Source organism: Ascaphus truei, chromosome 11 (genome assembly GCF_040206685.1).
Source record: "Ascaphus truei isolate aAscTru1 chromosome 11, aAscTru1.hap1, whole genome shotgun sequence".
Lineage (NCBI taxonomy): Eukaryota > Metazoa > Chordata > Amphibia > Anura > Ascaphidae > Ascaphus > Ascaphus truei.
This window is the reverse complement of record NC_134493.1, coordinates 37,554,005-37,625,536: the sequence shown is the minus strand read 5'-3', so window position 1 is coordinate 37,625,536 and position 71,532 is coordinate 37,554,005. Positions and strand designations below refer to the sequence as shown.

Genomic DNA, 71,532 nt, shown 5'->3' with positions numbered 1-71,532 from the left:
TGACATTGGCCACAATAGGAAATAACTGTACTATATTTTTTTGTGTGTGCCTACAATGCAATATATTAGTATTTCATTGAAAATACACTTTTAATCAAAGCACCTTACAAAAAACATTTGTAATAGATTGCAGATCCCTTTGGGTGTGAATTGGTTAACTCAGGGGTTCTGAACTCCTGTCCTCAAGGCCCCCCCCCCCCCCACAACAGGTCAGGTTTTATGGCTATCCCTGCTTCAGCACAGGTGGCTCAATCAGTCCTTAATTCAGCACAGGTGGCTCAATAAGTCCCTGCTGCAGTACAGGTGGATCAATCAGTCCGTGCTTCAGCACAGGTGGCTCAATCAGTGCTGAAGCAGGGATATCCTGAAACCCTGACTTGGTGGGGGGTCTTGAGAACCCCTGGGTTAACCTCTTTCCTGCCAGAGGAAGGGTTCATTATTAACACTACACTTTTTCTCTCTAGGGCTTGTTCTGTGTCCTCGTCCTGGCCTGGTTATTTCTGCCTATTTACATATCATCAGGGGTAAGTTCCGACGTCCGCCTCTCCTCTCCTGTAACTGTTACATCCCCGCCCTGGTGGTGAGATCTCCCGGGGCAGTCAGATCTGAGACTTATATCCCGTGTAGGTCACCACGATGCCCGAGTACCTGCAGAGGCGATTCGGAGGGAAAAGGATTCAGATCTTCCTGGCCATTCTCTACCTGTTCATCTACATATTCACCAAAATCTCCGTGAGCAACAAAGGGTTATTCACTTCTAATAGAAACGGCGAGCAGTGTCTGCGGCTTACGGTCGAACCATTTCCTCTACGTGCTACCAAAATCATACATTATTATTCAATAGCACGTTAGGGCTGCCTTGCGCTCAGCTTTTTAGGCTTCATGTGGCATTGCTGGTGTCTGGCTTTTAAAATTGGCTAGAAGTAAAGAGTGACACGCTGTGCTCATTTGCATGCCATTACCCAGAATCCCTGGCTGCAGAGGAAGCAGTGTATGGCAAGAGATAATGGGGAATGACAGGTAGGGGTGAAGCTCAGGCTCACAGACAATAAAACCACTCTGGCTACACGCAGCATCTTTAATAACACAATCAAAAACTACAATTGATAGTTTTGTGTTTTGTTTTTTAAACATTGTTTTTTGGGGGAAAAAAGTCAAATATTTGTATAGTCATTTTTTCAAGCAACACGTAGCAGCGAAATCTAGATTACCCCTGGTACTGCCGTTTTAAATACAGCAAGGCCCCGCTTCTCGGCGCTCCTTTTTTCGTCGATACGGCGGTACAGAGAAGGGGACCGCCATGTCCGCGCATGCGCAGAATTGAGAGTTTTGCTGATGTCGCGCATGCGTAGGTCGGCGCATTGCCGGACTGCACATGCACACACAACGAAAATCGCTGGTTCTGCTTTTCGGTGATTTTCGCTTTGTGGCGGGTCCTTAGAACGCCGGGGGCCTGCTGTAAACATGTACAGTACATTATGTAAAATATTAAACCCCATTACCGCAAAGGTCTCCCCATATAATGTAGCACAGAGTTTTATGAGACACATAACAGTAGGTGGGATTTTCAGGATATCCCTGCTCCAGCACAGGTGGCTCAATCAGTCCCTGCTTCAGCATAGGGGGCTCAAGCAGTTGACTGAGCCACCTGTGCTGAAGCAGGGATATCCTTAAAACCTGACCTGTTGGTGGACCTTGAGGACTGGAGTTTCCCACCCCTGGCCTAATGGCAAATAGATTTGTGTGTGCATTGTGACCACGTGTAAATCCTCAAATCTCAGGTTTTCCTCCAAGATCTTTTACAGAATGCGAGGGTCACGGGGTTAAAAAAAAAAAAATGATCTCGAATCTACTCCTGGATAACAGGACAGGCTCAGTTAATGTCTTTTTCTCCTAGATAATGTCCCCCTTTTTAATTCAGAGGTCCGTGAGATTAGTGTCGGTCTTGGAAAAGGCAAGGTTGGTCAAAAAAAAAGGTGCAGAAAGGCTGCACAATGTAGAGATTGCAATGATCCCTTCTGCAGGTGGCTGGTCACAGGTCATATTATACATGTGTTTTTGGAACACCCTCTGTTTCTGCTTCTTCTATAGGTTGACATGTATGCTGGAGCACTGTTCATTCAGCAGGCGTTGCACTGGGATCTATACGTGGCCGTGACGGCGCTGCTTGTAATCACGGCCATCTATACTGTAGCTGGTAAGTAATGGATTTCCCATAAAGAATATAGAAGATAATATATTTTATTTTCAACGCTCAGAATCATAGTACGTGGATCCTACAGGGCTCATATGTAGGTGGTGCAGTTCTAGCAATGTTAGATGTCACAAAAGACAACACTATGGGGCCTATGCAGAGAGCAGCGAATTTGAAAAATGGCGAATTTATTAAAAAGTAGCTTTTTTGGAGAGTTTTATTCTCCATATGCAGAAAAGTGCGAATTCTGCTATGTTTAACATGGATGCGTGTGGCGAGTTTAAATTGGCGAGATGCGCGCTTCAGAAACGTGTAAAAACAAATTCGCGCCTTTTTTTTTCCCTTTGCAATGGTCGCGAGCGGCCGCTTCTTGCCAATTTTTTCTGGCGAGGCAAAAAGGAGACAATCGCGCCATTTTATTGGCGCGAACAGCCGCTAGATGCCGTTCGCGGCTCTCTGCATTAGAATATTTGTAAAACTGGCGAGATTGAGGTTTTCGCCAGCCGCGAGGCGAGTTTTACAAATAGAAAAGAAAAATTGGCGCGTTTTTCGGAAATCTCCATTTTCTGCTGTTTTCTGCGCGATTTTCTCCAAAAAATGGCGAATTTCGAAATAGCGCTGCTCTCTGCATAGGCCCCTATATCTTTTTAATGGATGCATGCATAGCGTAGTATAGTATATGCCCTGTATATATTAAAACAAGACTTGGGATTCCTATGCAACAGTGACACTCGGGAATCTGGAGAAGTCGCTTCCATTATATCAAAGGACTGAAAATGTAAATAGCTTAAGACTGGAGTTGAGCACCCTCGGCTTAACAAACTCGTATCAACTAGAGACTGAGAAGCGCTTTGCTCTTCCCGTTGTAGGCGGGCTGGCCGCAGTGATATATACCGACACCCTGCAGACGATAATAATGATTATTGGAGCCGTCATTCTCATGGTTTATAGTGAGTATCGCTGAGTTTACGTCTTGGAATTGCGCTATCGGTCTGCTGCCTTGCTGAGTGTCGTACAATGATCAAGGACTCCCGGCCCATAATTGCTAAGCAGGGCAGGGCCTTTCTGGCAACAAAGAGGCACCTTACAAGCCACTCAAGTCAATGGGTCCATACGCTATCTTCCAGCCCCAGAAGGTGACTTGTGATTTAGCACCACTTAGTAAATATGGCCCTGTGCATCTGCTTGATTTGCCTTTGGTTCGCTTGTAATGTGTGATGGGAGTGCATGTTTTCTGGAGAATGAAGTCGCCGTAGTGTTGCACAGCATAGGTCACTAGTATACTGCTATACAGTACTCTTCTATCTTACTTATAGGTTTTATAGAAGTCGGGGGCTATGACGCATTGGAAGAACAGTATTTTAATGCCATTCCCAAAAGCCATACGGGTAATAGTAGCTGTGGGATGCCCAGAGAGGACGCCTTCCACATCTTCCGGGACCCAGTCACCTCTGACCTTCCTTGGCCTGGAATCCTGGTGGGAATGACCATAACATCTCTCTGGTATTGGTGCACTGACCAGGTACACACTTAATATACACTGTGTCTATATGAACCCAACACAACTGAAACCTAGGAAAACTCAAAGCAAATGCTGCCGATTCCAGCCAGATGAAGATAAACATACACAAACCCAATACAACACAACTGAACAAAACATACACAAACCCAATACAGCAGAACATAACTGAACACAACATACACAAACCCAATACAACACAACATAACTGAACAAAACACAGTAAAATGGGATTCAACCCAAGCAATACAGTATAATGAAACCCAGCACAATACTGTACCTACAGATCATAGCATACCACAATACAATGCAGAACACATATAATCAACACAACACCGCACATGACAAGCTGCTCAAGACTAACAACACTATAAATTCATAGGAATCATTGCAAGTTTGTGGTTAGGGTGTTATCTGTATATTCAGACTGCTGCAGTCTGGATTAGTACAACAGATGGGGTGATGGTGCAGCACGTGAGAAGAACAGAGATTCTTTTAGGCAAATGTGTACTGAATTATGTATATAGTACTCATGAAAAACATTTAATAGCTTGAGGTGATTGTTAAGGAACAAGTGTGAAGTGTGTTCTGGTCACCATGTGTCCAAACATATTGTATCATCACGGATCATATGGCTCCAGCTATTCCTTGCTTACCAGTGGAGTGAACCATTTTTTTTCCTCTCTGTGTCCTTGTTCACAGGTAATTGTTCAGAGATCTTTGTCTGCCAAGAACCTCTCCCATGCTAAGGGTGGCTCCCTGCTAGCTGCGTACCTGAAGGTTTTACCTCTCTTCTTGATGGTGCTGCCAGGAATGATCAGCAGGGTTCTCTTTACAGGTAACAAGGCTCCCATTAGAGTTATGCATAAGAGGAGATGGACAAAGAATCGGAAGAGACTTTGACTCCTATTTACTATCTAAGCGGTAAAAAGCTGTAACGCACCTTAAGGCCTGTTCACACGAATGGGCTGTACAGTATGTGTTACAGTTTAGAACAACATTGAAAATTTGACCCAATGTACCAAGCTCCTAAATGTGCATCTAGATGGACAGTAAAATTGTATTACTTGTCTTTACATTTCGGTCAGATGTCCCAGAAGGAATCACGAGCCTGACACATAGAACATTTGCAAGCTTTTAATGGAATGACATGGGCTGTTGTTGTTACATGAGCTTTGTGGACCACTGGGCAACACCAGCTCTCAAGGACCACCAACAGGTCAGGTTTTCAGCACAGGTGGCTCAATCAGTAGCTCAGTCTTTGAGCCACTTACGCTGAAGCAGGGATATGGTGAAAACCTAACCCTGTGGTGATCCTTCAGGACTGGAGTTGCCCGCCCTGCATTAGGTAGTCCCGACCTAACATTAAGTAGCCAAATTGATGTTTGAAAATGCTAAAAAAACAATCCCGCAGAAATTTACAGACAAGGCAGAATTTGCATATAATTTGTAGTTGTAACCACAATACATGGTATAATCGCTGACAAGTCATCAAGCATCTGGGTGCTGTGTGATTATCAGGAGATAATAACATTACATAGTCCCCCATATTATACATCCGTCTTCAAATAGCCTCTTCGGTGCGGAGGGGCTAACAACGCATTGCATTGAGGTTAAGGAAATTGGTACTCAGGAACAGGTCATTAAATCAGCCCACTAAGGGCTAAACAGGTGGTAATATAATCACTGCAGGTAAATGTAATTGGCTGGCAAGATGAAGTCATTCTTTTCCAACAGACCAGGTGGCGTGTACAGACCCTGAGCTCTGCAAGGACATCTGTGGGAACCCATCTGGATGTTCGGATATTGCCTACCCCAAGATGGTTATTGAGTTATTGCCAACTGGTGAGAGATATCGAGGAGTTTTCATATCTAGGATTTGCCGAAACGATATCCCATTGGGGACCTAAGTCCTGAGTGGCTTAAGTATTTATTGGGGAGGTGGCTACAAGATCAAATAAGAGGCTTATAGAACAGTGTTTTTCCAACTTTTTTTCTCGGGACTCAGTAGAAGAAACAAAAGCATTTTTGACCGCGACCCAAAGAAAAAATTATGACATGGCTTTCTTAAAAACAACCACCCGCTCCTTACAAGCTCAATCCACCGTCTCCTTACATGCTCAACCCACCCTCTCCTTACACGCTCAACCCACCCTCTCCTTACACGCTCAACCCACCCTCTCCTTACACGCTCAATTCACCCTCTCCTTACACGCTCAATCCACCCTCTCCTTTCACACACAATCCACCCTCCTTTTACACTCAATCCACCCTCTCCTTTCACACTCAATCCACCCTCTCCTTTCACACTCAATCTACAATCTCCTTTCCCACTCAATCCACCCTCTTCTTTCACACTCACTCCACCCTCTCCTTTCTCACTCAATCCACCCTCTCCTTTCACGCTCAATCCACCCTCTCCTTTCACGCTCAATCCACCCTCCTTTCACGCTCAATCCACCCTCCTTTCATGCTCAATCCACAATCTCCTTTCCCCCTCAATCCACCCTCTCCGTTCCCACATAATCCACCCTCTCCTTTCACACTCACTCCACCCTCTTCTATCTCACTCAATCCACCCTCTCCTTTCACACTCAATCCACCCTCTCATTACACACTCAACCCACCCTCTCCTTTCACACTCAATCCACCCTCTCCTTTCACACTCAATCCACCCTCTCCTTTTACACTCAATCCACCCTCTCCTTTCACACTCAATCCACAATCTCCTTACACGCTCAACCCACCCTCTCCTTACACGCTCAACCCACCCTCTCCTTATACGCTCAATCCACCCTCTCCTTACACGCTCAACCCACCCTCTCCTTACACGCTCAATTCACCCTCTCCTTTCACACACAATCCACCCTCCTTTCACACTCAATCCACCCTCTCCTTTCACACTCAATCCACCCTCTCCTTTCACACTCAATCCACCCTCTCCTTTCACACTCAATCCACCCTCTCCTTTCTCACTCAATCCACCCTCTCCTTACACGCTCAATCCACCCTCTCCTTTTACGCTCAATCCACCCTCTCCTTTTACGCTCAATCCACCCTCTCCTTTCACACTCAATCCACAATCTCCTTTCCCACTCAATCCACCCTCTCCGTTCACACTCAATCCACCCTCTCCTTTCACACTCACTCCACCCTCTCCTATCTCACTCAATCCACCCTCTCCTTTCACACTCAATCCACCCTCTCCTTACACTCAATCCACCCTCTCCTTTCACACTCAATTCACCCTCTCCTTTCACACTCAATCCACCCTCTCCTTTCACACTCAATCCACAATCTCCTTTCACACTCAATCCAGCCTCTCTGTTCCCACTCAATCCACCCTCTTCTTTCACACTCAATCCACCCTCTCCTTTCACACTCAATCCACCCTCTCATTACACACTCAATCCACCCTCTCCTTTCACACTCAATCCACCCTCTCCTTTCACACTCAATCCACCCTCTCCTTTTACACTCAATCCACCCTCTCCTTTCACACTCAATCCCCAATCTCCTTACATGCTCAACCCACCCTCTCCTTACACGCTCAATCCATCCTCTGCTTACACGCTCAACCCACCCTCTCCTTACACGCTCAATTCACCCTCTCCTTACACGCTCAATCCACCCTCTCCTTTCACACACAATCCACCCTCCTTTCACACTCAATCCACCCTCTCCTTTCACACTCAATCCACCCTCTCCTTTCACACTCAATCCACCCTCTCCTTTCACACTCAATCCAACCTCTCCTTTCACACTCAATCCACCCTCTCCTTTCACACTCAATCCACCCTCTCCTTTCTCACTCAATCCACCCTCTCCTTACATGCTCAATCCACCCTCTCCTTTTACGCTCAATCCACCCTCCTTTCACGCTCAATCCACCCTCTCCTTTCACACTCAATCCACAATCTCCTTTCCCACTCAATCCACCCTCTCCGTTCCCACTCAATCCACCCTCTCCTTTCACACTCACTCCACCCTCTCCTATCTCACTCAATCCACCCTCTCCTTTCACACTCAATCCACCCTCTCCTTACACTCAATCCACCCTCTCCTTTCACACTCAATCCACCCTCTCCTTTCACACTCAATCCACCCTCTCCTTTCACACTCAATCCACCCTCTCCTTTCACACTCAATCCACCCTCTCCTTTCACACTCAATCCACAATCTCCTTTCACACTCAATCCAGCCTCTCCGTTCCCACTCAATCCACCCTCTTCTTTCACACTCACTCCACCCTCTCCTTTCTCACTCAATCCACCCTCTCCTTACACGCTCAATCCACCCTCTCCTTTCACGCTCAATCCACCCTCCTTTCATGCTCAATCCACCCTCTCCTTTCACGCTCAATCCACAATCTCCTTTCCCACTCAATCCACCCTCTCCGTTTCCACTCAATCCACCCTCTCCTTTCACACTCACTCCACCCTCTCCTATCTCACTCAATCCACCCTCTCATTTCACGCTCAATCCACCCTCTCCTTACACGCTCAATCCACCCTCTCCTTTCACGCTCAATCCACCCTCTCCTTTCACGCTCAATCCACCCTCCTTTCACGTTCAATCCACCCTCTCCTTTCACACTCAATCCACCCTCCTTTCACACTCAATCCACCCTCTCCTTTCACACTCAATCCACCCTCTCCTTTCACACTCAATCCACAATCTCCTTTCCCACTCAATACAGCCTCTCCGTTCCCACCCAATCCACCCTCCTTTCTCACTCAATCCACCCTCTCCTTTCACACTCAATCCACCCTCTCTTTTCACACTCAATCCACCCTCTTCTTTCACACTCAATCCAGCCTCTCCGTTCCAACTCAATCCACCCTCCTTTCTCACTCAATCCACCCTCTCCTTACACGCTCAATCCACCCTCTCCTTTCACGCTCAATCCACCCTCCTTTCACACTCAATCCACCCTCTCCTTTCACACTCAATCCACCCTCTCCTTTCACACTCAATCCACGCTCTCTGTTCCCACTCAATCCACCCTCTCCTTTCACACTCACTCCACCCTCTCCTTTCACACTCAATCCATCCTCTCCTTTCTTACTCAATCCACCCTCTCCTTTCACACTCAATCCACCCTCTCCTTTTTCACTCAATCCACCCTCTCCTTTCACACAATCCACCCTCTCCTTTCACACTCAATCCACCCTCTCCTTTCATACTCAATCCACCCTCTCCTTTCATACTCAATGCACCCTCTCCTTTCACACTCAATCCACCCTTTCCTTTCACACTAAATCCACCCTCTCCTTTCACACTCAATCCACCCTCTCCTTTCACACTCAATCCACCCTCTCCTTTCACACTCAATCCACCCTTTCCTTTCACACTCAATCCACCCTCTCCTTTCACACTCAATCCACCCTCTCCTTTCACACTCAATTCACCCTCTCCTTTCACACGCAATCCACCCTGTCCTTTCACACACAATCCACCCTCTCCTTTCACACTCAATCCACGCTCTCCTTTCACACGCAATCCACCCTCTCCTTTCACACGCAATCCACCCTCTCCTTTCACACGCAATTCACCCTCTCCTTTCACACGCAATCCACCCTCTCCTTTCACACGCAATCCACCCTCCCCTTTCAAACGCAATGCACCCTCTCCTTTCACACTCAATCCACCCTCTCCTTTCACTCAATCCACCCTCTCCTTTCACACTCAATCCACCCTCTCCTTTCACACTCAATCCACCCTCCCTTCACACTCAATCCCCTCCTCCCTTCACACTGAATTTAACCTCCCTCCACCAAACTCAATTCACCCCCCACACTCAATTTCTCTCTCCTTTTAGGAGACAAATTTGTCACGACTCAGACCCAGGGAGTTGAAGTGAAAAGAGGATTTTATTGATAGCAGAATTCTGGGTGAGAGCTTTCTCTTGCAGGAGCTGTGCCACACCACACCAACAAAACAGCGTTTATTTATAAGCGCATGCAAAGCGTAAAGTGTCAGGTGACCTTTAAATGCGATTATCACCATATATGGTCTTTCACCCCCTTCCCTTGTGTTCTGTCGCTGCTCACATGGTATGCTTACGCAGGCGCACACCGGAATACTAAACCTTCACCCACTATTAGATGTAAAATGTAAACGTGTGTACCAATATCTTTACATTCAATAGGAGACAGCCTATTTCTAGACAACATTTTTCCTGTAACTTCTTCTTCGCCAGTAGAGTGTCAGCTTCTTCCAATTTAGAAAAAGCAATTGTACTGTTTTAGAAACATACTTAGTTTTTTTTTCTGTAAAATCACTTCCTCGTACAAATTTAACCTTTTCATCCCCGGTTTCAAACACATCTTGACTAGATCACTTTCTAACCCAGACCCTCATAGATGATTGTCTGGCGCCCTTGTTCCAGGATCCACTGTCCTCCGTCGTCTTTTGTGATCTCACAATCCCTCATTAATCCCACCCAACAGTCCCCCCCTTGTTACTGTTCACTTGTTGATTAGGGGCATCATTACAACTCAAAACATTTCTTGGCTTTTGCCACTTCCACTCAATTTCTCCCACCACTCAAAAAACACACTCACCATGTGGGGGGCGGCCTCCGGTCCCGCATGGTGGATGTGGAAGTTGGAGCCGAGTTCTGGGCATGCCCAGCATTCGGTTCCAACCGGCAGAGGGATTGGAGTGAAGGCCCCACCGCAGCAGCTGGGGAGACCTGGGGTCCGGAAGCCGGACACAGAAGTTGAGCCCGCGACAATTGTCCCAGCTCTGCCCCCCCCCCCTGTCGGTGACTCTGCTAGTGGCGACCCATTGAATAATCTCCTACAACCAAGTAATGGGTCGTGAACCTGAGTTCGAAAAACACTGTTATAAAGGATGTGTTCACCTTATAAAATAAAGGATTTGTCACTGGGACCAAATAACAGTTTGTAGGGTACTTGGCCACTATAACTTCAGAGTGTTTTTGGAATGTAGTTACATGATCAACCAAGTTATATGGGATGTGGACACAAACAAATAAGGCATGATGGATGTGGCAATATGATTAAAAGGAGTTCCAGGGAATGTGGCAATATGAGTTGTGTGGGGTGGTTGTGTTGGATTATTTTGAAGTTCTCTAACACCCGACTCTCCATCTGCCTTTGCTTTTAGGGTTAAGAGGTCTTATGATGTCAGTTATGATTGCTGCTCTCATGTCCTCACTGACTTCCATTTTTAATAGTGCGAGCACCATCTTCACCCTGGATCTGTGGCGCCACTGCCGTCCACGCTCTTCGGAGTGGGAGCTCATGATCGTGGGGAGGTATGGAACCTATATGTTCATGGGCTCCATCTACTCACTCATAAAAAAACATAAACCAGTCAATGTTCTCCAGCTCTCCTAACATGGATCTTTTCTTTTGACCTCTTAGGGCCTTTGTCCTGGTGCTGGTGGCAGTGTCCATTATGTGGATCCCTCTGGTTCAGGCCAGCCAGGGTGGACAGCTCTTCACTTACATTCAGTCCATCAGCTCGTACCTCCAGCCTCCCGTAGCCATGGTCTTCATAGCCGGCTGTTTCTGGAAGCGTACGAATGAAAAGGTACAACAACCACTCTGCATCTGCTTGTGACACAGTTTTCAGACCACAAGGAGTACTCCTAGAACAGGGAACTGTAGTGTGAATCTAACCCTAAATGAAGCATGGACAAAGTTCCAAGTTTGTTAGCACGTTATGATGTTCACTGCTTATTACATTCGATTTTGAGAAATCTCATTTATGTTGCATTTTAGGATGATTTTAGAACATGCATATAAACAGTATTTATTTCATTTTTCAGGGTGCCTTCTGGGGACTGACCATAGGTCTGGCTGTGGGCATCATCCGGATGGCGCTGGATTTTATCTATGTCCCACCGCAGTGCGACCAGCCCGACACCCGGCCAGGAGTGGTGAAATATGTACATTACTTGTACTTCTCCATGATTCTTGGGCTGCTCACAATGATAATTGTGGTAGTGATAAGCTTGTGCACAGAGCCTCCTTCCAAAGAGATGGTAAGAAACTCACTCCGATCATAGACAAGTAAGTCGGGGGACTGTGTTAGTCAACTATATATCCCACATGTTTTTCACAGACATGATCATTACATTTATTAAACTAAAACAATTTAAAAAATATTGGGATTGAACAAGAGAACTCTACAGAGTATGTGGACAATAACCTTGCATTTCAAATACTATTTAGTGCCATATAGAACTATTTGTGATATGATTTATAAGGAAAAGCCAACGCAAAAAGGGTCTGAGATTTACAGCCACCCGTCTCCATAAAATTCCTCATTACAGAGAGATCCAGCCAATTACTGTAACTACTTATTGTTAGTACAGGTAGTCCTCGTTATCCAACGTTTCACTTTACAACGAATGGCATATCCAACGCTTTACAATGCCTCCCTATGGGCCGTTTTTCAACTCCTGAATGCGTTATCCAACGCTCACCGCCACTGATTAACATGGGACTCACTTTACAACGGTTTCACTATCCGACGCTACTTCCAGAACGGATTCCGTTGGATAATCAAGGACTGCCTGTAATATATAGGTTAGATCTAAAGCACAAGAAGTTCCCAGAAGTAACATATAAATCAGATACTCTGACTATATGATAAACTTTCATATTGCAGTATAATGTTTTGATGTTGCTATACCGTTATCATGTTTTTAATGAGCCAGAGGCAGATAATCCCTGTTCTATTCATCCCACTGGTTCTGATGTAGATTTGGGGGCGAGGTTAGTAGTAACATTTCTCCCTGCTCGCTGATTGGATGTATCTGTTTCTTGTCCCCCCATCCTAGATTTTAAACTACGGGGAGGGGAGGGACAAGAAACAGATAACGAACTAAATAGAATAGATAGGGATGGGGGAATAGCAAGGGGTCATGGAGGTAGAATGGGGGCAAGTGTGAGTTTGGTAAGCAGGGAGACACCCGTATTAAATACAGATAATACTAGAAAACTTCTAAACACTAAATCCAATTTGAGTAGAAAGTTAGGAGCAGATAAGATAATAGTACAGACTGAAAAAAAACTGAAATACATGCTTGCTAATGCAAGAAGCCTGACAGATAAAATGAGGGAGCTTGAATTAATAGCTACAAGGGAGCAGTATGATATCATAGGCATTAATGAAACATGGTGGGATGAAACGCATGACTGGGCAGTTCATTTAGAGGGTTATTGACCAAATGTATTTTGGCTTCCTCTATCTCGCAGATATTTGGTAGTTTATAGTATATCCCTACAAACATTTGCCTTCCTCTGGATCAATATACTGTAAGTCAGGGGTGCGCAAACTTCTTGAGCTGTGCCCCCCTGCCTGGCAGCTGCAGCGTTCGCGCCCCCCTCTCCAAGGACTCGCCGTCAAATGACGTCACAGGACATGTGATGTCACTACCCCGCTGCATCATTTAACACACGTTGCCATGGCGATGTGTCATGCCACATGACCACGTGGCGTCATTTGCTGCTGTGTTGCCATGGCGACGCATCGCCGAAGAGAACAGGTAAGGGAGTTACAGAGGCCTCACGCCTCCCTCGGTATTTAATTTAAATGCCGTGGGGAAGAGCGTGGGGCTTCTCTAACCGCCGCGCCACCCCTTGAAATTTAGGGGGACGTGCCCCCCCAGTTTGCGCACCCCTGCTGTAAGTAGCAGTGGCGTAGCTAGACATGCACGGGCCCCGGGCAAAAAAAAAATTTCATGGCCCCATTAATATTAATATTGACTGCAATTTTTTTCTCCCTCCCCCTTCCTCTCTCTCATAATCTCTCCTCATCTCTCCCCTCCTCATCACCTTTCCCCCTCCTCCTCATTATCTCTTCCCCTCCTCCTCCTCCTTCTCATCTCCCCCCTCTTCATCTCTCCCCCTCCTCATCATCAACTCTCCCCTTCATCATCTCTCCCCCTCATCATTATCTCTCCCTCTCATCAGCAACATCACCATCTCTCCCCCTCATCATCACCATCTCTCCCCCTCATTATCACCATCTCTCCCCTTCATCATCATCAGATCTCCCCCTCTTCATCATCAACTCTCCCCCTTCTCCAAGCTTACCTGTAATAGAGACAGGTGGGGGGAGATGGTACGCTGCGGCGGGCCCCGGCGTTAAACAGAAGCCGGCAGGGGAATCAGCAGCTGTTACACAGGCAGAGCAGGACAGCCGGGGAATAGCGCACTCTAGCAGCAGACACCGGAAGTAAGACAGACTTCCAGGTCAGACCACTGGAGTGCGCTCCTCCCCGGCTGTCCTGCTCTGCCTGTGTAACAACTGCTGATTCCTCTGCCGGCTTACCTTCTGTTTAACGCTGGGGCCCGCCACCGCGTACCATCTCCCCCCACCTGTCTATCTGAAGAGAAACAGATGGGCCAATGAATGGCGGAGGGAGAATGGGCCCCCCAAGGGCGCGGGCTATAGCTACGCCCCTGGTAAGTTGGGATATAGGATAAAGTATCTGTCATCTAAATTTAGCATAGGTTGAACTTGATGGACGTACGTCTTTTTTCAACCTCATCTACTATGTAACTATTTAACTATGTAACATTTCTCCCTGCTCGCTGATTGGATGTATCCATCATCCCTCAGGTCAGCCGTCTTACCTGGTCCACTCGTTGGGATCCAGTAACCCAGAGCCTAGAGGAGGAGGCGACAGGCAACAGTGTCGTTGAAAACGGAGTCACTGTGGCTCAAAACGGAGTCAGTGTGGCTGAGAACACACCTGACAGAACTGATACGAGCTCCACAGATGGGATTATTAACAATTCCACAGGTGATTTTTATAAATGATTCTTCAGAATCTTGAGGCTTTAGCTGCTCCTATTCCACACATACAGTCGCCTGTCTCTATTCTATTACTCTGATATTTAAAACCCTTAAGCTTTGAATGGGATGCAATTATACTAGATGTATACTTGTCATGGATGAAGCCTCTGTTATGATGATGGAGGGAGCAATATAAATATAATTTCAGCTTGTTGTGAAGCGCCTCTGATTCTTCTCTCTCTGGATGTATTCTGCCAGTGACCCTCCTACCCTCTTACTATCTGTTGCAGAAGATGTACCATCAGCTGCCTCCCGCCTGAAGAAGGCCATATTTTGGATATGTGGGATGGACAGCAAAGTGGAAGATACACATGACCAGGCCCCGTCTGCCCCACCTGAGCCAGCTGAAGTTTTGTTGCATGAACCTTTTGTGGTGAAACAGTTGTTAAACGCCAACCTTATTATCTGCATGAGTGCAGCTGTCTTCCTGTGGGCTTACTTCAGCTAGGAAGGTCATGGACTTTTGTTTTCAATGGCATGTTTACTTCCAGAGGGGTTACCCCATGGGTGCAGCCATATAGTGTAATTTGGAGGAAATTATGGGAGAGAACAATAAATTCTAAAATGTTGTCATGGTGAGCAAGCAAAGCCAACCTACTGCCTTGTACATTACACTTCTGGGCACAACATAGAGCTGTTTAGCAACAAGAATGCATCAACATCTTAACGTTACACCCAACGTCTTTGAGGGAGTGTTGTTTTCTTCCTTCCGAACACCTAAAATGGCATTTTACCCAACTCTGGGTGGGACAGCTGTAATAAATTCTAGACGCGTTAAACATTTCCTTCAGTGCCAATTCAATCTAATTTAATCCTATATAGGGAACAGTAAACCCCGGTTGACGATCCATCCGGTGCTCACAGGTACTCCCTCTGGATGGAGGAGCACATAACATAACTGATCACTGAAAGTTATCACAAGGTATGGCCAAACCTTCAGTGGACTAGTAACATACAGACGACGTGCACAAGGATAAAAGCAAGATGCCTACATTGAATTAAATCTAATTACACATGGATTGATATTTTTAGGAAGCCAAAACAAGATTTCAAGTAAATATTCTTAAGGTGTCAGACTATCCACATTTACAGATCATTTATGGAGAAAAAAAAGATTCAAATAAACCAGTATAATATTTTTGATAAAATAAAAGAATACCTGATTGTGTCTATAAAATATTATGTGACCGAATCAGGTATTGGTAATGTATATACAGAGGAGCTACATATATACAGTGGTGTGAAAAAGAAAGTACACCCTCTTTGAATTCTATGGTTTTACATATCAGGACATAATAACAATCATCTGTTCCTTAGCAGGTCTTAAAATTAGGTAAATACAACCTCAGATGAACAACAACACATGACATATTACACCGTGTCATGATTTATTTAACAAAAATAAAGACAAAATGCAGAAGCCATGTGTGTAAAACCAAGTACACCTTATGATTCAATAGCTTGTAGAACCACCTTTAGCAGAAATAACTTGAAGTAATCGTTTTCTGTTTCACTTTATCCGGAATTTTGGCCCACTCTTCTTTACAATGTTGCTTCAATTCATTGAAGTTTGTGGGCATTTGTTTATGCACAGCTCTCTTAAGGTCCCGCCACAGCATTTCAATCGGGTTGAGGTCTGGACTTTGACTGGGCCATTGCAACACATCGATTCTTTTCTTTTTCAGCCATTCTGTTGTAGATTTGCTGGTGTGCTTGGGATCATTGTCCTGTTGCATGACCCAATTTTGGCCAAGCTTTAGCTATCGGACAGATGGCCTCACATTTGACTCTAGAATACTTTGGTATACAGAGGAGTTCATGGTCAACTCAATGACTGCAAGGATCCCAGGTCCTGTGGCTGCAAAACAAGGCCAAATCATCATCCCTCCACCACCGTGCTTCACAGTTGGTATGAGGTGTTTGTGCTGATATGCAGTGTTTGGTTTTCGCCAAACATGGCGCTGTGCATTATGGTCAAACATCTCCACTTTGGTCTCGTCTGTCCAAAGGACATTGTTCCAGAAGTCTTGTGGTTTGTTCAGATGCAACTTTGTAAACCTAAGCCGTGCTGCCATGTTCTTTTTAGAGAGAAGAGGCTTTCTCCTGGCAACCCTTCCAAACAATAAGAAGAGAACAAATAGCGCACAGCCAGGGAGCCAGGTGGAGATAAAAAAAATTCCATTTATTTCAGTGCATAGCTGATGACATCTTCACCCCGTTGGGGACAGAAAAACACATCTCCTACGCGTTTCGGACCGGTCCGAAACGTGTAGGAGGTGTGTTTTTCTGTCCCCAATGGGGTGAAGATGTCATCAGCTATGCACTGAAATAAATGGAATTTTTTTTATCTCCACCTGGCTCCCTGGCTGTGCGCTATTTGTTCTCTTCTTACTGCTTCTGGATTTCCCTTCATGGCTGGCACGCCACTTATTTTTCCTGGAGATGACGCGAGTGGGTAAAAGACTATAAGACTGCAATAGTTGAGTACTTTCATGTGTTTATTCAAAGTGACTCACAGGTCTATATATTACACCCACTCCCACTGGTTTCTTCATGGAATTGTTATATACTGTAATAACAGACTTTATCTGGATGAAGTTATACTGGGGTTGAGCACCCTATTTCTCCTTGTTTTGGTCTATAACCCTTCCAAACAAACCATACTTGTTCAGTCTTTTTCTAATTGTACTGTCATGAACTTTAACATGCTAACTGAGGCCTGTAGAGTCTGAGATGTGACTCTTGTTTTTTTTTTTGCAATTTCTCTGAGCATTGCACGGTCTGACCTTGGGGTGAATTTGCTGGGATGTCCACTCCTGGGAAGATTGGCAACTGTCTTGAATGTTTTCCATTTTTGAATAATCTTTCTCACTGTAGAATGATGGACTTTAATTTGTTTGGAAATGGCCTTATAACCCTTCACAAATTGATGGGCAGCAACAATTGCTTCTCTAAGATCATTGCTGATGTCTTACCTCCTTGGCATTGTGTTAACACACACCTGAATACTCTAGACCAGCAAACTGCTAATACTTCGGCTTTTATAGAGGTGGTCACACTTGCTTATGATCAATTAATCAAGGGCATTTGATTAGCAGCACCTGTCTGCTACGTAGCATCTTAATTCCTATGGAAGCAGTAAGGGTGTACTTAGTTTTTCACACATAACTTCTCCATTTTGGCTTTATTTTTGTTAAATAAATCATGACACGAAGTAATATGTCATGTGTTGTTGTTCATATGAGGTTGTATTGACCTAATTTTAAGACCTGCTAAGGAACAGATGATTGTTATTATGTCCTGATATGTAAAACCATGGAATTCAAAGAGGGTGTACTTTCTTTTTCACACAACTGTATTCCTGCTTGTTATGTGCTGTTAGTTAGAGCAGGGGTGCGCAAACTGGGGGATTCATTGATTGCCATATGTGTTAAATAAATCTATTTTTGCTTCTGTATGGAGAGTGCTGCGGATTTCCTTCATCCTATATGTACTGGACTTGCTGGTGTTCCCTGTCCTTCTGCCTGCACCCTAGCTCAGTGGTTTCCAACGTTTTTTTGATTAAGGAACCCTAAGTGAAATTCTGAGGAACCCCCAACCACCCCTAATAGCAACTTTGTGATCAGATGCATTGTAAATTCTTCTGTATCTTACTATATATTTCTGAAAGCATTGTATGTTTCTCTGTCTGTACTGTGTTCCCTGTCCCTAGCGGCAATCTCATTGGTCCCTTGGCCCGCCCGCCCCCGCACACCTCTCTTTGGCCTCACACACTCACCAACCGCCCCCGCACACCTCTCATTGGTCTCACACACACACCACTGCTTCAGGCCCCCTTGCAGCTCACCTTCCCCCCTCCCGGTGGCCGTCACTCTCCCCCATCACCCGGACCGCAGCTCACCTTCCCCCCTCCCGGTGGCCGTCACTACAGGCCCCGCACCTTCCCACCTCCCGGTGGCCGTCACTGCCGTCACACGGACAGGCCCTGCACCTTCCCTGCGTTTCCCGCCGGCTCGCGCTCACAGGTGCAGAGAGGGGGCGCTTGCGCAGCGCTCACAGGCCCTGCACCTTCCCCCCTCCCGGTGGCCGTCACTCCCGTCACACTGACAGGCCCTGCACCTTCCCTACATTTCCCGCCGGCTCTGCAGAGAGGGGGCGCGTGCGCAGTGCTCACAGGCCCTGCACCTTCCCCGCTCCGCTCAGCTCCCCCCCGGTGCTCTGCTCAGCTCCCCCCCGGTGCTCCACTCAGCTCCCCCCCGGTGCTCCGCTCACCTAACCCCGGTGCTCCGCTCAGCTCCCCCCCGGTGCTCCGCTCACCTCCCCCCCGGTGCTCCGCTCAGCTCCCCCCCGGTGCTCCGCTCAGCTCCCCCCCCCGGTGCTCCGCTCACCTCCCCCCCCCGGTGCTCCGTTCACCTCCCCCCCGGTGCTCCGCTCACCTCCCCCCACGGTGCTCCGCTCACCTCCCCCCCCGGTGCTCCGCTAAGCTCCCCCCCGGTGCTCCGCTCACCACCCCCCCGGTGCTCCGCTCACCTCCCCCCCGGTGCTCCGACAGGCAGTGGGCAGGCAGCCTGCACCTGCCACGCGGCACCTAAGATGGCGGCGCCCGGAAGGACCCCCTTCCTCCCTCGCGGACTAACTAAGATGGCGGCGGCCGGAAGGAGAGGTGACGTGTGTGTGTGTGTCTCACTGTGTGTGTGTGTGTGTGTGTGTGTGTGTCACTGTGTGTGTGACACTTTGTGTGTGTGTGGGACACTGTCTGTGTGTGACACTGTGTGTGTGACACTCTGTGTGTGTGTGGGGGACACTGTGTGTGTGTGTGTGTGTGTGTGAGTGACACTGTGTGTGTGTGTGTGTGTGTGTGTGTGTGTGTGTGTGTGTGTGCCCCACCCCTCCTGTCCACTGCCCCCCCCTCCTGTCCACTGCCCCCCTCCCGTCCACTGTCCCCCCCCCCATCCACTGTCCCCCCTCCCATCCACTGTCCCCCCCCATCCACTGTCCCCCTCCCCGTCCACTGTCCCCCCCCCATCCACTGTCCCCCCCATCCACTGTCCCCCCCTCCCTCCCGTCCACTGTCCCCCCCCCTTCCTCCCATCCACTGTCCCCCCCCTTCCCTCCCGTCCACTGTCCCCCCCCCCTCCCTCCCGTCTACTGTCCCCCCCCTCCCTCCCGTCCACTGTCCCCCCCCCTCCCGTCCACTGTCCCCCCCTCCTCCTGTCCACTGTCCCCCCCTCCTCCTGTCCACTGTCCCTCCCTCCTCCTGTCCACTGTCCCCCCTCCCCTCCTCCTGTCCACTGTCCCTCCCCCCCTCCCCTCCTCCTGGCCACTGTCCCTCCCCCCTCTCCTCCTCCTGTCCACTGTCCCTCCCCCCCTCCTGTCCACTGTCCCTCTCCCTCCCCTCCTCCTGTCCACTGTCCCGCACCCCCTCCCCTCCTGTCCACTGTCCCTTCCCCCCTCCCCCCCTTTTCCCCCCATCTCCCCCCCCCTTTTCCTAGCGGGAAATTTAACTCCCGGGCAACGCCGGGTCTCTCAGCTACTTTGATATAATTTTCAAATGACCAGAAAATTGCAGGGAACCCTTTAGGGATGTCCTGGGAACCCTGGTTGAAAAACACTGAGGTGTGTGTGTGTGTGTATGTGTGTATATATATATGTATGTATATATATATGTATATATATATATATATATTTATTAATATAAAACAGCGCTAAAATGAACAAAATCTAATAGAAATGACTCTAAACAGACTTAAATATAACAGAAGGAACCTATAACACACTAATCCTGTAAATAGAGAAATAACTGAACACAATAAAATATACTCAGTCCTTGTATAAAGTCCAAGCAAGAAATAAAAAATAAATAATCCAAAGTGGAGATTTAGTAGTTCCTGGCAGCCTTCTCCACAAGGGAAACTGATCCCAGAGATAATCGGTAAAAAGATAAAAGGGAAGGGAAAAGAGAGGCGCGCTCTCCTTGTGTAATATTGCTTGAACCATTTATTACACTGATCAATTGTGGATCAACTCACAAACAATGGCTGATAGCTCGCAGATTTGAGTATAATACTCAGACCGTCCCCAGCTCGGCTCAGTATACTCCTCACTGTCTCTCCGCGTGTGTTCGCGTTGTGCGTCTTCCGCTTTGCCAATGACCCGGAAGTGATGTCAATACACACCCGGCGCAGTCCCGGGCTCCGCTGTGGGTGGGATCGTGGCTGTAGCTCTCAGATCACTCTCTCCAATCCACAGCCAGTCAAAAGGGTGATTCTGTGTTGAATCTCGCGACACACGGTAATGCAGTGAGAGATGCAGTGAGAGACGCCGCAGTTCTGGAGACTTAGGGCCTCATGCAGAGAACAGCGCTAATAGCAATCTCGCCATTTTCCGGCGAAAATCGCGCTAAAAACAGCCGAAAATGGCGAGATTTGAAAAAAGCGCCATTTTTTTTCCCCTTGAAATTCGCCGCGCGCCTGGAGAGTTTCTAATCTCTCCAGTTTTTTTTTCTGCCGTATGCAGAGAGCCACGATCGCCATCTAGTGGCTGTTCGCGCCAAAAAAATGGCGCGATTTTCAACATTTTTCCTCTCCACCAAGCAGCTGGTGCTCCGCGGCCGGTGGAGGGGAAAAAAAAAAAAAACGCGATTTTTTTCCCCACTAGTTTCAACAGAGCTTATAGCGCTGGTTGAAACTCTCCATATGCAGAAAGGCTTGTAAATGCAGTTTTCTGCCCTTTCTGCATATGGAGAAAAAAACTCTACAAAAAAGCTAAATTTTTTCCCCCTCTCCAATTCTAAAATTCGCTGCTCTCTGCACGAGGCCCTTAGTCCGCCTTACGCATTTCGTTGTACACTGTCAACTTCTTCAGAGGCTAGCAAGCTAATGGAACCAACAGCTTCTTCAAGCACTGGAATCAGCTGATAATAATTAGTTCATTAGGATAATTAAACATGTTCCCTTAGTGCTTCAGTAAGTCTGGTGGTTACCATGATAATTCTTCATATATAGCTAGAATACATATAGTAAACAATCCAATACTAATGTGGATCATATAATAAAAAATAAAAACTTTGCTCTCATTAAAATGGTGTCAAAAGTATGTACATAGATATCCTAACTAATTAAAGGAGATGTAAAAAGAGAAAAATGTATACCATATATTATATTGTAAGAGGAACTGGTAATTATATGAACAATACACTTGAGAACCTAATTCTTAATGAGAGTTCTAAAAAGCACACATAACATATAGCTTCATTGGATATGCTATGGGCAAACAAGAAAGAGGGGGAACTTCCACCTTACAAGGATCATTCTGAAAAAGAGGAGAGAAAAAAAAGGGGGAGGGGGGAAGAAAGAGGGGGTAAAAGGGGAAGGGAGGGGGGGAGGAGAAAGAGAAGGGGACAGGAGGGAAAGGAAATGGGAAGGAAGGGTGAAGGGGGAGGGAGGGGAAATGGGGAAGGGATCCCCTACATATAACCTGCGCATGCAAATGAACAATACAGAGAACGATAACACTAGCCCCTATATAATAAGAGATGTGCACAACTTTGAAGAGAACACCAGCGAGTTTCAATGTGCACAAACCCACACCCCCAGAGATTGTGAGGAAAAAAAAAACAGGGAATAGCAACTAAACGAGATCCCTTTTTAGCTGATACAGAGGGACCTGGCAATGGACTAAATTATGGTACTCACGTCTATACATTCATTGAACTCCTTTGGCGACAATGTATCCAAGGTATAAATCCAGAATGTTTCTCTGGCACACAGTTTCTTGAACCTGTCCCCTCCTAAAATTGAGGATGGGACAAGTTCCAGACCCATAATAGACATAGGCTTTGGATCTTTTTGATGTTTCTCCAGAAAATGTCTGGACAGACTATACATCTGAAAGCCTCTTATAACATTGCGACGATGTTCAAGAAACCGGGTTGCCAGTGTACGTGTAGTCCTACGATGTATTGTGCTCCACAACTACAAGAGATGGCATAGACAACATATGTGGAAAGACAGGTGATGTGACGTACTACAGAATACTTAGAATGTTTACTGTGTGACATAATCTCCTGTACTGATTTGAGGTGCTTGCATATAACGCAGCGACTCCTTCCACATGGTTGATTACCACTTGCAAATGACCTTTTTGCTACATTAGCAGATTTTACTGATTTCAAATGGCTTGGCGCCAAGATGGTTTTAATATTCCTGGCCTTCCTAAAGACCATCGGAATACGTTCAGGCAGCTTCGAACCAATATCGCTCTTTAGAATTCTCCAATGTTTGTTCAGAGTTCTTTTAATGATATATGCACAAGTATTGTACTTAGTAATGAACTTGGGAGGCTCATATTTATGATCCACCAAGTTCACATAACTAGTTGTACCGCAGTTCCTGATCCGTTTCTTCCTTGATTGTTCCAGAGGACGGACCCTATCTACTCTTACTAAGGATTCCAGGGTATCGAGAACCCGTCTTCTATCATATCCCTTGTCCACAAACCTATCAACCAGTAGTTGACTCTGAACAACAAAGTCAGTCTCCGACGTACAATTTCTCCTGATACACAAGAACTGGCTCCTTGGAATGTTGCCCAACCATTTCTTATAATGATTACTAACTTCATGTATGTAACCATTGGTGGACACAGGTTTAAAATGTGTTTTAGTGCAGATCCTGCCATTCATACCCACAGAGAGATCCAGATCTAAGACAACAATACTATGAGGATCGATGTGGTATGTGAACTTGAGATCCATGTCATTGTTGCTGAATGAGGAGAGTATGGTGGACAGTTCCTCTTGATCCCCACCCCACACAATGACAAGGTCATCTATATATCGACCATAGAACATCAGGCGTCCCCCCAAACATCAAGGCTCTCCCACAGCCCCATATGGAGGTTTGCATAGCTGGGGCAAATCTTGTGCCCATAGTCGTACCACAGGTCTACAAATAGCGGTCCTCAAAAAGAAAATAATCGTGTTCCAGTATAAATTGTATACTGGAAAGAAGGAATTCTCTCTGTGCGGCACATAGGGCAGCATCCACTTCCAAGAAGTGTCTAATAGCTCCTATACCTTTGTGATGTTTTATGCAGCTATACAAAGAGGCCACGTCACTCGTGGCCCAAAGGTAGGAGTCTTTTCAAATAATCCCGGTGGTGTAATCAATGACGTGCAAAGTGTCCCTCAAGTATGATCTTAATTTGACCACATATGGTTGTAAGAAATGGTCCACATATTGGGACACATTTGACGTGATTGAGTCCACCCCCGAGACTATTAATCTACCCGGAGGAATGTCTAAATTCTTGTGGATTATTGGGATATGATAGAAGACAGGTGTTCTCGGATGTGATACATACAAAAATGTGAATTCTGCAGTGCTAATTATACCTTCACCCTGTGCATATAAAAGATGTTCTCTAAACAAAAGTTGGTACTGTTCGACTGGATCATGGTCAAGGGAGCTATAGGAGGCATTGTCCTGCAATAAACGATAGGCTTCTAACAAATAGTCAGATCTATCTTGCAGGACAATGCCTCCTACCTTGTCTACCTGTCTAATGACGACTTTATGCATATCCTTCAAGGCTCTCAATGCTGTTTTTTCCTCCTTAGACAGATTATTATGGACATGGTTGGACAGATGGGTATTATTCTGACACATGGTCTCCAAATCCTGGAGTGCCATGGTGTAAAATGTCTCTATAAACCCTACCTTAGATTGGTAAGGGAAGCAAGTTGACCGTGGCTTAAATGGAGAATGAACAGTAGTTGTTAGTTCCTCCAACACGTCCAAGCCCACTGTCCTGTGTCTATGTAGAGGATTGCTGCCTTGAATGATATTCGAATCGTCCAATTGGACAGTGTCTACCTGACCAGTCAAAACCAAACCAGGTATAAAATTCTGGTAGAGCTGCAATGGTGGTGCCCGCACATTGGTTTCAGGGGTAATCCCAAGAGAAATATTAACCTCATCTAAGAGATGTTGTGAATACCAAGTGTTTGCAGCTATAGCCTGGTCTCCATTTGAATGGATCGATATATCTATAATGGAATTAAGATCTTCTGATCTAACCAGGTATGAGGCTAGTTCCACTGCCTTTTCAGGTTCTGCTAGCATCGAGGCCATTGCTTGAATACATTTTGACACCATTTTAATGAGAGCAATGTTTTTATTTTTATTATATGATCCACATTAGTATTGGATTGTTTACTATATGTATTCTAGCTATATATGTAGAATTGCCATGGTAACCACCAGGCTCTTACTGAAGCATAAAACATACAGAACACCTACAAGCTCATATTGAACCCCCAAAATACCCACAACATATATATAAGCATATAAGTTTCAAAGAGGAGTGCTACTGAGCATGGCGATATATATATTTAAAACCAAAGACATAACATAAAACACAGACAAAGCTCAGTGCAAATCCAGAAAAACTTATATACGGTACAGTGCCTAAATATACAAGTATAAATAACTAATAAATAAAATGGTCTTTTAGTTTAACATTTTGGCCAAATTGTTGTAAGTCCTTGAGCCAACTGCACGGCAGACCACGTTTCAAGGGTCCCTAACACTAATATAGATTCGTAATAACCTGTGCATTGCCAGGAAGAATGATTTATAATAAATCTGTCAATATTAGTTGCAAAAGTCCTAAGTCTGATTGAAGCTTTTATTAACCTGTACATTACCAGGAAAAGCACTCTGTAATAGATTTGTCACAATCACACTGTAAGCAGGCAAGTTCCCCTGAGAGTGGGAGATGCCATGGAGTGAGCTTTTAACCATTTAAATGTGGGAGGGAGTGAGCTTCAATTAGGTAGGAGGTTGCCACCCTCCAATCAGCTAAAACTAGCTGAACAAGAATTATAAAACATACAGAACACCTACAAGCTCATATTGAACCCCCAAAATACCCACAACATATATATGTAACAGGTATTCCCCCACCCCCAATCGCAGCTACAGTGAATGTGAGGGGGAACCTATATGTTACCAGGTGTGGTGCAGTATACCTGTCAGGCACACAGGAGGTCTGAGCCTCCGCCAGTGAGAGCCTGGGGTGAATCCTCTGGAAAGTTCTCGGTTTCAGCGCCTCCACCTGTGTAGGGTTCTAGGGATGTAGAATGTTGCGTACACAGGACCCACACATACAATAAGTACATACACGAGGATGTATATAACCAATTTATATATATGCAGGAAATAACAACTCTTACAACATACACTTCTAACACTCCCCATAGGGAGTAACTCCTGTCCCCGTATCCCCCACACTGTGTCCACAGCCCAACCCCCTTGTCCCGTGGTCAGCGCTGCCACTATGTGTAATGATAGAATGTTAGGCTACGTTGGTGCACTTATGGGGTACCTGCCGAGCGCTCCTGCACTCGGGTCTGCAATTGACTTCACAAAGGATCTGTCGCTCGGTGATTCCGTCTGATCCCAAGATGGTTCCTTGCACGGGGTCCGCCAGGGGCGATCCCACCCTGGTGATAGTCTCTGTGGGCACGGACTTGAGCCCAAATCTTCTCTTAGAGAGCGCAGCGTCCGCTGTGTCCCTATCTAACACTAGCGCTACTGTGACAGGGTCCCTAACCTAGGGCCTGTCCCTGTAGCACCACAAACTGAGGAGTGAGAACCTATCTGGGGCTTAAGGGGTTACTGGCCTAATCCGTTCCCCTAGCTCTTCCCGGTCCTGACTCTAACTACTACCTAGCACCTGCAGTAACGCACTGCCACCTACTTGGTACTTGCAGCAAACGTGCTGCACAAACACACGATGCCTTCTTGTCAGACCTCACAGCACTGACAGCCGTGATTTTGACAAGACAGCATATACGCACACCTAAGGGCAGGGTCCCTATCTTGGGCCGTCCCTTACCACTTACCCACTAACCTGGTGGGGAGTTGGGGTCTGTCTGGGGCCTGGGGGACCTTACCTGGTGCAGGAGCTTCACTCGCTCCCTACACCCTTCCTTCCCCTTCTGCTCCCCAGCTCCAACTAACCTCGTGTGGGCTCAACGCGCGAAATGTATCCTTTCCTCTCTCTGTGCAGGGAGATCCTAGGCCTTATTGGCTCCCTGGCATCACGTGGGGTGTGCAGAGGCTCATGGGACTCGTAGTCCCTGCTCAGAGCCTTCCCTGGTAGGCTAGGGTTTCGCGGGCTCTCTTCGCGCTCTCCTCGCACATACGCAACTCCCCGCTGGCCATCGCACCTAGATCTACCCTGCGCATGCGCAAACAACAAGAAGATGGCGGCGCCCTCGCCGCCCGGCTTCGGGAGCGCCGGGAGCCCTGCAACGCAATCGCGGCCTTGGTAACCGGCTGCACGCGTCCCTGGCAACCCCCGAGCAGGAGCCTGACCGCCCTCACCCTTGCGATCGGCTGGCGGGGCCGCCATTGGACTCGGCGGCACCCGCGATCGCCAGCAAGGTGAGGGGGTTGCTGACAGGCAGAGGGGACCTGGCTACATATATAAGCATATAAGTTTCACAGATGAGTGCTACTGAGAATGGCGATATATATATTTAAAACCAAAGACATAACATAAAACACAGACAAAGCTCAGTGCACATCCAGAAAAACTTATATACGGTACAGTGCCTAAATATACATGTATAAATAACTAATAAATAAAATGGTCTTTTAGTTTAACATTTTGGCCAAATTGTTGTAAGCCCTTGAGCCAACTGCACGGCAGACCACGTTTCAAGGGTCCCTACACTAATATAGATTCTTAATAACCTGTGCATTGCCAGGAAGAATGATTTATAATAAATCTGTCAATATTAGTTGCAAAAGTTCTAAGTCTGATTGAAGCTTTTATTACCCTGTACATTACCAGGAAAAGCACTCTGTAATAGATTTGTCACAATCACACTGTAAGCAGGCAAGTTCCCCTGAGAGTGGGAGATGCCATGGAGTGAGCATCCAACCATTTAAATGTGGGAGGGAGTGAGCTTCAATTGGATAGGAGGTTGCCACCCTCCAATCAGCTAAGACTAGCTGAACAAGAATTATAAAACACACAGAACACCTACAAGCTCATATTGAACCCCCAAAATACCCACAACATATATATAAGCATATAAGTTTCACAGAGGAGTGCTACTGAGCATGGCGATATATATATTTAAAACCAAAGACATAACATAAAACACAGACAAAGCTCAGTGCACATCCAGAAAAACTTATATACAGGCATACCCCGCTTTAAGGACACTCACTTTAAGTACACTCGCGAGTAAGTACATATCACCCAATAGTCAAATGGCAGCTCACGCATGCGCCTGTCAGCACGTCCTGAACAGCAAAGTTGAACTCCCTACCTGCACCGAAGCTGTGCACAAGCGGGGAGACTATAGAGCCTGTTACAAATGTGTTATTTACATCAGTTCTGCACGTATATGATGATTGCAGTACAGTACATGCCTCGATAAGTGGAAAAAAAGGGAGTGTTTCACTTTAAGTACATTTTCGCTTTACATACATGCTCCGGTCCCATTGCGTACGTTAATGCGGGTTATGCCTGTACGGTACAGTGCCTAAATATACAAATATATAATTAATAAATAAAATGGTCTTTTAGTTTAACATTTTGGCCAAATTGTTGTAAGCCCTTGAGCCAACTGCACGGCAGACCACGTTTCAAGGGTCCCTAACACTAATATAGATTCTTAATAACCTGTGCATTGCCAGGAAGAATGATTTATAATAAATCTGTCAATATTAGTTGCAAAAGTTCTAAGTCTGATTGAAGCTTTTATTAACCTGTACATTACCAGGAACATGTTTAATTATCCTAATGAACTAATTATTATCAGCTGATCCCAGTGCCTGAAGAAGCTGTTGGTTACATTAGCTTGCTAGCCTCTGAAGAAGTTGTCAGTGTACGACGAAATACGTAAGGCGGACTAAGTCTATAGAAGTGCGGCGTCTCTCACTGCACTACCGTGTGTCGCGAGATTGAAAACAGAATCACCCTTTTTACTGGCTGTGTATTGGAGAGAGTGATTTGAGAGCTACAGACATGATCCCACCCACAGCGGTGCCTAGGACTGCGCCGGGTGTGTATTGACATCACTTGCGGGTCATTGGCAAAGCGGAAGACGCACAACGCGAACACACGCGGAGAGACAGTGAGGAGTATACTGAGCCGAGCTCAGTCCATAAAAAGTCCCAGATACATCGCCATGTGAAGATAAGTGGTGACATGTGCACTTGGTCCTAGTAACTGAGGATGAGGAGGGAACCCGCCACCACACTCCCACTCCTACGCGTTTCGACGGAAGGTCTTCTACTGGAACTGGTGGCAGGCTGGAGCAGACAGAAGCTATTTAAACCGGTAAACATGGTGATGTATTTGGGACTTTTTATGGACATTATAATGCTTTATCAATGGACAGTTTATTTTTGCAGAAATCAAGTTTCACTTTGATTCATTATCTGGACTGTTTTTGAATCATATATTTTCATGTGTTATGTGACATCATCTTGTACACCTGCATTTTTTATTCGTGATCTTTCACACAGTGTATTGTGGGCCCACTTACCTGTGTGTTCTGTTCTAATACACCATTCCCTCTATATAGCAGGAGATATCATGATACAGGTCCAGCTGTTCGGTGTATTTGCTTATAAACCATTCTCATCACATACCCTTGTCTGAGTTGCAATACTGTTCCAGCCACATTTGTGTTTACTCATGCACGTTTGCTTTTGTCCTCTGAGGCATTAATGAGGAATCGCCCACCACTTTTTATATTTTCTCCCGTTTTTATTATATCAATAAAACTTTGTTATACACTTTCTCGTCACACCCGTGTGCTCCGCAAGGGATTCTTTTTTTGTTGTGTGTGTATATATATACACACACACACACACACACACACACACCAGGCCTACACAACTCCAGTCCTCGAGGACCGCAAACAGGCCAGGATTTCAGGATATCCCTACTTCAGCACAGCTAGCTCAATTAGTGGCTCAGTATGACTGAGCCACTAATTGAGCCAGCTGTGCTGAAGTAGGGATATCCTGAAAACCTGGCCTGTTTGCAGTCGTCGAGGACTGGAGTTGTGCAGGCCTGCTATATACACACACACACACACACACACACACACACACACACACACACACACACACTAGTATACATATATATACACACACACACACACACACACACACACACACACACACACACACACTAGTATACATATATATATACACACACACACACACACACTCACCCACTGTATGTAGTTGCATATAAATACTTCCTGTGTATGACTATACACTGAAGTATATCACCCCTTTAATGATAACTGAAAATATAAAATGGAGAGACATATGTTACATTTACTATTGGGAAAGGGAACCCGTTGCCCTGCCTTCCTGTGTGTACACTCCTTATCTCCCTCTGAGCCCTGCTGCCATTCATCTCCTTGTCCCGTCTCCCACGTGATGCTGTTTGACGCATGACGTCATGACGTCTCTCCATCCCTGGTTGCTATGGTGACGCGGATGCAGCAGCAGCAGCAGGTGCTGCTCAGTCCGTGTGGTCCCCCGCGCCGGTTGCACACATGGCCTTCTACGGGGTGTGCTCCTCCCGCAGCAACGCGCTCACCGTGCGGCTGGACAGGCAGCACAAGGTGAGGAGGCCGGGGCTCGCACTGACTGTTCGTGCACACAGTATATATTGTGTGCCATATGTCTGTATGCTATGCTATGTATGTGTATGTACACACAGATAGAAAATGTATTACATCTTTATATACTACTATAGTGAGTGCTGCTGATCTTTTCGTTGTTGTGTGTGTATATATATATATATATATATATATATATATATATATATATATATATATATATATATATATATATAATTTTAGTGTATAAAGATGTGTGTGTATATATATATAGAGAGAGAGAGAGAGAGAGAGAGAGAGAGAGAGAGAGAGAGAGAGAGAGAGAGAGAGAGAGAGAGAGAGAGACACACACAAAAAAAGAAAAGTAGGTCTACAAAAAGCACTCAACAATAAATGCAAAAATAATATGGTTTTTATTAACAACACAGAAAAAGTAAATAAAACATTAAAATAACACCAACCGCTAAACTCCAAAATGATTTAGCTGCAAATTTTTTTTATAAATGGAACCCAGAAGAAAGGTAATTAAATATATAAATGGAAAAATAATAGCAATAAATACATTACCTAATGAAAAATCAAAAACATAAATGAGAATCAAAATACATCTTAAAGATACATTAATATATATATAGATACAAAACAGGGGAAAAATAATTTCCCCTGAGATGTAACACAGACCGGCGGGTCATGTCATAAACTCCTATATAGAGAGTGTTGCATAAATGTATCAAAGAGTAAACCAAAGCCACAGAGCTGTGAGGCAGAGAAAATGTTCAAGATGGTAATAGAACCTGCCTACAAAATCTAATGCTAAATTGCAAGGACAGTACTATACTCATGAATGGTAGGTGTAATTGATAATAACTGATATAGTACTTCCGAGCACATAGAGAGTAAGGGACAGTCCCATAAAATGTCCGTGGTAAGGCAAATGAGTGATTCGCAAGTAGTTAAATTGCAAAAAAGTCCATAATAAAAATAAGCAACAAAACATCAGTTAGTAGACATCTAGCTCCCAGTTGCCTGATAGTATAAACCCACAGTACACGGTAGTACTTAAATGCTCAGTCCAGGAGGTAGGCAAAAAACCTACCATTATATACATAAAATAATGTGTGGTTTGCGTGTAATTAGATGGTCCTCTCATCTGGATGTGTCGGATGGGGAGGCAAGGTACCGTTATTCCTTAGAGTTACAATTTTCCAGAACAGCAGCATTGTACCATATTTCTCATTGTGTATGTATGAGAGAGTTATATATTTGTTCCTCTGTATGTATGTATGTCGGGATTATGCCCTCGTTCCTTTGTGTATACAGGCATACCCCGGTTTAAGGACACTCACTTTAAGGACACTCGCGAGTAAGGACATATCGCCCAAAAGGCAAACAGCAGCTCGCGCATGCGCCTGTCAGCACGTCCTGAACAGCAATACCTGCTCCCTACCTGTACCGAAGCTGTGCGCAAGCGGGGAGACTATAGAGCAGGCCTGCACAACTCCAGTCCTCGAGGGCCGCAAACAGGCCAGGTTTTCAGGATATCCCTACTTCAGCGCATCTCGCTCAATTAGTGGTTCAGTATGACTGAGCCACTAATTGAGCCAGCTGTGCTTAAGTAGGGATATCCTGAAAACCTGGCCTGTTTGCGGCTCTCGAGGTCTGGAGTAGTGCGGGCCGGCTATAGAGCCTGTTACACATGCGTTATTTACATCAGTTATGCCCGTATATGACGATTGCAGTACAGTACATGCATCGATAAGTGGGAAAAGGTAGTGCTTCACTTTAAGTACATTTTCGCTTTACATACATGCTCTGGACCCATCGCGTACGTTAATGCGGGGTATGCCTGTATATATATTTATATTTATGTATGTGGGTTGATACATTTATTCCTCATTATGCATGTGCGGGGTGATACCCTTGTTCCTCATTGGGTATGTGTGGGGGTGATATCCTTGTTTTCCTCGTTGGGTATTTGTAGGGGGTGATACCCTTGTTCCTCGTTGGGTATGTGTGCGGGTGATATCCTTGTTTTCCTCGTTGGGTATGTGTAGGGGGTGATACCCTTGTTCCTCATTGGGTATGTGTGGGGGTGATATCCTTGTTTTCCTCGTTGGGTATGTGTAGGGGGTGATACCCTTGTTCCTCATTGGGTATGTGTGGGGGTGATATCCTTGTTTTCCTCGTTGGGTATGTGTAGGGGGTGATACCCTTGTTCCTCACTGGGTATGTGTGCGGGTGATACCCTTGTTCCTCGTTGGGTATGTGTGCGGGTGATACCCTTGTTGCTCGTTGGGTATGTGCGGGTGATAACCTTGTTCCTCGCTGGGTATGTGCGGGTGATAACCTTGTTCCTCGCTGGGTATGTGCGGGTGATACCCTTGTTCCTCGTTGGGTATATGTGCGGGTGATACCCTTGTTCCTCGTTGGGTATGTGCAGGTGATACCCTTGTTCCTCGTTGGATACGTGCGGGTGATACCCTTGTTCCTCGTTGGGTATGTGTGCGGGTGATACCCTTGTTCCTCGCTGGGTACACTGGCGACACACTTTATTCGAGCTCGGCTAGTCCCACGAATTCGGGTATACCCGGGTGTATTGAGGTTTGTGACTGTTTTCTGCCCGAGTGCATTGAGTTATTTTCCGGCAGGGATTGAAGCATTTTATTCCCGCTGGCTGCAATACTGCACAGTACATATATATATACTGCATTACAATTCATGAATTTATGCCATCTGGTAGACACGCGAAGCATTGCAGCCTATTAAATCCTAATCATTATCATTTAACAGATCAGCCGCCCATCAGCCAAGCATGAACCCAGGCTGGGAAGGCAAATGCAACGGGGCTTGTCAGAGGTGAGGAGCGGCGCATTCCAGGTATCTGCCAGGTACATACCGGGTATTTGCTCGAATAAAGTGTGTCGGTGCAGTATGTGTGCGGGTGATACCCTTGTTCCTCGTTGGGTATGTGTGCGGGTGATACCCTTGTTGCTCGTTGGGTATGTGCGGGCGATAACCTTGTTCCTCGCTGGGTATGTGCGGGTGATACCATTGTTCATCGCTGGGTATGTGCGGGTGATATCATTGTTCATCGCTGGGTATGTGCGGGTGATACCCTTGTTCCTCATTGGGTATGTGCGGGTGATACCCTTGTTCCTCGCTGGGTATGTGCGTGTGATACCCTTGTCCCTCGCTGGGTATGTGCGGGTGATACCATTGTTCCTCGCTGGGTATGTGCGGGTGATACCCTTGTTCCTCCCTGGGTATGTGCGGGTGATACCCTTGTCCCTCGTTGGGTATGTGTGCGGGTGATACCCTTGTTCCTCGTTTGGAATGTGTGCGGGTGATACCCTTGTTCCTCGCTGGGTATGTGTGCGGGTGATACCCTTGTTCCTCGCTGGGTATGTGTGCGGGTGATACCCTTGTTCCTCGTTGGGTATGTGCGGGTGATACCCTTGTTCCTCGTTGGTTATGTGCGGGTGATAACCTTGTTCCTCGCCGGGTATGTGCGGGTGATACCCTTGTTCCTCGCTGGGTATGTGCGGGTGATACCCTTGTTCCTCGCTGGGTATGTGCGGGTGATACCCTTGTTCCTCGCTGGGTATGTGTGCAGGTGATACCCTTGTTCCTCGCTGGGTATGTGCGGGTGATACCCTTGTTCTTCGCTGGGTATATGCGGGTGATACCCTTGTTCCTCGTTGGGTATGTATGGGGGTGATACCCTTGTTCCTCGCTGGGTATGTGCGGGTGATACCCTTGTTCCTCGCTGGGTATGTGCGGGTGATACCCTTATTCCATGTTGGGTATGTGCGGGTGATACCCTTGTTCCTCGCTGGGTATGTGCGGGTGATACCCTTGTTCCTCACTGGGTATGTGCGGGTGATACCCTTATTCCATGTTGGGTATGTGCGGGTGATACCCTTGTTCCTCGCTGGGTATGTGCGGGTGATACCCTTGTTCCTCGCTGGGTATCTGTGCGGGTGATACCCTTGTTCCTTGTTGGGTATGTGTGCAGGTGATACCCTTGTTCCTCGCTGGGTATGTGCGGGTGATAACCTTGTTCCGCGTTGGGTATGTGCGGGTGATACCCTTGTTCCTCGCTGGGTATGTGCGGGGAATACCCTTGTTCCTCGCTGGGTATGTGCGGGTGATACCCTTGTTCTTCGCTGGGTATGTGCGGGTGATACCCTTGTTCCTCGTTGGGTATGTATGGGGGTGATACCCTTGTTCCTCGCTGGGTATGTGCGGGTGATACCCTTATTCCATGTTGGGTATGTGCGGGTGATACACTTGTTCCTCGCTGGGTATGTGCGGGTGATACCCTTGTTCCTCGCTGGGTATGTGTGCGGGTGATACCCTTGTTCCTCATTGGGTATGTGTGCGGGTGATACCCTTGTTCCTTATTGTGTTGCTGTGTGAGGTTCATACTCGTGTTCCCAAGTGTAGTTATCTCCTCCCTGGGTTTATAACTTTGCTTTTGTTCTTTCAGAAGTTTATTCTTCACAGATTGTTTTATATAGCGAAGATCTCCCCGGAGCAAACAGATCGAAGGGACGTGGCAGGTAACCCCGTTTTTAGTCTGGAAGCAGATGGGGAGCCAGGGCAAGAATGAGTGATGGTGGGAAAGCTGTGTGTATGAGGGGCTTCAGACACTGCCTAATGGATCTGGCATACTGTGACAAAGCTGTTGTAAGCGGATGAAGAGCAGAATTGGTCCAGTGTAGAATTGAGGTGTAATTGAATAGCTGTGCGTATATACACTAGGTCTGTTCAGAGGACGATGAGCTCTTCACTGAGACAGTATGTGCATGCGTCAGAAGACTTACCTGACGGGGTATATTATCTTACCTTCTCTGGCATTAGGCCATGTTCCTGTTCACCTTGGGATACAATATAAATTGTAGAGCTTTTACTGTTGACGAGTCTGCTAATAAATAGCAAACTGCAGCATTCACACTCATTCTTTACAAGAAGGAAAAAAATAAAAGCAATGACCATTTCCCCCCTCTCTACAAAAAAAGGTTACTATGACAGATTGTTCCACAACATGATGAAGCCGTATCTCGGAGAAGCAATTTCAGGATTACTTCTCGTCTACCCCAGCTGCATTATTCATGTTCTGGAGGTAGGTGCTGCTATTTATTGTAGGTAAGTGTAATTGCTGACAAGTTTAGTGCTTGGGGGACCTGCAATGTATTTCAGAGAAAAGATCTTGGTTTTCCTCCCAGGTATTACCCACACATTGCCTCTTCTGTCCCAATATTTCTCTTTGTTTGATGCACGTCTTCCCATTTGTCCTAAATGTCCTTGTATTATGTCTGGTAGACTATGTAAAAGCATGGTGTACTTGATGTTGTCAGCATTATATAAATGAAAACACAAATACCCTTTTGAATGACTAATTTTAAACAACGTATAGAAATACATCAGTTTAAGCACAATACACTGCATTATAACTACAAACTTCCATGCTTGATAATAATTAAAGTGCAGACACTTTGTTATGCACATGTAACGAGCGTTATTGCACCAATTAACGCAATATGATGAGTTAACGCAGGCACATTATTTAACAGCAGTGCTATTGAAAACAATGGGTAAGGAGATAACGTGTGGTAACACATTATTTTGTGCATTAACGGTGGTAATACCATTTGCAGTGTATACGATTGATGTATGTAGATCACATTTCTCTCTCTCACTTCTGCAGTCTTCCAATGAAGTCCTGTACTCTGTCCTTAAGGACCTGGAGCAGATGCTACATCAGGGTGTGAAGTAGGTATACAGCACCCAACACGTAGACAATTGCACAGACCATGTGTCTTGGCAGAGGAATCATAGCTAACATTGAACCTGTTCCTACAGTAATCAAGGCACTTAGGCCTTTATTCAATAGGGTGTGAAGCCGCTTCCCCATTTTGGAGTAGGCTTTAGTCTCATTTGCTTGACTGAATCTGATCTCTTCTCCAGCTGAGGGAAGTTGCTTCACAACAGGTCTTTAGATGAGATAATGAAAGGCTGCTACACAAGGGAGCCCAGTTCCAGACCTGTGCCAGGTCAGTGCGACCGTGGCAATCGACCCGGGTAAGCAAGGTCACACAAATTGCTTTCCCAGTGGAAAGCTCGTACCCTGGGCTATGTAGGTTTATTATCAGGGGGAGAGTTCATTGTGCATGTAGTTGGTTAATGGGGAGTAATACTATATTGCTTTACAGCACTGTATATTACAATTTTATAGGCATAATTAATCCCTGCCCTAGAGTTTACATACTATTTTTAGGATGCCAAGTAAATTTGCCAGCTATAAAGAGCTGGCACTGGTTCCCAAACGGCACTCACACACTTAAGGCCAGGCCACTCCTCCCCGGATAAAAAAATAAATAAATATATATATTACTGTAGAAAACAAATAATATACCCAAGATGATAGAAGAGCAAACTTACACCTCCAATAATGTGATATATTTAATTCTAAAGAAGAAACCAAAGCAATTATTGCATTTCCAAATCCGCTTCCTACCAGCTCACCAATACTGCTATTCCATGCGTATTTCGTGCTGTAATGACTAACGATGACAGCCACTTATCCTTGTTGCGCTAATTCCAGGTTGTTTCCCGGTGCTCAGCCGCAGTGCTGTCGTATTGCCGGCAGGAAACCTCCGGTAACCATCTCGACAAGTAGCAGCAGCTGCCCTGATTAGTTACTTCCCAACACATCCCCAAACCTTAATAAGACCAGCTGTGCAGCTGGACCATACGCCATCCAACACCGAGCAGCCACTTTACCTTTTGTTTCAGCAATGCCCCTTATTTCCTCTAGATCAGGCCCGTCAAACTCAAAATATTACGGGGGCCTATTTTATCTGACTGCAAGACCCGGTCCGCATCATTCTTACACTAAGCTTACGCCGATTGCAGCGACCCCCCATATCCCACCACCTCCTCTAACCATCCCATTGCTCCCTCTCTTCCCCCCTCCCACCCCCATCTTTTCTCTCCTCTTGCTCTGGGGCGGGAGGTGTGATAAAGTGGTTGATCGGATGAGCAATCTCACCTGCTTGCTGCTCTCTGCAGGGTTCCAGAGTCTGACATGGGTCTGTCTCTGATCTGCAACATCTTACAGGCCATGTGTATGACAGAGCCAGGGTGTGCAGCGCACAGCAGTAATGAAAGAGCAGGTCTTGCAAAAAATGAGTCCTTTATTGACAATTCATAGTGATGTGGGACAGCAGCAAACCTTCAACGCGTTTCGTTCAAAGGAACTTTATCAAGAAATGCTGTGTGAGCTAAAACAAACAATTTAAATACAGCTGACTCGCCTGATTTCGCGCCAAATGGTGACGTCATTAGATGTCTCTAACCAGTGAAAATCATGATCTTCGCGCATGCGCGCGACGCCAGAGTACTGAGAACTCCCTGCTCATACCAGCCGAGCTGGACGTCTCAACCAATGGAATACCTGATCTCCGCGCATGCGCGCGGCGCCAGAGTGCTAGGGATTCCCTGCTTATATCAGCCGTGCTCATTCCTTTGAACGAAACGCGTTGAAGGTTTGCTGCTGTCCCACATCACTATGAATTGTCAATAAAGGACTCATTTTTAGCAAGACCTGCTCTTTCATTACTGCTGTGCGCTGCACACCCTGGCTTTGGATACATATTCTACTACAGCTGCACGCTCTGGAAGGGAGACTGGGGAAGGAAGAAGAAAACTACAGTGAGTACTATATCTGGGGCCAACCCAATGAGGAAGGGGGGGGGCTGTCTTTGGGCAACCCACCCCAACCTTCAGGGTACCTTATGCCCTCCTAAGGCTCAGTACTAATCATTTATTTGTGGATTACCCAGTTCATGCTCCCTTCCTTTAAATACAGTCCCAGCACTTTTTGAGCACCACTCCAAACACACAGATCATGTGTATGACAGCCCTGCATTAAAATGTAAGTTCTCCGTATCAGGGCACTCATTACCTTCTGTATCTGCTTGCGCTGGTCCACCCTTACATGTATGTTACTCTGTACCGCGCTGCGGCATGTTAGCGCTACACAAATAAACGATGATAATTGGTTGTCGCAGAGTACGAAATACCCAAGGGACAGCACTATTGATGAGCAAGCTGACATAGTATCAGTCAGGGCAATATTTTTTTTTTTTTTTTTTTATCCAGACTTGAATTTAAGATATTACACGATTGAAGGTGTATGTTGCTTCTACTAGGGCCACATGTTATATTTTAAGCACACAAGGACTGCAAGTTCTCTAACCTTATCCCCGGCGGCTTAAAGCGACACATTGCCATGGCAACGTGGCTGGGTCACATGACGTTGTGACATCAGAAACGCTGGAGACAAGGTAAGAGGGCTGGGGGGGAGGGGGGGTGCTATTCTGGACCCAGGCTCACTTGTAGCATGTGAGAAGATCCATGTAGCATAAACTCATCCCCCTTTTAAAGCAGACAAAGTCCTTCTACTTTATTGAGTGGGGTTAACAGAAATATAGAAGTACTTGCATGTAGTTTGTGGTAGGAAATGTCTCTTGTGAGGAAAAGTATCCTATTTGAGAGGAAGTGGCTTTTTTTTAAATTTTATTAGGGGAAGGTAAAACAGAATCCCTTTCTAAGGCAGCAGTGGAAGATGTGTCTACTCACTTTGGCTGCTGTTGGTAAGAGAGAGCACACTTTCCTTTCCAGACAGGAACAAGCCAAGGGGCATAACAATATACAGATAAGGGCAGGGGGAGAGGGCTAAACCAATCTCAAACTATGAGCATTGGGAGGTTACCAGGGCAACTGGCTAATGGCTTGCAGAAAGGTGATATAGTAACAACGATGTTGCAATTTATTCAGCAGCACTGACTGCTTGAACAGGGAAAACATGACACTTTCCCTGGGGAGAGCTGGCAGCAGGAGAGCAGAAAAAGTACACAGAAAATACACAACCCTGTTCCAGGACAGGCGCAGAGGGAACACTTTGCGCACCCCTGCTGTACATGTTGATTTTTGCCTTTTACTTATAGATTTGCCACCGACTTTACAGTACACGATTTTTTTTACGTGTATTCTGATTTGTTGTCAGATAAAACAAAAAATGCTGATTATAAATAACAATTACAAACAGAACCTCACTTCTCTAACTCCCCTAGCGCACTTCTGCAGGATGCCAAGATCATACTGATCTCGCACAACATTCCCAGCAGGCTCTTCCCGCAGTGGTATTTCCGTAATGTGCATTTGCCCATGGGTCACCTGGAGGACACATCACAGGAGCAGTCTGTAGACATCTTGGTGGAGGAATGTCTCACTAAGCTGTTGAAGCTGGGGGTGTTTTTGTCCAAGATCCTCAAGGCAAGTCCTGCAGCACCCTCAGCATGTACAATTACAGGTCTCATTCATCTTTAATCCTGTCATCCTCCAACCATTCTACTGCGTCTGACCAAGGGTGGCCAACTCCGGGTCCTCAAGGGCCACTGACAGGTCAGGTTTTCAGGATATCCCTGCTTCAGCACAGGTGGCCCAGACAGACAGAGCCACATGTGCTGAAGCAGGGATATCCTGAAAAACCCGACTCATTGGTGGCCCTTGGGGACTGTTGGCCACCCTTGATGAAGCATCAGACTCTCTGTAACAATTTGACATTTTGGTCTGTGTTGTTGCTGCTACTAGAATCCCAAAAGTTCCAACACGGGTGTTTGCCCCAGAAACGCCCTCTCCCGCTCTCATTTCCACTGTTATACCTACAAGTCTGAGGCTGCGCTTAGTGCTGGCTATGGTGACTGCGACGTCGTGCAGCGCCGTAGCAAGTAGATGCAGTCCGTCGGGGGTGCGACGGCGCTGCAGAGCGACGGAGCGGTCGCGATCGCCGGTAGTTAAAGGATTTTGACTTTTTCCGCCGATCACCGTGTGATGTCAGCGGCACGTGAGCGGTTCAGCCAATGAGGGCGAACTGCTCACGGCCACGCCCCGTCGCCCTCTTGCACCAGAGTGCAGGAATCGCAATAGCTACGGCTGACGTCACGCAGTCTGTCGCTTAGCCAGCACCATAAGCGCAGCCTATTACAAGTTGCTCATTAATCTACTGAGGCAGACATGGCTAAATACAGGATAATCTCTGATTCCGCAGCTTGGCAGCAAGGGACCAGGAGAAGACCTGCATGGGCTGGCCCCTGAGCTGCTAAACCATGAAGAAATCATCTGCCTTCTCAGCAAGTCCAAAGAGCTCTTAACGCCAGAGCAGTTCCTGCAGGTGTATAACAGCCCCTTGAATGTCTCCATGGCTTCAGGTATGGGCTGGTTCCAGGAGACACTTCAATGTTACCCTTATAGAACATGAAACATCAATTGAAATCCATATGCTGGCTCCAGGCAAAAAAAAATACAATGTAAATACCATGTTACATAGTTTTACAAATATGATATAAACCAACACCCCTCCTGCAGGCATGTAATAGAAAGTACGTGCCTTGCACGGATTATTCATGGAATTGCATTATCTAGTGTAGCATTCTTTTTTTGATCAGTGTGATTACACCAAAATAGGTCCACGTGTCATGTTTTCATGTTCCTGGAAACGATTTGTCTTGTAATATAGCGAGTCATTCAACACATCTTGCATTAAGCCACATAGGATAAACACTATTTTGCAGCGGAGGTGCTACTTGGCACAATATAAAAGGAAGCAAGGTTTCCATAACCTCCACTCACTGGGCCCAGCTGAAGGTATCGAAATCTGTTTTATGGCTTTGACAACGGTACAGTATCACAGGTCGTTCGACAAGATCCGTACTTCACCCTTTGAGACCCACGATGTCGCCACCACACCCTGGGGTCCTGCTGTTCACGTCATCACGAGGAGCGTACACGTGATCGCAAAGTGCCATGGCTCCTTGGGCACTCAAAGGGGGTTTACGGGCACATTGCCGAAGATGGTAGTGCCGCCACATACGGCTCTCAAGGTTTATTCTAATATTACAGATCCCAGGTGTACAGAATGTTACGTTACGAATGACGATGTGTCTCGTCTGTGTGACATGACATGATCTAATCCGGTCTCTTTCTACTTTCTTCCCAGATAAAGTATGGCCAATCCCTCAGCATCTCTATCTGTAACAGTCACTGCCATTCTTTTCTCTCACTTCAAGTCTCAGTCCCCACAGAATTTGCAGATGTCAGATGTTTATGAAGTGGTTCCGGAAGCTCAAATCTCACTACATTTGGGTCCTTCAACTTTGACAGGTATAACACCATCCCAGGCTTGTGTGGACAGCTATAATTTATAAACATCAGTGCTAACAAATACGTTTTATTCCTTTGCTTACATTAAATGTATGAAAAAATGGCATTTGCACAGTGTATGCAGTTAACCAAAGACTTTGGATTTAGTATGCGAAAATTAGCAGATTAGACACAAAAAGCAAAATATGTTACCTCACAACCATCTTTATTTCCTTAGGAACAGGAAATGTCATATTTCAAAACAGAAACTTTCTTACAGTGTGCCAAAAATATATAATTTACGTCACATTCTCCGTCAGTTCACTTTATTCATAGCAGATGAAGCCGCTCGCACCTGCTCAAAGAAACTAACTAAATAACAGACCAGGCGGTAATTTTATAGACTTTGTATATATACTGTATATATATATATATATTTAATATTTATAAATTGGTGCTCCAGCTTTTAACAAAATGTGTTTAGACCAACAAAAAAAAACCCCCAAAAAACTACTTGAGATTGAAAACGTCAAAACTTATAGAGCCTTTCTCAAACCTGAGAGAAAGGATTGTGCTGATAAGACGAGGCTAGAATGTATACCTACATAAGTGATCTTGGGAGGGGCGGGAACTACATTATTAGGTCTTCAACAGACCAGCAACATGGGATGCAATTCTCTCTGGACCATCCGTAATACAAAAGGGGCATACCAAGTTAAACACAGCAGTGGATTTAAAGCTTGCTACAGTTGCAAGCGTGGCACCTTGATGAAGCCATGAACTTATTCGCACGCAGGGATCTTTATATCCAGCACACTTGGGGTTCATATAATAGCATCACATTGAAACTCTAAATTGCTATACCCATTTCAGTGTATATGTATTTATATATAAATTTCTCTAGGACACAGGATATTTCAGATGTTACTGGGGAAATACAATGGGGTGAGCGGGCCAAAGATTAAATACAACCATGCTCAATGTTTGCAGACAATCGCATGGCTTACAGCAGGGGTTCTTAACTCCAGTCCTCAAGACAACCTCCCCCCCCCCCCCCCAACAGGTCAGGTTTTCAGGGTGTCAGCTTCAGCACAGGTGGCTCAGTCGATGACAGCCACTGATTGAGCCACCTGTCCTGAAGCAGGGATATCCTGAAAACCTGACCTGTTGGGGGGGGGGCGGGGGGGTGCTTGAGGACTGGAGTTGAGAAACCCCTGGCTTACAGAGATCTGCTTCAGTGCTGAAGGGCCCAGTAAATACATTTCCAAGGTACTGTTATTCAACGTGATATAACCCGATGGTAACCTCACTCCTAAGTAACCCGACGCCTTACAAGTCGATTGCATTAATAAACCACCAGATTCTGGTGCCAACATGGTAATATAAACCTGTGCTGGGGGTGCAACCCCGATACTGAAGAGAAATGGTCTACATGGCCCTTCCAGCAGCAACTGTTCACTTATTTCCCATCGGAGGAGGAGGTTATGTATGAGCGTCCCGCTCACTGCAGCACAGCACCAACACTAGGAAAGAGAAGGTCAGCTGGAAGCTATTTGTGGAAAGAAACTTGGATAAGATCCAAAAGCAAAATTAACTATCCGTCGAAACCTTTGTAAAACAAAAATCGCCCTAATAGAAAAAGCATGAGGGAAGAGTGAACTGATCCCTGAAACACTGCACTTTTGCATACTTCGTGTAACCTGTATTTAAAGAAAAAACGATTTCGAAGCACCCTTATTGCCTACAATATTGATGTGCTTGATGCTGTGCGGCTATATAGCAAAGACCCCAAGGTGCTAAACTGGGGCAGTGTTGGTGCAACCCAACGTGAAATCCACAGGGAGTCGGGGACTACCAGCATTCAGCTATTTACAGTATATTACACTCAGGGTTTGGGTTACAGCCAGGTCATATCACAAGCCCAGCTCTTCATCTATAACTAGCCAAGTGCACTTAAGAGTTTTGGAGCGGAGACAAGGACATTATTGCCCAAATGTCACACCCCCAATTCAGTTCACCATTGAGCAGTACAGACACACACACAGACGCACACACGAAGGTAACCGAGAACCAGCAGTTGCCAACGGCCCATGTGCCTGGGACAGTGGTTTCATGGTTTCTTGCTACTTAACCCTTTCACTGTTGGAGGTACCTGCAACCCATTGCTCTGCAATCTATTTCAGGTAACCCCCGTCAGCAGAGAGATTCATTTCCTTTACTTCACCCACTTAAATCCCATATTAAATCTCATCAAATACTTTGTTGTTGTTACCGTGACCATGATGCTGAACAAAACCCCATGCTGCTCTTTAGAAGGGTGCAAAGTGATATTTTAGAGCAGTTGTGCTCAACTCCAGTTCTCAAGCCACCCCAACAGGTTAGGTTTTCAGGATATCCCAGTTTCAGCACAGGTGGCTCAGTCAAAGACTGGGCCTCTGTTTGAACCACCTGTGCTGACCTTGGGATATCCTTAAAACTTGACCTGTTGGGGGGGCTTAAGGGCTGGAGTTGAGCCCCCCTGCATTAGAAGGGCAGATTTGTGCTCTGATCTACACGCAGGTGGAAGTTTATACCTTAAAACAAACAACACACATGTAAAGTTTGCAATGGAATGTCTGCACGGAGGTCTCCACCTCCTCAGTAACGAGAGGAGCAGCTAGACACGTCTCTTTAATAGTGGCATAAATGGGCAGCTCCTAGCCCGACTGACGCATCCTGCGTCTACCAAACCCAAGGCTGCGTCAGTATCTGTAACACGCAAGACACGCCAGGTCATTCAAACTTTAAAGTCCTTCCTGCTCCTAGAAAAACAAAACAAAGAAAAGCTTTTCGCTGTTGGGTCTTGACGTGAGGGCGTTCGTTGGTGGAGAAGTCCATGTCTTGGAGTGTGGCTGCTTCCATCTCCTTATAGAGCTGTGCTTTCTACATCAGTCTCAATATTGACAGCGAGTTGTAGGGCAGACTCGGCAGCAGGAGTTGGGGGCGCAGACTCGGCAGGAAGCTGGCCCTGAACATGTAAAATGGGATCTGGAAGTGGAGAAAGAGTGCGAGCAGAGAAAGAGAGAGCGAGCGCGAGCAGAGAGAGCGCGAGCAGAGAGAGAGAGCGAGCGCGAGCAGAGAGAGAGAGCGAGCGCGAGCAGAGAGAGAGAGCGAGCAGAGAGAGAGAGCGAGCAGAGAGAGAGAGCGAGCAGAGAGAGAGCGAGCGCGAGCGGAGAGAGAGCGAGCGGAGAGAGAGCGGAGAGAGAGCGAGCGGAGAGAGAGCGAGCGGAGAGAGAGCGAGCGGAGAGAGAGCGAGCGGAGAGAGAGCGAGCGGAGAGAGAGCGAGCGGAGAGAGAGCGAGCGGAGAGAGCGCGAGCGAGAGCAGAGAGAGCGAGCGAGAGCAGAGAGAGCGAGCGAGAGCAGAGAGAGCGAGCGAGAGCAGAGAAAGAGCAGAGAGAGCGAGCGAGAGCAGAGAAAGAGCAGAGAAAGAGCGAGCGAGAGCAGAGAAAGAGCAGAGAAAGAGCGAGCGAGAGCAGAGAGAGCAGAGAAAGAGCGAGCGAGAGCAGAGAAAGAGCGAGCGAGAGCAGAGAAAGAGCGAGCGAGAGCAGAGAAAGAGCGAGCGAGAGCAGAGAAAGAGCGCGCAAGCGCAGAGAAAGAGCGAGCGAGAGCAGAGTAAGAGCGCGCAAGCGCAGAGAAAGAGCGAGCGAGAGCAGAGAAAGAGCGAGCGAGAGCAGAGAAAGAGCGAGCGAGAGCAGAGAAAGAGCGAGCGAGAGCAGAGAAAGACCGAGCGAGAGCAGAGTAAGAGCGCAAGCAGAGAGAGAGCGCGAGCGAGCAGAGAGCGCATGCGAGCAGAGAGCGCACGCGAGCAGAAAAAGAGAGAGCGTGTGAGCAGAGAAAGATAGCACAGAGAAAGCAAAAAAGAAAAAAAAAGGAAGAAAAAAATGACACAAGGTATTATTAATAGTTTAGTACAGGCAGCGAGAGTAACTCAGAGGCCGCGCTTAGTAGGAACCGGTAATCCAAATCAATCCAGTCCCTTCTGGGAGATGTGGGGGGGATTTTTTCGTGTTCTATGGCCTTAAAGAAATACTGCATTCCATAAGTGATACATTATACTTTCCTTTGATTTTTTTATACGATTTATTTCACTTATTTTAAACCTCAAAAGGTAATGAAATTTTATTTCATACATAGCTGCAATGTTAAAATGACAATGTTTTTAGCATATGCACTGGGAGTGCAAATAGAGTACTTTGTATCTCATCCTCTATATCCCGTAATAGAGGCGTCATCAAAATTATTAGAAAGGACGTAAAATCAACGCCACATGGTTAATGAAACGATTGAGCAGCCATGGAAAGAAACTCTGTCCCTACACATACAGTACACCCCAATTTCCTGCTCCCCTTGCTGCATCTCGCTTTAAAAACCACACGTGGATAGAACCAAGACCCAGCAGTCATGTGGTCTGAAGCAGGAGGTTGTAATCTTAATGACTACCAAGAATCATGGAGGTAAAGGTTTACTCAAGGAATGATGGTAACACAGTAAATACAGTCCAGTGACTTAGTCTTAGAAAGTAATCCCAGGACTGGGATTGAAAAAAATCCAAATCCATGTTTAATGGATGGACATTAGTTGAACTTGAGGAACATATGTCCTTTTTTTTGTTTTAAATCAACCACATCTATTATGCAACTATATAATGCGGTATCCCAGAAATAAAGGTTGCTCCGGTTATAGGATTATAGTAAAATATTTGAGAATCGCACAGTATTAACACAATAGGCTAAATCGGGCATAAGCGAGGTAACTTTGGTTAGGCTGGTTATCCCAATCACCTCTACTCTGGGCAAAGTGTATTACCCAGGTATACGAAATTACACCAGACTGGGCCATACTAAACGGTGCCCCAATAGGGTTACCTACGCACAGGTCAAGTGAATACAAATCGGTAACGGGGACAAAGTGCATGAGCATCATTACACAAACCTGGGAACGTTTACCAAACAGCAGTATTTGTGCAGTTTCGTGTTCCAAGGCTTGAGAGCCACATCTCGGGAAAGAAGCAAGCCATACCCCAGCCCTTACCCGCATGCTGTAGTAGTAGTGAGTACAAACAAGCCTGGTTAGGGCCACGCACGGTTAGTAGCCAGTACACATGCACACCAGCGTGATTGAGGAGGGATTTAGTGAGCATTTCGGCCAATCGAATGCCTGGTTCCTTACCATGAAACCTTCCAATTTCAGAGCCTACTGATAAAGGCACATCAAACATCTGAATTGTTTAATAAAATTGTTTACAATTAGAAACATCTCGCTAGTCCCGCAGAATTATCAAGCTCTACTTCAGGGGAGGCCAACTCCAGTCCTCAAGGGCCATCAACAGGTCAGGTTTTCAGGATATCCCAGCTTCAGCACAGGTGGCTCAATCAGTCCCTGTTTCAGCACAGGTGGCTCAACCAGTGGCTGTGTCTTTGACTGTGCCACCTGTGCCGAAGCAGCGATATCCTGAAAACCTGACCTGTTGGGGGCCCCTGAGGACTGGAGTTGCCCCCCCCCCTGCTCTACTTCACCCACAATACAGCACAATGTCATTACTGCAGAGACCGCAATCTGAGATTGTTCTTGGAACAGTTTTTGCTTTAATCGGTAAACATTTTTCTATATGATATGGATGACTTTTAGGTAACATGTTAACCCATTGGCAGCCAGAGGGGCCTGCAACGCATTCTAGCAGCAACCGGCTTATTTAAGGGCTTTTTCTGAGATTTCATGGCTATGTTTCAAGATCAGCTAAAGTATTCAGCCATTGTCTAGAGCATTTTTATTAAAGTTTAAGAAAATAGCACCAGATTTATTAATAAAACAAACCTATAAAAGGCCATTTCATTTGTACCATCGGTAGCTCCGGTGCTATATTTGTCATTAATATTATAGCATTTGTGCTCTAAAGACTATTGGATAAATATCTTTTTTCCAACAGCGTCCTAATACATGCGGGCTGCAAATGCCGCCACACTTCCAAGGTTATCCATTAAGCTGCGATAGTGCCAATCGGGACACTTATCGCATGAAAACGCCTCGCGACTCCAAGAGCTTCCGTGCGATCGCGGCCCGCTCAGCACCATCACATCTTCATGAATAACTTTGTGTCTCCTCGGACCCGGCCAAGGCCTTGTCCCCGCGGCTGCGCACGCAACGGCGTGTGCGGCGCACGCAACGGCGTGTGCGGCGCACACAAAGCGCGCCCCTGTCACGGCCTGCAGGAAGCGTGATGACATTTTCAAAAGTCAAGATATTAGACTTTTGGCGCGGTGGCGGTTCAGCCAATGAGGGCAAACCAGCCGCGTGACGTCACGGCCGCGCCCCCCCCCCCCCCCGCCGCGAGTCGCCTGAAGTCCTTCAGATCGCTCGGATGCCGGGAACGAGCGTCGCGCACACTAAGGGCCGGAGCACAAGAGCAGGTATACGTACACTATGCATAGGTCGGAGAGACTTGGATTAGCACAAACCAGACCCCATATTAACCCTTTCCCTGCCAGGAGTGTCTGGGACAATGTGGGCAATGCTGGCTGGGTGTAATGCAGGAGGGGGTAAGGAGCAGGCATGCGGAAGAGCCTAGGTTATTACAAACAGCTGCTTTTCATGCAGTCGAACGCAAGCACCATCCACCGAGCAGGACGCCGCCGTCCGACACACCGGGGAGGAGACACCAGATCAGGAAACCTGCGTGTTTAAGGCACGGCGGGTCACCTCTCCCCAGGTGTAGCCCCCGCTCGGTTAGAAAGCTACGACATGCCAAATCCTTTAGTTGGTAGTGTGACGTTAGTCTCTGGCTCAGAAAAGGACGGGTGCACAGCTTTCAAGGAGGTTTATGGACTAGAGCAATTGGTAGCCAACTCCAGTCCTCAAGGGCCACCAACAGGTCAGGTTTTCAGGATATCCCTGCTGTTCAGCACAGGTGGTGCAGTCTTCGACTGAGCCACTGTTTGGGCCATCTGTACTGAAGCAGGGATATCCTGACCTGTTGGTGGCCCTTGAAGACTGGAGTTGGCCACCCCTGGACTAGAGCATGGTGAGTTATACCAAATGTGTGGATGTCCCCTCTGGCAGGGAAGCAGTTAACGGAATGGCTCATGTCCCATTTAGAGAAACTACCACTGCATTAATTTATCTTGCGGGTAAGGAAGGGGTTAAGCATCTCGTTCGCATTCAAGGCACGAGTCAGCGGTGGTGAGGGGAGCGACAGATTCCGGGGACCGGGTAATCTGGGGGCGGGTATGAAATGGGTGCGATGAGAGTGGAGGCAGCAAGGTGAACCAGGCAAAGCGTTCAATACAACACAGAGGCGGTGGATGGTGTCAGCCGTTTACAAACCTTAATACCGGTAACTTTCCCAACCTGTTGAAGGCACCACAGACAGATTCTATTAGGCAGCGTCATACACGCTGCATCCCGCGCAAACCTCCCCGCTCCTGCCCTTCCATCAACGGTGTCATGCTTACAGAAGCCGTTCCATAGGGTGGCATTTTAAGCAGCAGCCAAATGTTAGTCAGTGAAAATCTCTAATCCTTTATCTACCTAACCGAGAGAGATGCACCAACAGGGGTGGGAAACTCCAGTCACCAAGGGCCACCAACAGGTCAGGTTTTCAGGATATCCCTGCCTCGGTACAGGTGGCTCAATCAGTGGCTCAGTGGAAGACTGAGTCACTGATTGAGCCAACTGTGCTGAAGCAGGGATATCCTGAAAACCTGACCTGTTGGTGGCCCTTGAAGATTGGAGTTGCCCACCCCTGTTGTAACAACAGGTGGAAAACAATCTCTCAGTGTCGGTAAGTGTTTGAATTAAGTCTCTGTAATCCATTCAGAACTGTGAAACTAAACTCAACGGTCTGGGAAGAGTGAACACTTCGCTGCAGGGAGTGCCAGCAACACATTGCTTTGCATGTTACTATACAGCTCTGCATATGATCAGATTGCTTCCCACGTTATTACATTTCTGCGCAATGCGTTAGTGGCTCTTCGTGCAGCGAAGGTTTGACATCCGACCAGCGCGGATCCTGTAGCGTTCATCACGTCCTCGCCCTTACTCACCCGTGATGAGCTTTGAAGCAGTTGGTGGCGACGTCTCCGCTGCCGGATGCGAGGCAGGGGGCTGCGGTGGAGGGGGGATGCTAGGCCGGATCCGTGGCTTGGGGACAGGGCGCGGTCTGGGTAGTGTTCCAGTCTGTGGAGGCGAAGGCTGTGTCTGACCAGCCTCGTGGGCACCGGCCTGGAAGGTCGGCTGCTCAGCACTCGGGGGAGGCGTATCTGGGGGTGTTGGTGAGTGCGGGGGGCTGGAGGACTGATCCGTTGGAGTCTCGACAGAAAGTGCCACCGGTTGTATAGTGAATTTAGCCTGGGGTGGAGGTGTCGGCTGTGTTGGTGGCTGAGGAGGAGGGTGGCTGGGGGCTTGTATGAAGGGCTGGCTGGTGGAAAACCGTCGTGGAAGGGAACCATGTGAATATGCAGAGAAGGCCAAAGCCGCTCCTTGATTAGTGGTACTGCTTGGGGGAGAAGGATTCTGGGTGGTATTTTGTGGCTTGGGTGAGATGGTGGGTGGGGTGTTTGCTGCAATAGGCAAGCCCTGATTGACAGGCTGTACAGGAGGGGGGACCACTGGTTTTGGAGGCGCCGGGGCAGGTTTCTTGATAACTGCACACAAAACAAATAGGGTACGGGTTACTGAGCAGCCATTAGCGATCTGGAAGACACGCTTAGAACTATTTTAGGTGTAACACTATAGAAACAAGCTCCATGCACCGGAACATGGAACCTACGGGAAACATTCCCTTGTAACATATTTTATCATCTTCATTTCTGATGACCCATGCAATGTGTTTCACAGCTGTACTATAAAAAATGGGCAAGAACAATATGGCCGAAGAATATTTCAATAGAAATTGTGTACTGCTCAACAACGTCAGAGTTTTGTGACATTAGATTTTTTTATGTTAAATACTTAGAAACCATTATAATAATAATAAAAAAACAGCACGAGTTTCAAATCAGATGTGTAGGTAATATGGGACCCGACGGGCTTGTGTGCGTTACCCAGAGGTAGCCAACCCCAGTCCTCAAGGGCCACCTACAGGTCAGGTTTTCAGGACACCCCAGCCTCAGCACAGGTGGTGCCATCTTCGGCTGAGCCACTGATTGAGCCACCTGTGCTGAAGCAGGGATATCCTGAAAATCTGACCTGTTGGTGGCCCTTGAGGACTGGAGTTGGCTCCCCTGGTGTCATATCCAAGACGCCATTCTGCACGGCTAGGTTTCTAGGTCTTTACCCATCACTCCTCCTTCACAGAGAGGCAGAGAGCTTACCTCGTCTCATCGAGTGAGGACTGGGGTTGGCCGAGCCTTGTGCCGGAGCAATGACCAACTGGTTTGTGCTTCCCACGGGGGGCTGGTGGGCTCCGTTCCGTAGGGATGGGGGGGTCGTTGCAGTAGGTGGGTCTTTGGTCTTGAACATGCTGAGGGATCAAAACAGAGCAACCCATCACCACTTAAGAATGTGGGGCATTGTATAACTTTATAAATGTGAAGGGCTTTAAATCAAAACCCTGTTAACCATTACTTATAATGTACTATTGAGAGGCTTCTTCCCCATGACCTTTCCTCCTTACCTGGCCTCTTCATTCACTTGAGCGGGCACAGGATCTGCAGAGACTGCAGGTTGCACGGGTGCAGTAGCCGGAGTGCTGGCATCCAGCGTGGGCCCCGGGGGCTCAGCCTGGGTCCCACCTTCAGTGGGTGGGAGAGGCGGGTGGAACGCTGGCGAGGCGTGCTTCCGGGTTAAGGTGCCCCCTCGTCTTGGGTTCAAGTGGAACTCCAGCACTTTCATGCCGGTGCTGCAGAGAGAAGACGGCTTGAGCAAAATCTATGCGTGGGAAGAGGATGGTGGAAACCCCTGACAGATGTGGTCAATGTGGTACCAGAGATAGATTCAGGCGGGTAATCATCATCATTGTATTGGTGTTCATGAGAACAATGCGAAGTCTCATCTCCCCTGATCGTTTAGTATTGGGAATGTCCTTACTAAGTGTCTTAGAGCCGACTCTGCATTACCCAGAGTAAAATGGTTCCTATTGTGCAAAGGAAATGCATGCTTCTGCTGCCTACACAACAGCATTTTCTTTTCACCAATCCCATGGACAACCCAGATCTCATGGGACAACTATGGTGAGGATGTAACAACTGATGAGACCCTTTGTACTGGCGCTGGGGAGTTTAAGCTGCAGGTGAAGGGGCTATAATAAAAAGGACTCCCCTTCTATCTGTGACCTCGCACTGTGGTTTACTTAACACCCACCTCTCTTTCTTCAGGAGGTCTCCGTCCATCACCGCCATGCTCACGGGCCTCTTCCTCTCCATTGGTCCAAACTCATACACCATATCATTCCCAGTGTGGGACACGTGGTTGGGGTGCGTGATGGGCACAGCAGGGACAAAAGCCCCGGAAACATTGAAGTCCACCTCTGGTGAAAGAGAATGGAGGTGAGGAAGCATGGAGAGCATATGGTCACTTAGGCAAAGAGGTCTTCATATGCAATTTCAAATGACACATGAAGTGTAAAAGGCACTAACCAGTCGTACTGGTGATGAACATGGTGTCCAAACAAACCACTCCCACCTTTGCCAACCACGCAACAAGCTATTCATCAGTCAATCACAAGATGAAAATATCCACCAATGAGCAGACCAGGGGTAAGCCAAGTCAATATCTATAGATATAGACTGATGTACGGTTGACCTCTTACCACCAGTGAAGAACCAGTCTGCATGCTGGATAATGGGTTCAATGATCGTCATCACGTGAACAGACGTTGCAGCGGCCATTTCAGCCAGGGTTCTGCAAAAGGAAATACTTTATTGGACACGTGGAACGCCAGCAGTCAGTCAGTCTCCGGCAAGGAATTCCCACGGGAGCTTAAATCATTTATACATGGAGCTGTAATGTGAGCAGTGCATCAACTGACTTCCACAGAGGTCAGACCTCTGCAGGAAAGCCAAATGTGTGATATTACATGCCCCTAGTTTACATTTTGTGCAAATATCAACATGCCTTCAGTAGTTGGGTTACCATCAGATATCAGTCTCAGCCCATGGTATCCCCAATCCTGAATGTTGGGTTGTTTTAGTTATGGGGTACAACAGGAAGAAAGCCCTTTATAATACAGATTGTGAGACCATCCATAGGTCCAACATAAACCTTATTTGTATGTAGTGTAAATGGGCTGAGAACACAAGAAGAAATGATAGTGCAGAGATCAATATATTCTATTTATTCACAGAGGTGCGGATACGCAGAGCCACAGAGAAGTGACGTGGTTTGTTCAACATTACAAAGTAAAATAGTGTGTGTGTGTGTGTGTGTGTGTTAGTATTGGGTCAAATCCACAAGCTTGGATATCCAAGAGTAACACCCTAACCCCCACCGCCCCACCACACCACCACACCACGTTTATCAGATGCCTAATATCCATAAAAGATAATAAGCCACTACAAGAAGCCTACAAAGAACCCAATTTCCTCCCTGACTTCAAGACCATTCCACGATCCTTTATAATGGAACTATAAAGCGCCTGAATTAATTTTGGGGGGAGTCGTTTCAGCCTGAGAAGCTCTTACAATAATTAGTTGGTAGCAGAGAAGCAAACATGTGCCACAGTGACAAAGTCACACAATAACATCTCATACCAAGGAGAACATTGGGAACGGGACAGTGGGAAGAGCGCTTTAGTCTGCGGGGGGATAGACGGTTGGCCTTATAGAGGTGAGCGGTAACACATTGGGGTTTTTGATGCTCACCCTTCATGCTTTGCCCACAGCAGGTTGGGACCCAATACAATGGCGATGTTGCTGGGAGTCATCTTGTTAATGTCGCTGCTATGACTCAGCTTGGCCAGGAACTTGACTAGATACCTGAAAGAGAAGCAGCAATGGTGTTTCCTGCAGATTGGTTAAAGTAACAAGTAACCAGCAGGCTGATGCCTTGCAGTGATGAGCAATAAGGGTCCCTGCAAAGTTCCTGCTTGGAAATTAACTTTCTACCTGCCTCTCTGCCAAAAAAAAAAAAGTAATACCACAATATATCAGTTTACGTTGCACAGAAAGTAATAGATTTTTTCTTTCTTGTATAACACCGACAGTGTACTCAGCACTATACATAGAATTCTTTGGCGGCGCATGTGCTTGTCCCGCAGAGCTTACAATCTAGATTTTTGGTGCCTGAGGCACATGGGGAAAAAAAAGACTCACCCGAGGAGCTGACACCGAGGAGGCGCAGAGAGATAAGCCGAGATCACATTGTGTGTGAGAGGCCTTGGTAGGAAGTGTAAACACACGCTTGTGTATTTCTAACCAGCATATTATTAACCCTGTCATACCTCCTCCTCTTAAACAAGAGTTCACTGGACTTACTGGTTGCCTTATTTCAGGGGTGTGCAAACGGGAGGGGGGGGCGCAAGATTTTCCAGGGTGGGCGGTTGCAGAGGCCCCCCGCTCTTCCCCAAGGCATTTAAATTAAATGCAGAGGGGATCGATTGAGGCCTCTGCAACGTCCCTTACATTTTCTTCAGCGACGTGTCATTTGACGCTGAAGATAAGGTAAGGAGGGGGTGGGGATTGGAGAGCAGGCAGGGGGGCGCAGGCAGGGGGGCGCAGGCAGGGAAAGTTTGCGCACCCCTGCCTTATTTCAACTACAATTATTATGTCTCTGTGTAACAGGGGCGGCCAACTGCAGTTCTCAAGGACCACCAACAGGTCAGGTTGCAGGATATCCCTGCTTCAGCACAGGTGATGCAGTAGAAGACAGACACCGATTCAGCCACCTGTGCTGAAGCAGAGATATCCTGAAAAGCTGACCTTTGAGGACTGGAGTTGCCCACCCCTGCAATGTAACATGTTTTTCTGGACAGGTATGGACTTCATTGAAATTTTTCTTTCGTGTGACAGGGATCTGCCTCTCCCCGGGTTACTCTACCTGAAGTTTTCCAGGTTGGCTTTGGGCAGTTTCTGACACACGACCCACAGCGCCTGCAGCTTGGAATTCTGGTCCTGTATGCTGCACAGTAAAGTTGGGGAGAAGAAGTCACATGGAGAACAAGCCTGGCTCATCGTGTGCCAGTTCATTTGCAAAGCAATTCTTTGGCGGCCTCGCTCACAAGCAAAGGTTTAAAAGTGCAGCAGCATCTTAACTAGAACTGCAATCGGGTCATTGTTATTTTTAGCATTTGTTTCATAATCCAAGTAAAATAAAAACTTCTCAACTTGGCACCCCAAAGCCTGATTCCAAACCGCACATATATGAATATTACCGAGTATACAGTATGCAAGGCTTATTCCTGCGAGTTTCCTTTGCAGTGGGCGGCTGAATTACTAAGCAATTTAACAATAAATTAAAATCCCACAGTGTGAGCACATTCACATGCCTCAGACAGGTCTGTAGCCCCATTATCTCTTAGCAAACCGTGCTTCCACTGCAGCCAGGGATTCTGGGTAATGACATGCAACTTATATAGGGAGTCACTACTTTTTATTCATTTTAAAGCAATTTAAGAAACAAGGAGCTGGACAATTTTTAGGGTCAGCATAAACACTATTTTGCTTTAATATTACTTTAATCGAAACCTACAGCTGACGGAGGGAGAAATAACGATAGCGAGACTGTTTAAAAGCCGCATATTAAAACCTTTTGGGCTGATAGAATAGCCATGAGATGCAAATTGGAAAACCAAACCCAATAGAATGTGCGGTCTGTCGCCACTTTGTGGTCATCAGGCAAACTGCAGGTCTTTTTTTGCCACATATTAGACATGGGGGGGCTAACTTTAGTCTTCAAGGGCCACCAACAGGTCGGGTTTTCAGGATATCCCTGCTTCAGCACAGGTGGGTCAATCAGTGGCTCAGTCGAAGACTGTGCTGTAGCAGGGATATCCTGAAAACCTGACCTGTTGGTGGCCCCTGGGGGACTGGAGTTGAGCACCCTTGCATTAGACCATTCACAGCTGAAGCGGTTTTCAACGTCAGTGAGAGGCCGAGACCCCATTAAGTGTGGCCATCATTCCCAAAGTTTCCTTACTTTCCAGCCTGATTCCATTCCTCATAGAGGCTGAAAGTCATCAGAGGCTCCGGCAGTTCCCGCAGATAGGACTTCAAAGCACCTGCACAGAAGACAAGGGACCCACTCATTCAGACTGTAAGCTCTTGAGGTCCTGTCCTGATTTTCAAGTGAAAACCCATTAAATCCATTGAATGTGCCATGAGTTTACAGTCAATCTACTGGGATCCACTCAATCTTATCCTAAACCCCTCGCACACTCAACAAATTGAAGTGATGTATTGCAATTGCACTCAATGTGAGTGCAAGCTCTTGGAACTCAGCTCCTTGCTTTTGTGGAACGTTAATAGCTCTTGCTCAGTCAACGTATGAATGCTGCATGGAGGGGTCGGTTTAAGAGTACACGCAATCAAGAGCAAATCAAAGTGTTCCCTTTAATCAGGGTGCAAAAGGAGGGCTAGAACCAAGAACTGCACCCTCCAAAGTGAGAGGGAGACCGTGCGCCAGAGTTGGGCGGCTGGATAAACTCCCATGCTAGCCAATGATAACCCACCTGCCACAGCGTGTGGGTCCGAGTAGAACTCCTCCAGCTGAGAGGCGGAACAGTCCAGTGCGGCTTTCAGCTTCTTCAGTTTGGAGGCTCCGGCTGCAATCCTGAACAAACCCTGCAAGAGGTCACAGGTTAAAGGTCACAGGTCAGGCACCATGAGTAGCAGCATCCAATTATACACTGGGGATGGGCTGCTCTGTATAATTAAATATGGGAATCGGCTGTGAAAAAAACTGCCAGAATCTTACAAAAGGACAGTCTTATATCAAGATACATCAATGTCTTTGATAGATCGATCGATAGATAGATATATATATCCTATCAACTGTAAATATTACTGTATGTTCATTTGCATGTCTTAGACAGGTCTGCAACCCTGTCTTTACCCATTATCGCCCAGCATACAGCGCTTCCACTGCAGCAAGGGATTCTGGGAAATGACATGCAAATGAGCACTCAGTGCCACCTTTTGTCTCACGCTCGTATTACACAAGCAAATCCTCAAGCCAATGCATTCTGTTTTAAACACAGCTTTTAAACAGAGGCTGGGATGAGATGCAAAGCCATTAAACCCACTCACAGACATGTTTCAACCTTGATGGGTATCATCAGTGTGAGGTTGGTTGTAATGGCTAAGCTGGCTATATATATATATATCTATATATATATATATATATATGGGGAGTGGGATAGGGGAGGAATGTCACAAAATCACTTTACTGCTCAGGCTTTCTGTACTTGATCCACTGTCCGAAAGGACTAATTAAAGCAGCAATACTATTTCCCCCTTTTTATTTATTTTCCTTATGTGTATATGTAAAGTGTGCGGAAACGTATCATTCTACATTCTTACCTACGCTGGCAATCGTTTTCTGCTCCTGTTATAAATCTGTCAAAATCCTGACTGTGTGCCTAACAATGGCTGCCTTTCAGTTTCAATCCTTCAGTCAGTGTAAAGCAGCAGCTACAATGTATCCTTCTATATATTGTTACAGTGTGCAGTTCAAACTGCTGGGAACATTGGCAACAAATGATCACAAACAGGAAAGTGTTGCAAAGATCTTGCCCTGCTGGGGAGGTGGGCTAAATAAATCAATGGATGTTTTAAAACTCATTAAAAATGGCATTGAGTCGAATATATATATTTTTTTTTAAAGTCACTTTTCTAATACTACAAAAATTGATTTAAAAAAAACCCCCCATAAGATTTCACGTTTTGCTGCTTTAAAATAAAATGTATATTTGACAGGAAAAATATATTATATATTAAAAAAAAAAAAAAAAATGATGATAAGGAAAGCTCATTAATGCCCATAATTGTATATACACTACCTCTTCCTTCATGCCGGTCTCCAGCAGCATCATTACACAGGCTTCAATTGGCAACGCAATATCTCGCCCACTGCGCTTCAAGTGTTCCTCCAACGCAGTGCCAAACGCCGGCTTCTCTGTCCACTTATCTAAGGAGTTTATCAGAGCATTCAAGGAGAGAGACAGCATGGGACAGGAGGAAGAGTAGGGGAGAGAAGGAAGAGAAGGTAGAGGGGAGAGAAGGAGGGGAGAGAGGAAGAGGGGGGGAGGGGAGAGAGGAAGAGGGGGGAGGGTAGAGAGGAAGAGGGGGGAGAGAGGAAGAGAAAGAAGGGAGGGGAGAGAGTGGGGGAAGAGAAAGAAGGGAGGGGGGGAAGAGAAAGAAGGGAGGGGGAAGTGAAAGAAGGGAGGGGGAAGAGAAAGAAGGGAGGGGAGAGGGGGGGAAGAGAAAGAAGGGAGGGGAGAGGGGGGGAAGAGAAAGAAGGGAGGGGAGAGGGGGGAAGAGAAAGAAGGGAGGGGGAAGAGAAAGAAGGGAGGGGGGGAAGAGAAAGAAGGGAGGGGAGAGGGGGGAGAGAGAAAGAAGGGAGGGGAGGGGGGGGAGAGAAAGAAGGGAGGGGAGGGGGGGGAGAGAAAGAAGGGAGGGGAGAGGGGGGGAAGAGAAAGAAGGGAGGGGAGAGGAGGAAGAAGGGAGGGGAGAGGAGAGGAGGAAGAGGAAGAAGGAAGGGGAGAGGAGGAAGAGGAAGAAGAGGAGAGGCGGAAAAGTAAGAAGAGGGGAGAAGAAGAAGAGAGGCGGAAGAGGAAGAGAGGGGAGAGGCGGAAGAGGAAGAGAGAGGAGAGACGGAAGAGGAAGGAGGAGGGAGAGGAATGGGAGGGGAGAGGAATGGGAGGGGAGAGGAAGGGGCGAGCAGGGTAAATAAGAGGGATACAAAGAGAGAGGGGAAACGGTATGAGATTGGTGGGATGAGATGGAGAAAGGAGGCGAGATAAGGAGGCGAGATGAGAAGACAATAGAAAGAAAAAGAGAGACAAGGAGAGACAAGGAGAGAAACAGTCAGACACCAAGAGAAGAAATGAATAAATGTACAGAAAGAGAGGAAATAAAGAGAACAGTGGAAGATGAGATCGAATGAGAAGAAACGAACAAGAAAAGATGTGGAGAGGACAGACAGAGGGAGAGAAAGCCATCGATAGCGCCACAAACAGCAGAGCAGCCCTGGAAGCAACAGCCAGAGTGTGTAAGAAGACAGCAGCAGGGTAGGAAGCCCGGGTGATCTCAAGACACTGCCCTGTGATTCCCTAAATCTTAACCATAGAGTCAGAAACACATAGATAATACGTATAGAAAAAAGAGAGACAGCACCAAGCTGCAGCCGGGAGTGTGCGAGAAGAGGGCGAGCGGCAGGACTTTACCTTGCTGGGCCTGGATTTCGGGCAGTGCCTTTTCTAAGACAGCTAGTGCTTTTCTATGGTAATCTGCTTGTGCTTCTAACAACTGAAGACAGAACCCACACAGAAACAAAACACAATGAGTATACGGACACGTGAGGCGAGGCGCGCGCTCTGCAAGAAAGCAGCCACTCCATCCCAGAGGGCGACTTTTCTTGCATGTGTGATGATGGCTTTTACAAGCAGTGATCGAAGTGCGATGCCACAAAGGAGTACAGAGTACCACAATGAAGGGGCCTATGCATCAAGGCAATTTGGGTGCAAAAATATGGCTTTTTCATCCTGCATCTATATAGCAAAGAACTTTTGTGCCACCTTTACCCTGCGTTCCCCAGCTTGCACCTTGGGGAGAGTCAGTTGGAGGAGTTGGAGGAGTTGGGGGGAGTTACATGGTGCACAAATTATAATGAGATGTATCACATTCTACGTCCCTGCCCCAGCTTGCACCTTGGGGAGAGTCAGTAGGAGGAGATGGGGGAGTTACATGGGGCACAGATTATAATGAGATGTATCACATTCTGCGTCTCTGCCACAGCTTGCACCTTGGGGAGAGTCAGTAGGAGGAGTTGGGGAGAGTTACATGGGGCACAGATTATAATGAGATGTATCACATTCTGCGTCTCTGCCCCAGCTTGCACCTTGGGGAGAGTCAGTAGGAGGAGTTGGGGGGAGTTACATGGCGCACAGATTATAATGAGATGTATCACATTCTGCGTCTCTGCCACAGCTTGCACCTTGGGGAGAGTCAGTAGGAGGAGTTGGGGGGAGTTACATGGTGCACAGATTATAATGAGATGTATCACATTCTGCGTCTCTGCCCCAGCTTGCACCTTGGGGAGTCAGTAGGAGGAGATGGGGGGAGTTACATGGTGCGCAGATTATAATGAGATGTGTCACATTCTGCGTCTCTGCCCCAGCTTGCACCTTGGGGAGAGTCAGTAGGAGGAGATGGGGGGAGTTACATGGTGCACAGATTATAATGAGATGTATCACATTCTGCGCCTCTGCCCCAGCTTGCACCTTGGGGAGAGTCAGTACATCAGACCCAATTACAAAGAGTTTGCTCCTGACGTATAAAAGGATTAGCCCACCAGGTCACAGTATCACTGCTTTTTGTTGTTATATAGCACTTCAGCCACTACTTCTAAGCCTCAGTGATTATGCACATGGTGAGAGGGGAATGGTGGAGCAGACGGCCGCAGTGGGACTGGTACTTAACCCCTTCACTACCAGAGGAACCAGCAAACGCCGTGCACAACCGAGCAATGCGTCCCAGAACACTGCACCGATAACCTCGCTACCAAACTCACCGTGACAAAGTATCGGCCGTATTCCCCTTCTCTGGAGATGAAGTTGTACATATCGGCCGCTAGCTGGTCCTGCAGAGAAGGGAGAAATTAAGATGGTATTTAGGGATCCATTTAACCTCTTTGTTGCTGGATGGGTTAAAAATATAGAGCAACTTAGTAGGCGTTTTATTTTTTTACAAACCATTTATTTTTCACACCCAGAAACAAGATTTGCAAACCCCTCAACTGAAAAATGTTTGCAGGATCAAAAGGTGTGTGTGTGAGACACACACACACACACGTTATCCTATGTACACTGCCAGCTTTCTCTGGTGCAACACACACACACACACACACCTGTGTTACCCTATGTACACTGCCAGCTGTCTCCGGCGCACGCGCGCACATACACACGTTACCCTATGTACACTGCCAGCTGTCTCCGGCACACACACACACACGTGTTACTCTATGTACACTGCCAGCTGTCTCCGGCACACACACACACACACACACACGTGTTACTCTATGTACACTGCCAGCTGTCTCCGGCACACACACACACACGTGTTACTCTATGTACACTGCCAGCTGTCTCCGGCACACACGCACCTTGCATTGTTCCACCTTGTTGCCAGCTTCATCCATCTCCTCCTTCAAATAGTCGATCTTCCCGGGCTGCACCTGGAAGTTCGCACCGGAGGATTTCTGCGCCTGGTTCCACCTGCAAACGAGACGCGCACTGAACGCTCTGAGCCTGCCCCTGCACGGCTGCGCTAGGAGCGGGTTTCAGCTACAGCCTAGTGCAGGGGTTCTCAACCTTCTCACCCACAGGGCACCTATTGAGAGGCTCCTATTGCCAGGGTGCCCCATCTCATCATCACATCTCTTTACCGTTCAAAGAAAAATGAAAATATGTATTTTATTACAATCTAATTACAATGACCGTGTTCTCATAATTTACTGTAAATGTAAAATTCTGGGTTTTCTGTTATTTTAAATGTAATGCAAAATCTTTCTTTGCAATAAATTCATAAAACATTGCAGCATTCGGGTTGATGCACTATAAGCAAATCGTTTTTTCACAGGGAACCCTTGAAGTTACTCTCCGGCACCCATGGGTGACACTGTTCCCTGGTTTACTTCCACAATTACTAACCAGATCATATTCGGTGTCACCATAACCAAGTCGCACAACTTCTTGAGCAAACACATTTATTACAGGTTGTTCAACTTTTGGTTTCTAAAAACTGTCTAGAAAAAGGTATTTTGTTGGAGTTGAGAACCACTGGTGTAAGGGGATTTAAGGAATAGGATCAAGTTGCCTTTATTAGCACCCACATCTGCCACTGGCAGGTCAAGGTTCCCCTCTCGTCAACAGGACGAGGACACGTCTCCTCGCTCCTCGATAAGGCAAAGACCCCCACTTCCCGCCACCCCCCTTGACAAAGTATGGACCCCCCCTCCCACCGTCTCCTCTTCCCTTGACCATCCAGGAACCCCCCTCTTCTCACCTGGCTCGTGCCGAATCCCAGTCTAGCACCAGTTTGGCCAGTTGTTTCCGCAGCTTCTGGATGTTGGGGATTTCTGACTGCGGGGGCACAAGACCGAAACGTCACAAGGACTGGCGAGAGATCGCTGCTCCAGTACTCGGTACTCAGAGCAGGAAGAAGGTTCTTACACGGTGAAACCTAAATGACCCACATGTAACAGCGTTGGTGGCAAATCTACAAGAACAAGGCCTGTGGCCGATTTCTCTCTACACCTGGGGGAGGCAACAATTCAACGGGCCCTAGGTCACCTGCGCCTGTCTAAGCTGGGACCAACAGACTATGTCCCACGGTCACCATGTAGTGCAGGGGTGCGCAAACGTTACAATTCGCATCCACCTGTCTGCGATCCCCCCGCCCTCTCCTTACCTGCTCTCAGGCTTCGCGTCATATGACGCGTTGCCATTTGACGCCACGCTATCATGGTGACGTGTCGCCAAAAAGCCGGCTGAGAGCAGGTAAGGGAAGTTGCTGAGGCCGTACGCCTCCCCCGGCATTTAATTTACATGTTTGGGGGAAGAGTGCAGGGCCTCTGCAGCCGCCACGCCCCCCTAGAAAATCCCACACCCCAGTTTGCGCACCCCTGATTTAGTGGGCGGGACGAGAGTGGGATACAGGCCCTTTCTTTCCTCAATTGTGCATCCTCTGGAAGAGGCAGTGCAGATGCACAGAAATGGACCATGGTTTGAGGAGACAGACTTACTTCTGCAAGCTGGATTAATGGCTCGAGGATGTCTTTCTCGATCTGGACCTCGTGCTGAGAGAGTTCCTGTGCCAGTCGCTGTTCTGCGTCCCCACATGAATACAACGTCTTGCTATAAAACAAGAGGGACGTTACCCCCATCATCCCCTGCAGCCAGCTTTATTAGTACTCTGCAGATCAATACTGTGACTTCACAAACATTGGGTTCTGAAATGTAGGCAATAAAGGCACTGCTCAAGTCCTGCTTCAGTGACCCAAGTGTTCCCGTATGTCATGTGAAAAAATGAAGTAAATATAGTATTCTTATATAGTAAATGAGGTTGAAAAAAAGACATGCGTCCATCAAGTTCAACCTGTGCTCAATTTAGACAACAGAATTTAGACACTCTCCATGGGTAATGAATTCCACACTGTAACTGCCCTTACTGTAAAGAATCCTTTCCTTTGTTGCTGATGAAATCTCCTTTCCGCCAACCTTAAGGGATGCCCGAGTCCTTTGTACTGCCCTTGGGATAAATAGTTCTTTTGAAAGCTCCCTGTACTGTCCACGAATATATTTGTATATAGTTATCATATCCCCTCTTAGACGCCTCTTTTTTCTTAAGTAAATAAATCTAATTTAGCTAGCCTCTCCTCATAAGTTAGATTGTCCATCCCCTTTACTAATTTGGTGGCTCTTCTCTGCACTCGCTCCAGTTCCATAACGTATTTTCTAAGTAGTGGAGCCCAAAATTGTACTCCATATTCAAGATGTGGTCTTACTAATGCTTAATAAAGGGGCATAATTATGTTTACTTCCCTTCCATCCATTGCCCGTTTAATGCAAGATAAGATCTTGTTTGCCTTTGCAGCTACTGCATGACTTTGGGCACTATTGCTAAGCCTGCTGTCTACAAGCACTCCTAAATCCTTCTCCATCAAGGATTCCCTCAATTTATCCCCATTTAATTTGTAAGTCGCCTGTTTATTCTTGCATCCCAAATGCATAACCTTTCATTTACCTGCCCAAGTTTCCAATCCCTCCAAGTCCTTCTGGAGAGAAATTACATCCTGCTCTGATTCTACTACCTTACACAATTTAGTATCATCAGCAAAGATGGAGACTTTGCTCTCGATGCCAACCTCATGGTCATCAATAAACAAGTTAAAAAGCAGGGGTCCCAGTACCGATCCCGGGGTACTCCACTCACGACTTTAGCCCAACCTGTAAAGGTTCCATTTATGACAACCCTCTGTTGTCTGTCCTTCAACCAGTTTTCAATCCAGGTGCATATATTATTACTGAGTCCAATTTGCTTTATTTTGTACACCAACCTCTTGTGTGGAACCGTATCAAAAGCCTTTGCAAAATCTAAGTAGACCTCATCAACTGCATTACCCTGGTCTAAATTCCTACCTACCTCCTCAAAGAAACAAATAAGGTTAGTTTGGCATGATCTATCCTTCTAATGTGTTCCTTTTAATTTTTTCAATGCAATGCTGGATGGAAAAGTTCAAAAGGGAATGGTTCTGAAAGGCACAACACACACACCTTACAGAGTCAGCAACAAGAGCAGGAACTTACCCCAAAAGGGTGTCATCACTGAGCTGAGCGCACCCGTCCTGCATGGACTGCGACGCACCCATGAGAGGGAGCTTCCTCTGCAGAAATCAGAATGCACAAAAACAGTGGGGAATTATATAATGACAAACACTGCGTCTGTGTGCATCATTTCATGTACAGGTATAAAGCCCCCATTATATGGGTTACGGGCATACCCCGGTTTAAGGACACTCACTTTAAGTACACTCGCGAGTAAGGCCATATCGCCCAATAGGCAAACGGCAGCTCGCGCATGCGCCTGTCAGCACGTCCTGCACAGCAATACCGGCTCCCTACATGTACCAAAGGTGTGCGCAAGCGGGGAGACTATAGAGCCTGTTACACACGCGTTATTTACATCAGTTATGCACGTATATAACGATTGCAGTACAGTACATGCATCGATAAGTGGGAAAAGGTAGTGCTTCACTTTAAGTACATTTTCGCTTTACATACATGCTCCGGTCCCATTGTGTACGTTAATGCGGGGTATGCCTGTATATAGGTTCCAGTTCAGATTATAGCGGCTGCACAGGAATCAGACCCTCTGCCCGGTTCATGCCAGCGCTGCACAGGAATCAGACCCTCTGCCCGGTTCATGCCAGCGCTGCACAGGAACCAGACCCTCTGCCCGGTTCATGCCAGCGCTGCACAGGAATCAGACCCTCTGCCCGGTTCATGCCAGCGCTGCACAGGAATCAGACCCTCTGTACTGCCCGGTTCATGCCAGCGCTGCACAGGAATCAGACCCTCTGCCCGGCTCATGCCAGCGCTGCACAGGAATCAGACCCTCTGCCCGGTTCATGCCAGCGCTGCACAGGAATCAGACCCTCTGTACTGCCCGGTTCATGCCAGCGCTGCACAGGAATCAGACCCTCTGCCCGGCTCATGCCAGCGCTGCACAGGAATCAGACCCTCTGCACTGCTCGGTTCATGCCAGCGCTGCACAGGAATCAGACCCTCTGCACTGCCCGGTTCATGCCAGCGCTGCACAGGAATCAGACCCTCTGCACTGCTCGGTTCATGCCAGCGCTGCACAGGAATCAGACCCTCTGCACTGCCCGGTTCATGCCAGCGCTGCACAGGAACCAGACCCTCTGCACTGCCCGGTTCATGCCAGCGCTGCACAGGAATCAGACCCTCTGCTCGGTTCATGCCAGCGCTGCACAGGAATCAGACCCTCTGCTCGGTTCATGCCAGCGCTGCACAGGAATCAGACCCTCTGCCCGGTTCATGCCAGCGCTGCACAGGAATCAGACCCTCTGCCCGGTTCATGCCAGCGCTGCACAGGAATCAGACCCTCTGCCCGGTTCATGCCAGCGCTGCACAGGAATCAGACCCTCTGCCCGGTTCATGCCAGCGCTGCACAGGAATCAGACCCTCTGCCCGGTTCATGCCAGCGCTGCACAGGAATCAGACCCTCTGCACTGCCCGGTTCATGCCAGCGCTGCACAGGAATCAGACCCTCTGCACTGCTCGGTTCATGCCAGCGCTGCACAGGAATCAGACCCTCTGCTCGGTTCATGCCAGCGCTGCACAGGAATCAGACCCTCTGCCCGGTTCATGCCAGCGCTGCACAGGAATCAGACCCTCTGCCCGGTTCATGCCAGCGCTGCACAGGAATCAGACCCTCTGCCCGGCTCATGCCAGCGCTGCACAGGAATCAGACCCTCTGCACTGCCCGGCTCATGCCAGCGCTGCACAGGAATCAGACCCTCTGCCCGGTTCATGCCAGCGCTGCACAGGAATCAGACCCTCTGCCCGGTTCATGCCAGCGCTGCACAGGAATCAGACCCTCTGCACTGCTCGGTTCATGCCAGCGCTGCACAGGAATCAGACCCTCTGCACTGCTCGGTTCATGCCAGCGCTGCACAGGAATCAGACCCTCTGCACTGCTCGGTTCATGCCAGCGCTGCACAGGAATCAGACCCTCTGCACTGCTCGGTTCATGCCAGCGTTGCACAGGAATCAGACCCTCTGCACTGCCCGGTTCATGCCAGCGCTGCACAGGAATCAGACCCTCTGCACTGCCCGGTTCATGCCAGCGCTGCACAGGAATCAGACCCTCTGCCCGGTTCATGCCAGCGCTGCAAAGGAATCAGACCCTCTGCACTGCCCGGTTCATGCCCCCACGTGAAGAACAGAAGTGCTCAGGTTCCATCCTTGTGAGCGTTTCTTTGTGTCTCCCAGTTACACTCTTTGTATAACAATGTTCCCTGTGTTCCCCGCTATAACCGTCTCACTGTCAGAATGAGAGCGCTGGGATTCCCTGTGCCTGCTGCTCTATGCCTCCCGGTTACATTGTTTATGCATCAGATGTTCAGGTCCCCAGGGTATGTCGCTCTACGGTTACAGTTGCTGTGCTCGCCACCCATACCTTTACGCCTATAGGCTCTGCTCCCAGGCCTCCCAAACTTACATATCTCTTGTCTGTGTCCGTGCCCGGCTGCCCCTGCAAACAGCCCAGGAGCTTCTTGTGCGCATTGTGACAAACCATTCTGACCGTGTCCAGGCGTCTCTCGATCTGCAACACAGCACAAAGACTACTCAACAGATATCCACCATGTACCCGCGTCCGGAATATACCAGGGTGCATCACATATACAGTAGATACAAGTGGGTACATTAGACACATCCTAAACACCAGGATATCCGTCCCAATTCTACATGTGCATTCAAAATGGTGTGAATGGTAGAATACAACATTTTGTATAACACTAATAAAAATTGAACTGTTCATGTGGGCCGATCAAGCCACCCATGTAGACTGGCCCGCCCACCCACTCCCTCATATAGACTGGCCTGCCCACCCACTCCCTCATGTAGACTGGCCGCCCACCCACTCCCTCATGTAGACTGGCCCGCCCACCCACCCACTCCCTCATGTAGACTGGCCCGCCCACCCACCCACTCCCTCATGTAGACTGGCCCGCCCACCCACTCCCTCATGTAGACTGGCCCGCCCACCCACTCCCTCATGTACACTGGCCCGCCCACCCACTCCCTCATGTAGACTGGCCCGCCCACCCACTCCCTCATGTAGACTGGCCCGCCCACCCACTCCCTCATGTAGACTGGCCTGCCCACCCACTCCCTCATGTAGACTGGCCCGCCCACCCACTCCCTCATGTACACTGGCCCGCCCACCCACTCCCTCATGTACACTGGCCCGCCCACCCACCATCCATTTAGAACAGCCGGTCCATGTTTATTGATTGATCTATCTAAACCTGTGCACTAATGCCCTGTAGAGCTTAGAATCAGATTTTTATTGCTTGAAGACGCTTGCTCACAATGAGACGCTTGCTCACAATGAGAACAGTTAGTGGAGAATCTGCATGAGATCTGAGTGAAGTCATAGGAAGCAGATTATTATCCTGGCACAAAAAGTGCTTCTGAACAGCAAATGCCAAAGACAATATTCAAAACAATAGAACAAAAAAATAAAACAGCACATGCAAGGTTCCAGCCTCCAGACAGCAGCACAGATACACGCGGTACCCGGAATCCCAGCTCACCCTCTGGATTTCAGAAACCCCCTCGCCGGGAGGACTTGTACGCAGGGCGAGCGCTTACAGTTTGTCTTTAGGGGTTCACTTCATACTAATTTCATTGGTTCTTTTCCACACACCTACGGTGTTGCTTTCTTAAACATAACCCAAACAGCTGGGCACCTGTGATCCAAAAGGACGAATCAAGCACGTCACTACCACCTTACGCCACGTCAACCACTAGCTTTCAACACTGCCAGGGACGCCAGCGGCAGCAAAGCAAGACCATATCATGCAATGCAACGTGCATGCTCATATCCCCTATAGCACCGCATGGGTTCATCCGCTTTCTCTTTCAGTCAAACGCCTCGGCAACGAGTGGGGTTAACCCTTTGGGTGTCCCATGACGTACTCTGAACTTCATCAGGGCTAACACTCTAGGGCAGGGGTGGCCAGCTCCAGTGCTGAAGAGCCACCAACAGGTCAGGTTTTCAGGATATCCCTGCTTCAGCACAGGTGGTGCAGTCGAAGATTGAGTCACCAGTGCTGCAGCAGGGATATCCTCAAAACCGGACGGTGGCCCTTGAGGACTGGGCCCCCCCCCTCTGCTCTCGGGGGTCCCATTACATGCAGACTGCATCGGAGCGGTGAACGCGAATCGCAACGCTCTGCTTCAGCTCGCATCATATTGGGGGGCAGGGGGGGGGGGCTGCCCACCAAACACAAGGCCGCGATCTTCCAGCACTCAGAGGGTTAGCAGATATCGCAGCACTGCAGGGCCGGGGATTCCCATAGGGATAACATCGGGAGGGTGGAGGGCGAGCTTCAGTCTGGGTAACAGATCTTATTTTGGAAACATAACATTGCGGGGAGGAATCTGCACCTGCCTGCCGAGTCGGAACGAGACGCCCGGGGCCTGTGACTCAGACTTGGCAACGCATACCGTGAGACTGAAATACAGCGGGGCGATGCAGGGCAGGGCCCTGCACAGCGCAGACTTCCGCGTTCTGCCGCGCAAGGCCCGCCTCGGACCTGGCTACCGAGCGACTAATAACGTGTGAACCACACAAGCATGGCGGATTCACCCCCGCGCAACGCGTGGCTTCGCCAGGACCACATGCAGGCTCGTTATTCGCAAACGAATGGGCTTTGGGTGTCTCGGCGCTGGGAGGTGGGCGTTTTACAGCGTAGCACTGCTTAATACACATGGACCCGAAGGAGCCTCTTCCTGGGCTTTGAATCAAGCTGCAAAGTGAGGTTTTGCCCTTCAAATGAGGATTAGAGAGACGCGGTCTCTTAGTGGTAAAGTATCAAGGTAGTTTTTCCTTCGGTTGCCTTTTCCATCAATGACTATTTTGAGCCGGACTTGCATAAAACACAGATAATGAGGAGATGCATCGAAATGAACATCCGAGGCCGTCTCCCTTTCTCTAACCCCCCCCCCCCCCCCCCGATCTCTGGCCACCCCCCAGCAGATCTGCATTACACTGGAATAACTAGTTATCGGTTAACACCTGCCGCAAACACAAGTCTGACAGGTCTCTGGACACTTTCTGGAGTTTAAGCTGCAGTTATTTTCATGATTTATTTGGGGAGAATTTGTATTTAATCCGAGTAGCTGTCTGTGAGCAGGGTTACTGGCTCTGCACTTCTTTAACCCAGGCTGTGCTGAAAAGCTGCGCCAGGCCTGGATTACAGTGCCGGCGTCAGTGCGCGCCAGCGCGACCACGTGACGTCACGCGTGAAACATGCACTGCAGGCAGGAGGCGTGCCCCCGACATGAGCGGTTCGCCCTCATCGGCTGAACCGCTTCATGTGACGCCGACGCCACCGCTTGGAAAGAAAATATTCTGTCTTTCCAAAACGCGGTTGCACTGTCGCGCTTCCACGTGGTCGCGTACACGATTTGCGCCTCCATTGACTTTAGCTACTTGTCCCAGTGGCCCACGCTGTAGCGCGCAGTCACTATAATCTCAGCCTGATACGGCAGGCATGAGATTAAAGGGGTCCCATGTTAAAATGGATGAGAAGTAAAGAGTGACACCCTGCGCTCATTTGCATGTCATTACCCAGAATCCCTTGCTGCAGTGAAGGAAGCAGTGTCTGCCAAGAGATAATGGGGAAAGGCAGGGTTGCAGAGCTGCCCGGGACATGCAAATGCGCCACAAGTGGTAATTTTTATTTACGATTAATCTGAAACTATTTAAGACGTTTCCTACAAAACCCAAACGTATGCATCATACCGAGGGACTTGTCACTTGTCCTGTTATCGCGCCCTCGGGGCCGGGTTATCTCGATTATTATCCACAATGCTTTGACGCTTTCTGACGTTCGTGACCTAGTCCTCTGCAGTAACAAAGCCTGTTTGTTCTGTGAAAGGAGTATTTTTATCCTAGGAACCATGTAACCATGTAACCATGACACACGGTTCAGTTTTTCTATGCAACTTTCTCCTTTTGCAACAAGTTTATTTTTTGTCCACACAATTTTTTGGTTTTTATCAAAATAAATGTTCTGTTGGTTTAAACCAGAGGTGGGTAACGGCAGCCCTAAAGGGCACAAACAGGTCAGGTTTTCAGGATATCCTACTTCAGCACAGGTGACTCAAAGTTAGTCGAAGACTGAGCCTCTGAATGAGCCATCTGTGCTGCAGCAGGGATATCCTGAAAACCTGGCCTGTTGGTGGCCCTTGAGGACTGAAGTTGGTCACCCTGGTTTAACCGCATTAGTGCTGCAGCCTAGCACACAGCAATGCAAGGGTAATGTCGTGTCAGGTTCCGCATTGTCCGCTTTTAAAGCAGTGGATAAAATGTCACAACTTTGTATACTTTGGAGAGTTTACATCACACACGTTCTGCGGTCAACACAATGCCACGGAAATTCGCACACACACACACACACACACACACTTTTTTACTGGGGGGTTTAAAAAATAAATTCTCCCAAACATACTCTGCTCATTAAGCCGGTTCTTTTTCTGCAGCGCTCATATCAAAAATATTTTATCTGGTTCTATCCTCAAGGTAGTAACAAGCTGTACCACAACCTCCCTGCTGGAATGTAACCTTGTGTGGGAGGCCTTTCTAACCCACACACACATGCAGAAGTATTCCGAGCAGCAGAGAAACAGGACCACTCAGAAGGATGAAATAAATAGTTAGCAACTGGAAGGTGGTAGCACCGTGGTGCAATTTGTGTGTTGGTTGGGTGGGGGGGGGGGGGGCGGGGGGATGGGGGAGGGAAAGGGGGGTGTTTAAATAGGGAGCGAGAGAGCTACAGCATCAAACCTTTATATGTGCAGCTTAGGCCGGTTCTATTCTGCACGCACGCGCGCTACACCGTGCGCACGCGCGGCAATTATAGATGGCTGAGGTTAGTCAGCCTTTCTATAATAGCACCGTGCACGGCAGTGAGCGTGCAGCCGGCCGACAGGGGGGAAGAGGAAAATAAATATTTTGCGCCGCTACCGCCGCTGAAATGTATGTATATGCGTGTGTGTGCGTGTGCGTGTGTGCGCGTGCGTGCGCGTACAATGTTAATAAATATTTTATTTTTACAAAATCACACACACACACACACACACACACACACACACACACACACACACACACACACACACACACACACACACACACACACACACACACACACACACACACACACACACACACACACACACACACACACACACACACACACACACACACACCCCTGCATGTTAGTCCGGCAGCACGGACTGTATACCCAGAGAAAGTGTGCGTCACGTGCACGCGCGTTCGCACGGGCGCACACACTATAGATCAGCCCTTAGAGGAGAGAAGGGAGAGGGGGATATGGTGGGAACAGTCACATATATAAAGGGTTAATATGTGTAGCTTGGAGAGAGGGGGAAATGATAGAAACAGTCACATAAAGGGTTAATATATGCAGCTGAGAGGGGGGATATGGTGGAAACGGTCACATATATAAAGGGTTAATATGTGCAGCTAAGAGGAGAGAGGGGGGGATATGAACGAAACGGTCACATATATAAAGGGTTAATATGTGCAGCTAAGAGGAGAGAGGGGGGGATATGAACGAAACGGTCACATATATAAA

General features: G+C 47.4%; 3 protein-coding genes across 5 annotated transcripts in view; 2 read left to right on the top strand and 1 right to left on the bottom strand.

Annotated features, from left to right (window-relative positions):
* SLC5A11 (solute carrier family 5 member 11) overlaps positions 1-15,807 on the top strand; it is a 20,786-nt gene extending 4,979 nt beyond the window's left edge. The window contains exons 5-16 of the mRNA XM_075565676.1: positions 465-524; positions 628-732; positions 2,092-2,197; positions 3,064-3,144; positions 3,511-3,716; positions 4,416-4,551; positions 5,451-5,558; positions 10,848-10,998; positions 11,108-11,276; positions 11,515-11,730; positions 14,319-14,502; positions 14,786-15,807. Of these exons, the coding sequence (XP_075421791.1) occupies positions 465-524; positions 628-732; positions 2,092-2,197; positions 3,064-3,144; positions 3,511-3,716; positions 4,416-4,551; positions 5,451-5,558; positions 10,848-10,998; positions 11,108-11,276; positions 11,515-11,730; positions 14,319-14,502; positions 14,786-15,003 (1,740 nt within the window). The 3' untranslated portion in view covers positions 15,004-15,807. The remainder of the gene's footprint in view (positions 1-464; positions 525-627; positions 733-2,091; positions 2,198-3,063; positions 3,145-3,510; positions 3,717-4,415; positions 4,552-5,450; positions 5,559-10,847; positions 10,999-11,107; positions 11,277-11,514; positions 11,731-14,318; positions 14,503-14,785) is intronic.
* Positions 15,808-30,091: 14,284 nt separating this feature from the next.
* LOC142463215 (testis-expressed protein 47-like) lies at positions 30,092-54,469 on the top strand. Of its 2 annotated transcripts, XR_012787390.1 has the most exons (8): positions 30,092-30,225; positions 34,712-34,784; positions 35,244-35,347; positions 35,933-35,997; positions 39,363-39,564; positions 40,340-40,499; positions 41,288-41,451; positions 54,411-54,469. XR_012787390.1 is itself a non-coding variant. In XM_075565675.1 (7 exons), the coding sequence occupies exons 1-7, from the start codon at positions 30,157-30,159 to the stop codon at positions 41,323-41,325; spliced, it is 711 nt and encodes a 236-aa protein (XP_075421790.1). In that variant the 5' UTR covers positions 30,092-30,156; the 3' UTR covers positions 41,326-41,639. The 2 variants fall into 2 exon arrangements, 1 of the variants encoding a protein (XP_075421790.1); XM_075565675.1 differs by lacking the exon at positions 54,411-54,469 and having other exon boundaries at positions 41,288-41,639.
* On the bottom strand, positions 42,556-66,554 carry ARHGAP17 (Rho GTPase activating protein 17). Of its 2 annotated transcripts, XM_075565674.1 has the most exons (19): positions 66,363-66,554; positions 63,926-64,002; positions 62,362-62,473; positions 61,623-61,699; positions 60,721-60,832; positions 60,130-60,198; positions 58,784-58,865; positions 57,398-57,525; positions 56,069-56,180; positions 55,537-55,618; positions 54,439-54,519; positions 53,265-53,378; positions 52,214-52,305; positions 51,766-51,931; positions 51,080-51,304; positions 50,778-50,926; positions 49,509-50,108; positions 48,790-48,813; positions 44,326-44,457 (listed from the first exon to the last, which is right to left on the bottom strand). In XM_075565674.1, exons 1-18 carry the CDS (start codon positions 66,537-66,539, stop codon positions 48,791-48,793), a joined length of 2,478 nt encoding a protein of 825 aa, XP_075421789.1. In that variant the 5' UTR covers positions 66,540-66,554; the 3' UTR covers positions 44,326-44,457; position 48,790. The 2 variants fall into 2 exon arrangements, with proteins under 2 accessions (XP_075421788.1, XP_075421789.1); XM_075565673.1 differs by lacking the exon at positions 48,790-48,813 and having other exon boundaries at positions 42,556-44,457.
* Positions 66,555-71,532: the final 4,978 nt, after the last annotated feature.

Bases quoted from the DNA above. Each gene is read 5' to 3' on its own strand.
- LOC142463215 (XM_075565675.1), top strand. From the start codon at position 30,157: ATGGCCTTCTACGGGGTGTGCTCCTCCCGCAGCAACGCGCTCACCGTG. The intron at 34,785-35,243 runs GTAACCCCGTTT...CTACAAAAAAAG, and splicing joins AGATCGAAGGGACGTGGCAG to GTTACTATGACAGATTGTTC. The intron at 40,500-41,287 runs GTATGGGCTGGT...CTTTCTTCCCAG, and splicing joins GAATGTCTCCATGGCTTCAG to ATAAAGTATGGCCAATCCCT.
- ARHGAP17 (XM_075565673.1), bottom strand. From the start codon at position 66,539: ATGCACCCTGGTATATTCCGGACGCGGGTACATGGTGGATATCTGTTG. The intron at 54,520-55,536 runs GTAAGGAAACTT...TTTACTGTGCAG, and splicing joins GAATGGAATCAGGCTGGAAA to CATACAGGACCAGAATTCCA. The intron at 44,458-49,508 runs GTGAGTAAGGGC...CTCCACTTCCAG, and splicing joins TGCTTCAAAGCTCATCACGG to ATCCCATTTTACATGTTCAG.